This window comes from Heterocephalus glaber, unplaced genomic scaffold, assembly GCF_053883595.1.
Source record: "Heterocephalus glaber isolate CG9 unplaced genomic scaffold, H.glaber_assembly_v1.0 deba00001547, whole genome shotgun sequence".
Classification (NCBI taxonomy): domain Eukaryota; kingdom Metazoa; phylum Chordata; class Mammalia; order Rodentia; family Bathyergidae; genus Heterocephalus; species Heterocephalus glaber.
The window spans coordinates 14,160,565-14,232,653 of NW_028258340.1; positions in this window are offsets into that span (position 1 = coordinate 14,160,565).

Here is a 72,089-nt window from a genome sequence, read left to right on the forward strand (position 1 = left end):
AACTACTGTTTCATGATTATACATTTGTATGCTTTAAAGGCAAAGTGTGGAACATTTAATGAGCACTTATTATATGGCAGAGATAGATACAAAGAATTTATCCATGTAGAATTGATACTTAATAAGAACTTAGATGATATGTGCATTTGATATTATAAATGTATATACAATTTCTATAAAATATGTATAAATCACAAACAAATATATTACTTTATATTCATGACAACTGGCCCTTAGTCTCCATTTTGCAGACAACCAAACTGAAGATCAAAGAAGCTAAGGAACTTTTGAGAAGTGCCTGACTCTTCAGGGTCAGGGCTGGAGATAAAATGCAGAACTCCCTGACTTCCAAGGCCTTTCCAATTTACTGGGCTGTATCGAAAGCTTAAAGTTTAAAATAAATAGAAATTTAATCTTGCAAAGATGCAAAATAGAGAGAAACAAATGACACTGAATTTGTAGCTGCTTATAATGGTAAATTTAATTTTCCAGTGAATTCTGAGTTTGTGGACTCTAGATTATCATTTTTTAAGCAAAACCTTTTAGATTTACTTAGGAAGTAGCCACCCAGTTAAAATGCCCTGGACAATATCTGGTCTTTTTCATCATAATATCTCTCTCATAAGTTCAAAGCCAAAAGGCAGAACTAGCATTGCTCAGAAGTCATGTGCATTGAACATTAATTAAAGACATGTATATATTGAACACTTATAGGATCTGTCATAATACCAAATAGTCCACACAATATAATAGCATTAATTTGTATTCCACCTAATATATCATTTAACTAGATCAACTTCATTAAAAAAACAAGAGATATCAATTTTTATTTTTGTCTGTGCTGTTCAGTGGACACCAGCTGAATGAATGAAATTGAAGTAAGGGGAAGGTAATTGCCCACTAGTTTCTCTACAGGCACATAATGACAGGATTTATGGGGCTCTACGCACTACATAGGAGAAAGAACCATTTTATTTTTTCAGATTATTTGGAAAATTGAGTTCCAATTGTTGTCACATGGAAGACAATTTAACTACTATTGGGACATTTATGATATCCAGAAGCTTGACTGACTGCATACAGTTCAGAATATACAAATTCTTTTAAAGTCTGAAAAGTAATACAAATTATTTAAAAAGACCAACCAGGCCTCCCAGCAACCAGCTTAGCATGGACCCCCTCCCCCACATCTGGCCTCCTGGTTGTGCCAGTACCTGGTTCCACACTACTGAGGTACAGGGGGTCATAAAGGCAATTGTCCTGAGCTCCAGAAGACAGAGCAGAAGTGAACAAAGGAAAGAGGGCCTCTCTCAGGCTCCTTGATGAAAATTGAAGCCCACTGGAAAAGTGAAGAGAATCTCTGCAATAAAGGCACACCAGAGCACCATAGTTGGTAAACTGGAGGGATCATCACCTCCCATCAGAACCTGGACTATCTTCAGTGGACAGGTAGCTGGAACCTACAGTAGAATCTTGCAGAGTTCAACCCTGAAGGAGGACAGGGAGCTCAACTTGGGCCTTGCAGCCAGAAATCTGCCTGAATCTCACGGGTCTGCTACTGGCTTGCTGAGACTCATTGACTTATATCTGCACACGGCTGCCCACGTTGTCTGTTATGAAAGCAGAGACATACCCTGAAGGAGGCCCTTCATGTTTAATTTTTATTTGTTATTTTCAAAATTATTTTTTCACTCTTATTTTTAATTTTTGTTTTTTTCTACTCTTTTCAAATTTTTCTTTTTTCTACTTTTTATTTGTTTTTCTCTTTTCTTTCTCTCTCACTGTCTCAGTCTCTTATTCTATCACTGTCCCACACTGTTCTTCATCTCCCTTTTTGTTCCTGTTCTGGCCCTAATTCAGATTTCTTCCTTTTTCTTTTCTTCTCTTTTTCCTTCTCTAGATTGTCATTAGTCTTAAAAGAAAGTAAATAGTTTCTAGCCTCCCTATTGCTGTTAGGTTGCTCTGTTCTTGGATTTGTTCTTTCATTCTGTCTTTTCCTCTTGTCTTTAACAGATTCTTAGAGTTTGTGTGATCTTCCTGTGTCCTCTGGTCTCACTGCTAACTTTTCCCTATCCTTCTACTTATCTATCCCTCCTTCTCCAACTCCTTCTAAGTTCCCATCAGCGAAGGGTAATGTTGCTATATTGAAGAGTTTATTCACTATAAACATATGTTGGGCTGGTCCTTGATTTTGATTTAATTCACACAGTTAAAGGTGATTAATAGCTACCACAATTGTCATTTTCTAAGCTGTGCTTGATGCTACTGCATTGCTGATTGTATCACTTGGGCTAAGGTGTGATTGATCTAATCAGCTGTCTTTACTGGTATAATGAAAATGAGATAGCCTCAGAGTCATTAGAGACTCAAAACTTCAAGACCATCTATATCTGGAAGACACCTCAGAGAAGCAATCATTCCATAAGGGCTCTAAATACAAGCAACAAAGATACTTACAATAAGCAATATTGAAGTATCAACCCAGGAATTAAACCAAGAAAAGTACCAAAAACAAAAATGAGAAGACACTCAAGCAAGGCACAAACCCAGACTTTCACCCCACCAAAGGCAAATTCTGGGGGAAACGAGGTGGAAAGGACTGATAGTCAACCACCTGGACACCCTAAACTGATAGCACAGGAAGTAACAAAACATAGGAATGAGGCTGTAGAAAAATTCAAAACAGAAATAATTTCCCAGATAACTACAGAGATAGTGATCAGAATGAAATACATGATTAGAGACTCTAGAACAGAAACAAATAAAAAAATAAATGAGCTCAGGACTGTGATGGAAACCATGAATGCCCAACATAGGAAAGAAATGGAATCCATGAAACAGATACAAACAGATATCCAGGAGATTAAAAACTCTATCAAAAGTATATGAAACAGACTGAGCTAATCTGAAGACAGAATATCAGATACAGAAGACAGGATGGCAGTCAGTGTGACCAAGAAAAGAGAAATCTCTTAATAAAGTAAGGGACCATGAGAAATCAATCCAACAGCTCCTAGATGATGCAAACAAGAATAATATAAGTCTGAAAGGAGTCCATGAAAAAGCAGGAGAAAGTACAAATGACATAAAAAAAACTGTTCACAGAATTAATGACAGAGAACATCCCAAGCAGAGCAAAACAATTTGACATACACATAAGTGAGGCATACAGGACTCCAACAAGCCATGATTAAAAAAAAAAAACAAAACAAAAAACTACACCTAGACACATAATAATCAAGATCCCAGAAACTCAACAGAAGAACAAAATACTACAAGCAGTTAGAGAAAAGAAACAAACCAAATGCAAAGGAAATCCCATCAGAATAACAGGAGACATTTCAACACAAACCCTCAAGTCAAGGAGAGCCTGGAGTGAGGTACTTCAAGCCCTAAAAGAAAACAATTTCCAACCTAGGCTGATGTATCCTGCAAAACTATTCAAAATTGATGGAGAAATAAGATACTTCCATGACAAAGAACAGCTGAGAAACATCATGAATACCAAACAAGGACTCCAAACAATTCTAAACAATATCCTAGAAAAACATAACAAAGGTCACAACTCCATGAGCTCCAAAAGAGCAAATTCATCAGGAAAAGCAAGAAATTAAAAGGAGATGGAAAAAATTAAAAAGAACCAAGAACAGGAAAATAACATGACAATGATAAATCAATACATATCAGTTATAATCGTCAATGTTAACAGCCTCAATTCACCAATCAAAAGAAATAGAATGGCAGAATGGATTAAGAAGCAAAATCCAACATTATGCTCTATACAAGGAACATACCTAGTTCAAAAAGAAACTCATAGGCTGAAAGTAAAAGGATGGGAAACAGTTCTCCATGTGACAGGAACCCAGAAAAAAGCAGAGGTAGCTATCTTATATGCAGACAAAGTAAATTTCAAACAAAAAATAACTAAGAGAGACAAAGAAGGACACTACACCCTTGTAAAGGGAACAATCCAAGAGGAAGAGATGACAATCATAAATATATATGTACCAAATACTAATGCCCCAACTATACAAGACAAATATTAGGGGACATGAAAAACAAAATAAGCACTAATACTATTGTAGTGGAGAACCTCAATACCCCACTGTCACAAATAGATTATCTAGACAAACATCAACAACAAAATACTAGAAATGAACCAGGCTTTTAAACAAATGGCCTTAATAGATGTCTACAGAGTGTTGCACCACACAAAATCAGAATATACATTCTTTTCAGCTACACACATGTCATTCTCCAAAATAGACCACATTCTAGGTCATGGAACATGTTTAAGAAAGTAAAAAGGGATCCTAGGCTCCTAGGGCAGTCAAGCTCACCCGGTCCCAGCAACCGGAAAGAAGCTCCCCGCCTCCTTCCCAGGCTCCTAGGGCAGTGAAGCTCAGATGGTCCCAGCACCCGGAAGGAAGCTCTCTGCCTCCATCCCAGGCTCCTAGGGCAGAGAAGCTGAGACTGTCCCAGTACCCAGAAGGAAGCTCCCCCACTGCCATCCCAAGCTCCTAGGGCAGAGAAGGTGAGCCGCCTGGGTGCCAGAAGCAACCCCCCACCCCCGGTGAAAATGAGAAGACACATAAACAAGCCTCAAAAACAGACTGCTGGATCTCCTACAGCAACCCCAAAGGGAAACGAGATGGAACACTCTGATACTCAAACACCTGGGCTCTCTGAACTGGCAACAAAAGAGGATCTGGGAAAAATGAAATCAGAAATAATTACTCAGATAACAGCAAAGATTTTGCTCATGGTGCAAGACATGATTAATAAATCTAGAGAGGACACAGATAAGAAAAACAGAGGATCTGAGGAATATGATGGAATCCCAACATAGGAAACAAATGGAATCCATAAAACATATTTCCAAGAGATTAAAAACTCCATCGAAACTCTGCACAGCAGAATGAACCAATGTGAGGATACAATTTCACATATAGAAGATAAGATTGCAATTAGTGAGGAGGAAAAGAAAAATTGCTTTAAAATTGTAAGGAAACATAAGAAATCAATCCAGCAGCTGCTAGAAGATGCAAAGAAGAATAACATAAGACTGATTGGAGTCAATGAAGAAAGAGGAGAGAGTGCAGATGACATAAAAAAAACTCTTCACAGAAGTGATGGCAGAAAACTTCCCAAGGAGGGGAAAAGAACTTGACATACAGATAAGTGAGGCATATGGGACTCCAGCTAGCCTTAATAAAAAAAAATCTACACATAGGCATATAATAGTTAGGATTCCAGAAATCCAACAGAAGAATAAAATTCTACAAGCAGTGAGAGAAAAGAAACAAATCACATACAAAGGAAAGCCCATCACAATCACAGCAGACTTCTCAATGCAAACCCTCAAGGCAAGAAGAGCTTGGAGTGATGTATTTCAAGCCCTAAAGGAAAACAGCCTCCAACCCAGATTGATGTACCCTGCAAAACTATCTTTCAAAATGGATGGAGAAATAAGATACTTTCATGACAAAGAGCACCTCAGGAACTTCATGAATACCAAACCGGCACTCCAACAAATTTTAGACAATACCCTAGGAAAAGATAATGAAGATCAAAACCCCAGGAAACCCAGCAGAATGAATCCACTGGGCATGACAAATTAAATGCCAAGGGGGAGAATCCAACAAAAAGAAAAAGTCATGGCAAAAGGTGAAGTCACAATGAAAAAGGTGAAGTCACAACAGATCCAGCCGAAATCCAGGGAATTATCAATACCTACTTGGAGAACTTGTACTCTAATAAAATGGAAAACATGGAAGAAATGGACAGATTTCTAGATACATATGAATTACCAATGTTGAACAAAGAAGATATGAAAATCCTAAACACCTCAATTACAATCAGTGACATTGAAAACGTAATTAAACATTTACCCACAAAGAAAAGCCCAGGTCCTGAAGGCTTCACAGCTGAATTTTACAAGACATTTAGAGAAGAACTATTGCCACTACTCTTTAAACTTTTCAATGAAATTGAAAGTGAAGCAATACTTCTAAATTCATTCCTTGAAGCAAGTATTACATTGATTATAAAATAAGGGAAAGACCCAACCCAAAAAGAGAACTACAGGCCAATCTCACTAATGAACATAGATGCAAAAATCCTCAATAAGATACTGGCAAACAGAATACAGAGGGTCATCAAGAAGATCATAAATCCTGTCCAAGTTGGATTTATCCCAGGGATGCAAGGATGGTTCAACATATGTAAATCAATAAATGTAATACCCTATATTAACAGAGTCAAGGACATAAAGCATATGATCATCTCAATAGAGGCAGAAAAAGCATTCAACAACATTCAACACCTATTCATGGTAAAAACCCTATAGAAAATTGGAATAGAAGGTCTTTATCTCAACCTGATAAAGGCTATCTATGAAAAATCAACAGTCAACATCATACTAAATGGTCAAAACCTGAAAACCTTCATGCTAAAATCAAGAACAAGACAAGGATGTCCACTATCACCACTCTAGTTCAATAGAGTTTTAGAAACACTAGCCACAGCAATTAGACAAGAGAAAGAAATAAAAGGAATAAAGATAGGAAAGGAAAAAGTTAAACTGTCATTTGCTGATGATATGATGCTCTACATAGGAGATCCTAAAAACTCCACCAAAAGACTTCTAGACTTAATTGACAGATACAGTAGAGTAGCTGGATACAAGGTCAACACTCAAAAATCAATAGCCTCGTTATACACAAATAACAGACTCACTGAAAGAGAAATTAGGGAAACAATCCCTTTCACAATAGCACCCAAAAAAATGAAATATCTAGGAATCAATCTAACAAGGGAAGCAAAAGACCTCTACAGTGAGACCTACAGCACTCTGAAAAAAGAGATGGAAGTGGATATAAGAAAATAGAGAAACATCCCCCGTTCCTGGGTAGGAAGAACCAATATAGTGAAAATGGCCATACTTCCAAAACTGCTACACAGATTTAATGCAATCCCAATTGAAATCCCAACAGCATATTTTACAGTACTGGAGAAAATAATCCAAAAGCTCATCTGGAACCAGAAGAGACCTAGAATAGCAAAAGCAATTCTAGGCAACAGGATCATGGCAGGGGATATCACAATTCCCAACTTGAAACTGTACTACAAATCCACTGTGATAAAAACAGCATGGTACTGGCAAAGAAACAGACCCAAGGATCAGTGGAATAGAGTAGAAGATGCAGAAACAACTCCAGACATACTCAGCTACCTCATCTTTGTCAAAGGAGCCAATCATCCTCAGTGGAGGAAAGATAGCCTCTTTAATAAATGGTGTTGGAAAAACTGGATTGCAACTTGCCAAAGTTTAAAACTAAACCCCTACCTTTCACCATGCACTAAACTAAAATCCAAGTGTATTGAAGACCTAAATATTAAAACAGAAACACTAAACTTGCTGGAAGATAAGTTATGTAGAACTCTTGAAGACATTGGCATAGGAAATGAAAATCCTCAATACCATGGGAACTAGCACAAAGAATCAACAACTGGTATCTCATCTTATTAAAAATCGTCTGCACTGCAAGAGAAACCACCAACACAGCTAAGAGACAACCTACAATGTGGGAAAAAATATTTACCAGCTGTTCTTCAGACAATGGTCTACTATCTAGAATATATATAGAAATAAAAGTCAGACCCCCCAAAATATAAAGACCCAGTCCAAAAATGGGCATCTTGAATGAACAGACATTTCTCAGGCAAAGAACTAAAAGCAGCAAATAGACATATGAAAAAATGTTCAACATCACTGATCATTTGAGAGACGAAAATGAAAACAACACTGAGATTCCACCTCAACCCAGAAAGAATGGCTACTATGTTGAAATCAACCGATAACAAAAGCAGGAGGGGTTATGGGGAGAAAGGAACCCTTCTTCATTGTCGGTGGGAGTGCAGACTGGTGCAACCACTGTGGAAATCAATATGGAGATACCTCACAAACTAGGATTTGAAGTCCCATTTGACCCAGCTATTCCTCTACTGGGTATCTTCCCAAAAGAATTAAAAGAATCATACCACAGTGATATATGCACACCCATGTTCATAGTGGCACAGTTTGTAATAGCTAAAACTTGGAAACAGCCCAGTTTCCCATCAACTGGAGACTGGATAAAGAAGATGTGGGTTTTTTTTTATAAAATTGTGTGCTAACTCAGTCATAAAGAATAAGAAACTGGAGACATTTGTAGCTAAGTGGATGCACATTGGAGCTATACTCTTAAGTGAAATAAATAGGACACAGATGTGTAAATACTGAATAGTTTCTCTGGTGTGAAAAACTAAAAGTGTAAATAAGAATCAAAATGCATAATTGATATTGTGAAATAGGAAGAAAATGTCTAAAGGAGTAGCGGAAGTGGGACGGGTAGGGGAAAGAAAAGGGAGAAGAAAAAATATGAGTAAAGGAAAAACATGGAAACAAAGTCTTTGTAAATAGGGTGGAGGGGGGTGAAGGGAGGGCAGGGGAATGGGGAACAAAATAAGAACCAAGATACACAATGTAAAGTTACAAGATCCCAATGATGAATGTAACTGTATTGTATACCTAAAATGTACCAATAGACTAAATGGAAAATTTTTTTTTTAAAAAATGAGCAACCAGAAATACATGACATTTCGATGGTCTGTGAAAATATTGAAATGCAGTAATGTTTTAGAAGTGAATAATGTCTTTGGAGGTTAAGATTAAAATTCCTGCTTTTTGATTACAGCCAAGTTTTATATATTGTTACATTCTTTATAAGAGATAACATTTTTCTTTTACTGCCCAAATCAATCAATTCAACTCCATTGAAAACTTTTTATTCAGTCACAATATAATTAAATGCTGAAGGCTAGGTGATGAGGACAATGCAAAATATAAATCTAAAAAAGATCCACTTGTCAAAGATTTCACCAGTCTAGGGACACATGACGAATAGTACACACATTTATACATGCACAAAACCCCTTAATTATAAATTAGACTGTCTCTCTCCTCTAATCAGATTCTTCAACTGGCTTTGCATTTCCATCAGAGTAGAATGCCAAGTACTTAGCAGAGCCTATAACTCCCTACCTCATCACCACTCCCACCTCCCACCCCCACATTCTTACCATTAGTTCCTTGATCTTTTCCTCAGTCTACTCCTTCTTCAAAGGATTCTTTGCCATTCTTGGAAAATGCAGGAAAGTTCCAATCGTCATGTTTATTTGAGGGCGAAGAGTTTCAGTGAGGTTTGATATTGCTAAGACAGGAACTAGTACACAAGTTGGAATCAGAGTTGGAAATTAAAACTCAAATATTACCTGTCTTCTTATGTACTTTCCTAATGTTCTTCCAGCCAAATTATAAAGTAAAAGGCTTTTAAATTCTTAATAAAAGAATACCTTGAGATTGTGTCTATTGCTTACTTAGTTTGAGGTACAGAGTTGTTAAAACAAGTGTTAAGAACTTAACTTACCACTGGTAGCTTGCATGTGACCTTGTTACAATTTAAAGCATTTCTAAACTACAAATGGAGTTAGCCACTGTCTTAGCTAACTTATTTGTTTCTATAATTGAATACCACAGACTGAGTACCTTATAAAGATCAAAGGTTCCTTCAGCTCACAGTTCTGAAGGCTGGGAGGTTCAAGATCAGGAAGCTCTATCTGCTGAAGTCCTTCTTGCTTATGGCGACTCTGCAGAGGCTCAAGGATGTGCAGGGCATCACCTGGAAAGACATGGCAAGCTTGTGAACTGGGGTCTCTCTTCCTTTTCTGATATTTGTAGTCACTAATATAATATGGCCTCTTTAATCTCAGTTACTTCTCAAATGCCCCACCTTTAAATACTATCAACTATGACTTTGAGGATTAAGTTTCAGCATGATTTTTCCAGGAGACAAACATTCAGATCATAGGAACTGTTTATACATTGTACATGTCTTTTAATAAATGTCCATGTATGATTTGATATTTTATCCTCTGGTACAAACTCTTCTTATGCACGTTCTTTGGGATATCAGGTAAAAATAAACATTAGGTACTAATGAAATGTCTAGTTTTTATCAAATAATTCTTTCTTGAACTACTTTATTGTGTTTTAATTTTAAATTGACAGATAAAATTATATATGAATCATGAATGACATGTTTTAAAAACATTCTAAAATGGTTAAATCTAAAATTCTAAAATGGTTAAATCAGGTAATGAACATATGTATTACCTCATGTAATTGTCTTTTTGTAGTGAGAACATGTAAAATATATTCTCCTTGAACTTTTCTTATTTCTTTTTCTTTTTCCAAGGAGAAAACCCAGATCCTTGCACATGTTAAGAACCCATTCCCCCACTGATTTACATCCCAGGGCCAAGCATTTTTCAATAATACAAAACATTCTTCTGACCATAATGACAATATCAAAGGTTATACAATTTCTGTTAAATAGGAGGAATACATTCAAGAGATCTATTGTCCAACATGATAATAGCTAGTTAAAGTACACTCTATTATTTAATTATGTCTAAAAATAATACTAGAGTATTGATGAAATCTCTAAGGTTCTTAGCAATAACTATTAAAATTTCTGAAAATTCCATTTCAGGAATTCTCATGCATGGTAGAAGTGCAAAAGAATAGAGCCACTTTGAAAGACAGTTTGGCAATTTCTTATAAAACTAAGCATACTCTTACTGTACGATATAGCAGTCACACTCCTTGATTTATGCAAAGGAGCTGAAAACTTATGTCTAAAAACATGCACATGAATGTTTACAGCAGCTTTATTCATAAATGCCAGAATTTACAGTGACTAAGATGCTCTTCAGTAGGTAAATAGAGAAATAAACTGTGGTACATACAGATAATAAAATATTATTAAGTACTAAAACAAATGAGCTATCTAGTAGTGGAAAAACATGGATGGACCTTAATGCATTTTACTAAGTGAAACAAGTGAATCGGAAAAGGCTTCACACTGCAGAGATCCAACTCTATGATGTTCTGAAAAAGGACAAAACTATGGAGGCAGTGTAATTATCAGTACACATCAGGAGCACAAGCTGCGGACAAAAGTAGCCTCAGACAGCATGATAGCTATGGAATGCTGAAGACACAGTATCTCAAACTGAGTGGCCAGTGCATGTCAGAAATTATTAGTGAAGGAAAGAAGAGGAACAAAGTCTTTCACTTTCTTGACATAAACTGTCAGGTAAAGCGGAATGAGAATATCTTTTTCTGCTGACTCATGGTGTATTTTACTCAAGGTTATAAGTCAAAAAGGTATGGCTGGCTGGATCTACACTTATACTGTCTCAAGTGGTGGTGGAAGATAGTAGTCACAGTTTTTCTAACTGCATGTATTCAAAGAAGTGCAAAATTACGTTAGCTTACCTAGTAGGAACCAGATTCAGAAAGGCCAGTAATATTTTCCAATCACATAGTCTGATACTGCATTAATACTTTACTTTCACATGTAAGGAGAATTGGAAAAATCCATTGTGAAATTAGCCTTTGTTATGGTTTAGATCTGGGGTGTAACCCCAAAGCCTTATGTGTTTGGAGGGTGAGTGGATCATGGGGCGCTATATCTATTAGTCTATTGATCACTGAGGTGTGACCTGGAATGGTATATCTTGCTCTCTGGTTCCTCCCTTCTCTGTCTCCTTCCTGGCTACCCTGATGTGAGCACTTTTTGTCTGTCTGACTGCTCTGCTGTGCTGTTTTTGCTTTGGAGCTAGCCAACCATGGACTATAACCGTGAGCCAAAATAAACCTCTCTTCCTCTAAGTTGTGAGTGTCGGGTATTTAATCCCAGCAATGAGGACAGCCCTCAAAGATGTTTGCAATAGATTGCAAATATAACATGTTTTAGGCTCCAGGGCTCTATGTATCCATTTAAGAAAAATTAAATGACATTTTAAAATATTTGAGAAAACATAAATATTGAGAAAATAGGTGAAAAATACGAGGTAGCCCACCTCGTTTTAAAAGATAACAAGTGCTGGCAAAGTGTGGAGAAAATGGAAACCTTGCATGCTGATGATAAGAATTAAACTGGGCATGGTGGAGCATAACTGTAATCCCAGTACTTGGGAGGCTGAGGCAGGAGGATCATTGCAAGTTTGCGGCCAGCCTAGACTACATAGTGAGTTCAAGACCAGCCTGAACTACAGACCAAGACCCTGTCTCAAATAGCAACAACAAAGAATTTGAATTAGTACAGCCATTAGAGAAAACAGTTCTGCAAAAAATAAACCTAGAATTACCACATGGTCCAATGATCCCATTTGTGGGTATATATCCAAAGGAAATGAAACCCAATATTTAGAAGAGATATTTGCATGCCTATGATGATTATAGAACTATTCACAGTAATTTAGAAATGGAAACAACCTAAGCGCTCATCAGCTCATAAGTGGATAAAGAAAATGTGCTGTATATATGCAATAGAATAGTATTCAGCCATATAAAAGAATAAAATCCTGTAATTTCAGCCAGCATGATTGAATCAGGGACGTCATTAGATTAAGTGAAATAAGCCACACACAGAAAATCAAACAGCACATGATCTCATTCAAATGTGGTATATAAAAATGCTGACCTCATACAAGTTGAGAGTAGAATAGAAATTATTAAAGGTTTCAGACCACAGAGGGGAAGAGGATAGGAAGAAGGTTGATCAGTGGTTTGATCAGTTACATTAAAGCAAGAAGTTTCGGAGCACTCTTGCACAGTGTGATGATTAGAGATAATAATAAAGCACTACGCTTTTCAAAGAGCTAGAAGTAGGAATTTTGAATGATTTAATGCTGAAGAAAAGATAAATGTCTGATGAGATATGTTTAACTTGATTTAAACATTACACAATGTATACATGTATCAAACAGTAGATGATATCGCATTATGTACATCTTTTATGTTTTTGTGTATCAGTTAAAATTTGAAAAAATATTTTAAAGGTATATATTACAGATATTTGAATAATGTCAAAAGTCAGTCTCATCACTGCATATTTTCAGTGGAAAATAAAGTTATTTTCATTAAAATTTTCATTTACAAAAAATAAAACAAAATACATCATAGAAATCATAAAACATTAATCCCATTGAATTATAAAAGCCCACTTTACAGTTTGCTTGAAATTTTTATCATATAAAGTTGGAAAAGTAAGACACATGCAATCAATAAACTAAGTTTCATTTCTAATCTTACTAATCAGAAATAATCTGTTAATTTTTTAATCCATTTCCCTTCACATATTATTTTCTCTGCCTTACATAGTTTCCTCTTTATATAAATGAGCTCCTATTGTGTATGTAAGATTTTTTAACTTGAATATTTTCCATATTATTATATGTTTATTTGGAACATAATATGGGGCCCATATTTACATTTGTATTTGACATGTAACATATTTATTTAATTATACATCAAAATTGTCACATAAGAATCAAATCTTCCCCTAAATGACCACAGGAATAAAAGTGACTATTTTTAATATTTTTCAAACTTGCAGCTGTTTTCATATAGCAGAAAATTTTAGGTTAGGATAAGATAACCAACAACAGTGCTATGAGCCTGTATGTTTTTAAAACCACATTTATTTTCCCTCACATCTTTATGCGGAGGAGAGAGATTGGAATGTAATGATCAGGAAGTGTGCTTTAGAAACAGGTAGAACACGGTTCCATTTCTAGCTTTCCCATTTAGTGTATTACTTCAGGTAAGTTATTAGTATAACTATGTCTTAGTTTTCACATCTGAATATTCTGAGTAATAATAGCACATATATAACATAGAGGAGTTTTGCTGATTAAATGAAATCAGGTTTTATTCAGAACCATCATATTATATAAATTGTGTTGTTTACTAGACTTTGCCAGCTCTTTCCTGAAGAACTCAGGCAAGGTCAATCTGGCTGAGTATGGATCAGTAACAATGTGCTTAAATAACCTTAAGATGGTAATGATTGACTGTAACTTGCTTTGAGAACTACATAAATATTATACTACTTTTTTAAAAAAAATTTTTATTGGTACATTTTAGGTATCCAATATGTTGGATATATTGGGTGCTTGTACCTGTACATGATGTATCTTGGTTCTTATTTTTTTCCCCATTACCTGTGTGCCTTTCACGCCCTCCACCCTTCCCTATTTACATAGATTTCGTTTCCACTTTTTTTTCTTTTCTCATAATTTTTCCTTTCTCTTCTTCCCTTTCCCCTTCCCCTCCCACTTCCTTACACCTTTGGACCTTTTCCTATTTCAAATTATCAATTATTCATTTTAACCATTTTAATCCTTATTTACACTTTCAGTTTCTCACACTAGAGAAACTATTTGGTATTTACACGTGTGTAAAGAATGAGAAATGAGACATTTATAGCTAAATGGATGGATATTATACTACTTTTAAAGACATGTACAGCTACAAAAGACACATAAGTGGCTTCAACGTCAACATTCATTTTCCACTCTGTGCATACTTAGTGATAAGCTTTTAGCCACTTGGAAAGAGAGCAGTCTCTTCATTGCTAGTTAGATTTGTCTTTATCTACATCTTGATGACCTTTTCCTGTTTGTTTCTATCCTTTGTTTTCTCCCAAACTGCACTTCATGCACGCACTAGCACTATGCAAATTCAGGTTTGCCTCCTGTGGTCCAGCTAACCAAGGGCAATTTTCAACTGTAACTCTTCGTTTTGATCCCTCTTGAGCCATATTCTAATGTCATTCTCTAGCTTGTAGCAATGTGCAGATTTACATTTTATTTCTCCCTTGGTTAAAAGAAAACTTATAAGTAACTAAAATTTTAGGAATAACTAAAATTAAAGTCACTTTCTAATTGAGATGTGAATCCACTGCATAAACAGCACCAAACTTCCTGTATCCCTACCCTGAACATCCCTTTTAGGCAACAGCAGCACAAGGAATGTTCCCATGGAAACAATCATGCTCAATATTACCTCAAGTGCACTAGTGCTCTGTGCAGCCTCAGAATAAATTTTAGTTGGCTGAGGATAAGCTGCCTTAACTCCCATAAAATTAGAACTCTTTTTAATAAAAAATGTTAATAGTAATAATATCTGCCAGTAATATATTTGCATTTTTCTAACCTATATAGCTATGATTTATACTAAAATGGAAATGGACACACTTTTAGAAAGCTAAATAATTTTCTACTTGCTAATATCCTACTTATTTGATGATTTCCTATTCTTTTAATTCATCTGTTCTTAGAGTATTAAAATATTCCCAGATATTTTAAGAATTTGAGCTTTAAAATTTGTAAAGTGACATGACCTCTTAGTATGTGAAATAATCACATATCCCACTACTTTTGAGAGTAATAGATTCAGTTAATCTTCTTTAATATATGAAAGGCAGGATCTAAAACAGTGATGGCGAACTTTTTAGAGCTTTCAAAGATATAAACAGCCTTTGAGGCACACATGCCATAGGTTGGCCACGACTGATCTAGAACAATGCTGCACAACAGAACTTTCTGCAATTATGAGAATTTCCTGTAAATCTTCTGTCTAATGAGGTAGTGACTACCCATGAATTGTTACTGAGCACCAGAAATGTGCCTGCAGCAATTGAGGAACTGAATGTTTTTTTAATTTACTTTAAATTTAAGTATCCACATGTGCCTGGTTACTTCTATGTTGTATAGCACAGCTTTCAGAACATTTTAAAGAAATGTCTATCACTAAGCACAGTGATTAATATCTTATACCATAACAGTTTCTCCATTTAGAATTCACAAAGTCTTCTTTATTCAGAGTGTACATTCAGTCATTCACTGTGCTTCATTATCTCTTCTCCATCAAAGTTATTTATAAATACCTACATCTTCCCCAGTAGAACTGCTCAAGTTCAGGAACCACAGATTTTGTAATTTTCTATGCCCCACTGACCTTACTAGAGTAGATTGCACCTTGTAAGTACTTAGTGTTTGCAATAAATGATAGCCCTTTCTCATTTCAGCTTTGAAAATTGAATGACATACTCCCTTTACCGCTGCTTAGTATAGTTCAGCCCTTCCAAGGTTTGAATTTTGGTGTCTGTATTGTATTATTAGCCTCCCAGAGAGTACATTTTATTGCTCTGGGAACAATCTAAATCATTATGCTAGAAGAAAAATACCAAAATTTATATCTTTGCTACCATGATATATTTTGAAAGAACTAGGATGGATATTTTTCACAGTGGTGTAGCAAGAAAAGCAACTGGTGGAAAACAAGAGATGCCTATTACCATGGAATTGAAAAATTAGTTCTTTAAATGCATTCTTCCTTTACCTCTGTCTCAAGGCATTTTTTTTCATTGATCATTTGTCACAAACCAAACATTACACTAGCAGGAGGACCAAAGGAATTAGAATTGACCAAGGAATTAGAATGGAAAAATCATAACATTCAAAAAAGGAAAGAAACAAGAGACTAAATCTGTTAATTACTTATTTTCACTATGATAAATTGTAAGTAATTTCACTGTACATACCTATTTAGAAAAATCATATTTAGAACAATGGTAAATTACTCTGAATTATTGATTGTTCCACATGTTTTGTTATCAATTGAGGGAAATAGAAATTTGTGTGTAAAACAAAAGTTTCAGATACTCCTAAACAGGCTAAAAATGATACTAAGTAATCGCTGAGGTAACTATTTTATAAAACATCAGTTTTACATGGAATTACATTTAGACAAGAAGAAAAAAACTCCAACTATTAAAAAAACATATATCATGTTTGGCTGATTACACTATATGTTTGAACTTGATGTACCTTTATCCTTATATATAGAATCTAATGTGCTTATGTGAGAATAAAAGCTTTCTATAGCCTCAAAATCAGAGCACCGCTAATAAACTTAAATGTTATTTCAAAAATATTTTATCATATTCTACCTCTGTATTCTGTTTATTAAATCACAGTTTGTGTGTCCATGTTTGTCACAATACTCTTGGTTTACGGTAGGAAAGAACTTGTGCTATAGATTTACTATAAGATCAAATTAGGTGTCAAAATTGTACACCCTAACATTAAACTAAAAAACTAAGGGCCTACGATTTGCATTTGTCATGTCTTCCATCATATGTGATTGTGAGGTAAAGGAGATTTGGTTAGTGGATGAATAAATCCTTTTACCTAAACTCCTCTGACTATATAAAAGCACACTAGTTTTAAATCAGAATGAAGAATATCAGAGGCCTGTTCCCCTGAAGGAATGAAGTTCCATATCAGTTTACTATATCCAAAATTTGATTTGACACTCTGTATCCTTGAACTTGAATAAAATGGCTAGTGATTTGCAACCAGCCATAAAATCTAGGTCTACCCTTGGCTATTCTAAGATGGAACAAATGGGTTGCTAGGAAAAAATTATGGGCTACTCTATTCCTGACATCTCTATATCTCAAAGGCAAGCATGTCTGTGGTGTTTTAAAGCCATGTAATTAATATTTTCTATGTTATATAACAATATTAAAATTAGACTTAATATTTTTCAAAGGCATAAATCCTTATTCTAAAATAACTACGTGTAAATTATGTTGTGAAGAAAAATGAACTGTTGAAATGCTGAACTTTGCTTTTCAATTTCTTTTATTTATTGGTACATATTTATAGTACATAATGATTACATTCATTGTGAGGAATTGGCACAGGTAAATGACATTTTTAGTTCTTTTTTATAACCTTCCTCCCCCCTCACTGTATCTCATGGATGGATATATTTATATATATATAATATTTATATTTATATTTGTAGTACATGATGATCACATTTCCTCATAGCAACTTGGTGGATATATACAACACTTTACAATCCCTGCTTTTATCTCATTTCCCTGTCTTCCCTCACCCTCCTTTCATCTCTCAGTTCCCTTTCCATATGCCAAAGATCTATCTCAATATTTCATATTTTCCATCTTTTATTTTGCACTTTATATTATTTTGGGTTTCTCATATAAGAGAAACTATGCAATATTTAAGATTGTATGTCCGATTCATTTCACTTAACACTATGTTTTTAAGGTGCACCTATTTTCCTACAAATTATACAAGTTTATCCTTCTTTATGGAATAGTAATCCATTGTGTATAAATACCATATTTCCTTTATACATTCATCTGTTGATGGCTGTATAAGCTGCTTTCAAGATTTAGCTATTAAGAGTTGTGCTGTTATAAACATGAGTATGTATTTATCACTGTAATATCATGTCTTTAACTCTTTTAGGAAGATACCTAGAAGGGTGATAGCTGAGTTGAAGGGAATTTCTAGCTTTAGTTTTTTAAGGAGTCTCCATATTGATTTCCACAGTAGTTATACCAATTTACATACACTCTCACCAACAATGGAGAAGTTTGTTTTTTCCCCATAGCCTCTCTGCCATTTGTTATTATTTGATTTCTTGAAGATAGCCATTCTTTCTGAAGTAAGACAGAATCTTAGTGTTGTTTTAATTTGCATTTCTCAAATGCCCAGCGATGTTGAACATTTTTTCATAAATTTATTGTCCATTTGTATGTCTTCATCTGAGAAGTGTCTATTCTTCATATGCCCATTTTTGATTGGATCTTTTATCTTGGGAGGTCTGAGAGATAGCTGGCAAATTTTTTTGCCATTCTGTAGGTTTTATTTTCACTCTGTTGATTATTTCTATTACTGTGCAGAAGCTTTTTAATCTGATACGATCCCATTTGCTGATGTGCGGTACTATTTCCTGTGCAACTGGGGTTCTGTTGAAAAAGTTCTTGCCTATGCCTAAGTCCTCAAGAGTTTTACCTTTTTTTCTTCTGGCAGATTAATTATTTCTGTTTTTATGTTTACATTTTTTTATCCATTTTGATTTTAGTTTAGTGCATGGTGAGAGACAGGGGTCTAGGTTCAGTCTTTGGCCTATGGAAAGCCAGTTTCCCCACTACAATTGTTAGAGTTTATCTTTCCTCCAGTGAAAATATTTGGCTCCTTTGTCAAAGATAAGGTAACTGAGTGAGCCTGGAGTTGTTTCTGCATCCTCTATTCTGTTCCATTCATCTGCAAGTCCGTTTTATTGCTAATACCATGCTGTGTTAGACAAATAACTCTTTAATACTTGAAAAGTTTACTTGTATTTGGATATTTATTTAATGTATGCCAATGTTGGATATTGGCCTCGGTATGGATAAAAATATAACTCAAGTCTTTCCATGGTACATTAAGAAGTGTTGTACTTTTCTAACAGAAACTACCAGGCAATCAAGAAACATACTTACCCATCCCTAACACCACATACTGACTTTTCATATCTCACATCTTACATTCATATTTAGTCCAGCATTGTGTTTAGAGTAATTTGGAACAACCGAGCAAGCGGGGAAAGTATGTGGGCTTTAAAAAATACTATGAATAAAAACAACAAAGTTTAATTTAAAATGATTTCTATTTATGACAATTCAGTATGCTAAGATATTTAGAGAGTGTGGAGAAAATATTTCAGCCTTATCATGTTAAAGTTTACAGTAAACAATGTGAAAGTGGGTAGTTTTGCTTTTCTGTTTTGAATACTGATCAGGTTCTTATAGAGTCAGCATCAGGTTCACATAGAGTTAGCATTTACATATTGAAATGTCAACATCATTTAGTAGGAATGTAATAGAGGATGATCAGTACCACTTTATGGCTCGAGCAAACCATTTCACTGTTAAAGGTCAGATTCAATTAAGTAAACTTCTTAGAAGATATTTTCAGCTCTGTTTAGAAATAGATAACTGCAGGATCATTGATTGTTCTTTTTCCTCCTTTACATTTGGTTACCATTCAAATTTCATATATATTGTACAAAAGAAATTCTAAACTGGAAATATAAGAAAAAGTGAACTCTTCTAATAGGATAACATTGTATGAGATGAAATGCATTGAGTAGATTAACAATGTACTTTTTGGCATTTATATACTTTATTACAATAATGTTTGAATGATGATTGCATTGGAACTTTTTATAAAAAATGACATTCACATTAATATCAAATGAATGTATTGTGATTGGTATAAATACTATTCCTTTCAGAAGGCTCAACTACTCAATTTAGTAGTATGTTTAATGCTGAACTACAGTGGAATTCTCATGAGATTAATTGTGATAGCCATAAGATATCAAATATATTAATATTGATCAGTGTCTTGACATCAGGTAAGAAGTTACAATTTTTACGATTAAATGTCAAAAAGTAACAAGAATGTAATATCTTTCAAATTATTACAAACTCATGACAGTATCAATAAACATGATAAATCAACATTTCATACAGTTTAATAATCCAAATCATATTTACTTTTATAACAATGATGATGATGTTGATAATGATAATAATAATGATAATGAAGTAGAATTTACATACACTGATCGGCTACTGTGTGCCAGGAACTTTTCTAAACTCTAAAAACTTTGTGTAAGTCAACTCATTTAGGAGAAATAATTATAAAACCCTTTATACAATTCATATACAGCTAAGAATAGTATGATCCAGGTGTGGTGGTGCAGGCCTGCAATCCAAGAACTGGGGAGGCTGAGACAGGAGGATTGCCATGAGTTGGAGGCCAGCCAAGGCTACATAGTGAGTTCAAGGCCACTCTGAACTACATAGCAAGACCCTGTCTCAAAACAACAACAACAATAACAACAAAAAAGAATACTATGGTGATGCTTTTTTGAAATAAATGAAGATATTTAATTACTTTTGAGCAAATATTTCAGTTATACTTCAAATTGAAAACTCATTGGTATCACATTGATATAACTGTTATATATATAATATATATATGTATTCATCCTATTTAGAAAATGTGTTTTCAAGAAATACTCAGAATATTTTATTTTTTGTATAGACAAAGTAAAATCATCTTCATAAACAGTGTGACCTTTTATCATATACCCTCATAAATTGAAATATAACTAGATCTATATAACATTGTGAAGTAGGTCAGGAGGAAAGACCATCACACAACGTTGATCATAAGCATCTCACCCATGTTAGCCAACACCACTCCCACATCACTCAGCACCTAATCTCAGGAGATGACTTTACTTCATCCTTTATTTATATTTTAACTCTCTAATATATGCTTTGTCACCTCTAATCTCCCCTTCTCCCTCTTGGGTCAGAAAATGATATGTCTGTTTCTTTTAAGGACTAATACAGTCTTCTTGTATTCTGTTGTGCAAGGCTGTACTTTATGACTAACCTCAAACTCCATCCTTTGTTTTTCAATTTCTTCCTCTAAAACATCTTTTACTTGGTTTGGAGGTATGAGTCGGTTTTTTGTCACCTTAAACATTTTTTTCTCAAACATGCCACCTCATAATGACACTATCCTACTATATTCTCCTAAATTCTATTAAGTTGTCAACACAGATAACCACAACCATGTTTTTGGTAATCTTAAACTCTCCCTCTCTCTCTTCCTCCCCCTCAAACTCTGCAGTACTTAAACTGATTATTAACTTCCCTTTTTTCTAACTCATTATTCCCTTGGCTTTCATGATGTTGAAGTTTATGGACATTTCGTCCTATTTCTCTAAACATTCCCTGATTTCCTCACATTTTTATTTCTCCTACCACCTTTTAAAGCAACATTGCTAAAAATTTTACAATATGCTCTTATTTCTTATCTCACAATTTCCTAGTTAATAATCATATCTATTCTTACATTTATGGCCCTTTAAGGCAAATTTTCAAACCCTGGATGATAGCTGATTACTGTGTCAAGTTCCATGTCCTCATGTGCAATTTACTCTTTGGCATCTCTGCATTAATGATTTTTGAACACATTAAGGCTAACATCTTCCAAAATAAAGGGTTATTTTTCCAGCCTTTAAATATACCAATTAATAATAAGTAATATCAAAACAGCAGTGGCTCACTGTTTTCTTTATGTTTGCTAATGTTATTAACTTTCTTTAATTATCTAGGCCTAATTTTGAATATCATATTTGATGCTTCCCACACCCTTGGCAACTTCCATTCAATAATAAAATCATTTGATTTTTAGCATCAATTCAGTTAAACAAACAGCCATCTAAAAATTCTTCAATGGCTTCCCCTTTCCTAAAATCTCAATGTGTCACCTAGGACTTTCCACATCCTAATTTGTACTTCCCTTTCTATGCCCATCCCTTGCCACTCCACTCCAAGTACCCTTCAGTCAAATATTAACCTCTCAAACTAGCTACTTAGGGTATTTTTTCATACTGTGCCCTTGGCTTGAAATCTCTCTCTTCAGTCATACATTCATTCATCAATTCATTGTTTCAGTATGCATTTACCAAATATCTACCTACTAAATTAAGATACTGATCAAGATGCTAGAGGTCTGACAGTGAACAAAACTATATCTATATTATAATGCACTCTAGACTCAATCTAGCGACAAGACACAAATTAAGTAAGTGACCATATAATAAAATGTCAGATACGAAAAATAAAACAAGTTGAATGAGATTACCCCCGAAAATTTAGCACTCAGAGAATTTTCCTTGAGGGAAGCAACATTTGAAAAGTACTCTGAATAATATGGAAGATTTAACCACATTATACTGAGATCAAAGTAACAGCAAGCAAAAATCCCCTTGACATGAGAATGGATGCGGTATGTAAGGAGTGATAAGAAGGCCAGTGTGGTTGATGAACCATGAAGAAGGAATTTCAAGAAAGTTGAAAAACTATGTCAGAATAACAAGAGGTCAGTCTCCCAAGGACTCAAGCTATAGTAAAATATGGACTTTATTCTGTGTAATAAATACCATTTGAAAGATTGAAAGCAGTTGAATGAATGGTTTTATTACTTTCAGGAGGATCTTCCTGAAGCTGTATAAAGGCTGCGAGGATGGCAAAAACAGTAAACACAGAAGATGAGTTAGTCTACAGGAGCAGTCTAGGTAATGAATGAAGGTGGCCTTGGCTGGGAAAACTGGAAAAGACATGGTAAGAAATGAGAAAATGAAAGATTAACTTAGAAGGTAGTGGCAAAAAGATGGGCTGATTGATTGGATTTCAGAAATGAGAGAGTGAGAGGAATCCAGGATGACTCCTAGATTGAGGCTAAGCAACGGAGTGACTTATAGTATGTGTCATCTTCTAACATTAAAAACCAAACTGGAAAAGGAGAGGGCCTGGAAACAAAATGCTAATTTGGGATATGCTAAGAGAAGTAGGCATTAAAGAGTGGAAAGAGTGTTATGGTCTGAGTGTCACCCAAGGTCTCATGAGTTAAAGTTAGTCCTCAGTGTATCGATGCTAAGAGGCTGTGGAACATTTGAGAGGTGAAGCATAACACAACATTATTAGGTCATTGGAATACTGTCCTTGGGAAGTGATTAATATGGTTTTTGTAGAAATTCAGTTAATACTCAAGAGATTGAGTTGTTATAAAAAAGGAAGACTGGCCCCTCCAATCTCTCTCTCTCTCTCTCTCTTCTTCCCCCACCCCCTCTTTCTTCTCTCTTTCTATCTCTCTCATACATGCTTGCACTCCCACTGTGACAACATGACCATGATATGATGTAGATAAGGGGGGCCTCATCAAAGGGTGAATTGATGGACTTGTCCAATTTTGTATTTTCACTCTCCCATCCCCCAAAAGCGTGAGCTAAATTATAAACCCCATTTCTTTATAAAATAACCAACTTTGTATACTCTTATAGCAATAGAAAACAGCCTGATAGTGACAACAAAGTAGAAATGCTTAGTAATCCTTTAGTTCTGAGTCTGGAGTTTAAAGGACAACTCAAGGTTGGAGATGTCCATTGCAGTCATCAATTTTTTTGTGATATTGGGATCATGGAACTGGATTGAGGTCATCTCAATCTGTGACTCTCACCCATGACATACATTAATTCACTAGGTGAGTTTTAAAATTAAATATGACATCCTCCCATCCCCTAACCAATTGAATCCAAATCCCAGCATGAGAACTAGAGTACTGAGAAATTTTTAAATCTCCTTAAGTCATATTAATGTTCAACCAAATTTATGAACCACTGACCAGCTTTAATGGATAGAGGTCTGAGTACTCAGTTCTGGGGCATGCCAACATGTAAGACCACAAAGGCAAACTGGAAACAAGTATTCACCAAGGCATAGGGAAAATAGTCTACTGTGATGACCAATAAGCCAAGAAAATAAAGTTTTTCAAGGAGGGTAAATCAACTTTATCAAATGGGATTGAAAGTTCCATCAAGGAATGAATTGAGAGTAGAACACTAGATTTGAAGACATGAAAGCAGTTATGACAAGTAGGTTTACATGATAGATAGGTTCCAAAGATAGGCTCCAAAAATCCAAAGATAGGTTCTATCAAACAATAGAAAATAATATTTTGCCATATGTATCTGTCAGTGATTTACCTATTTTCAAGGCCTAGTTAAAATAGTGACCAGCCTCCTACAGCCTCAACTGCTAGAAAAAAAATTCTACTGTACAATTTCCACTTGCCCTTATCTCTGAGATACCAGCTTGAACTTCTACTCTAGTTATTTATGCATATCTTGAGTCTTTCTGCAGAAAGATCACATTTAATCTTTCTGTGCCCAACAGTGGAAAAGTAATAGGTTCCCAGTAATTGTTCGCTCAAAATTTTGGAAAGCAAAAACTTGAAATATGCTGAAAAAACAATGAATGCTACTGACACAGTAAATCAGCAGGGTTCTAATGTCACATATCAAAAAAGGAAGGTGTTGAAATTCACTTGGCTAATTCAAGTAAATGTGAAGTATTAGGAGAGAAACAATCAAATAGCTGCAAAAAGTTTCCTTAATTATCTCTAATGCAATTGTCATCAGTAAGCACTATGAGGCACGAAATGGCAGTTGTGTGACAGGCCACTGACTCATGCATAGATGACAATAAACCACACCTCTTCCTCTTACATAGCAACCAGGCCTCTCTTGAACCACCAGTTCTGCCTACAACAAGGTAATCTCCTAGAAAATGAGGAAGGTGTATTTTAAAAACTGCAGGCTCATAATTTTTGTTTGTTTGGTATATGTCTTAATATTTTGGACTTTGACCCCATAGAAAATTTTTATAAGATATTCCTAAGTTAGTTAATGAAAAACAGCAACATAGAGGACACAGATATGTTTACAGATAAACACACAGCCAGGGAAGCATGGTGGATATCAGCTTTTGCAGTGTCTTTCAGTGTCTCACATGTGCTCTCAGCAGTTACATAATCTTCTCTTTTGGTTGTCTTTGATCTTGATCTGTATCCATTAATTTCATCTAATAACAATTTTCAGCTTAAACTCTTTATAAATTAAATGTATCCCTATATATATATGTATATATATATATATATATGTGTGTATATATATATATATAAAGTAAATGGCATATTTATTTTTAAATGTTCATGAGGTTGCTTCTCATGAATCCTTGAGGCACTAAACTCCCCACTGACCTATGATTGCCTTAGTGGTCATCTTTGAACTTGCTGCCTTCAAATTAACAGTTTTTCCCCAAGTTGATAAACCTCCAATGCATGTAGCAAAAATGATTCCTTCCATCTATTTTCTGTCAGCATAATGAGTTACATAACAATTGAGCAATAAAAAGCAGTTTTTGTGTTCATTTTATTCGGTTTGTTGTTGAACATCCAGCAAAGGTAGTAACTGCTAATTAAAACCATATATTAAACTGAGCTTTCTTTATCTGAAAGAGGTAAGTATAAAGGTCAGGCCTGAGTATCCTTTATCTGCACTAGTTGGGACCAGAAATGCTTCAGATACTGAAGTTTTCAGATTTTGGAATATTTGCATAGACTTTATGGTTTGAGTAGCTTTAATAAGAAAATCTGAAATTCAAATGCTTCAAAATCTAAAATACCAATGCTCATATCATTTTGAATATTGGAATATATCAAATTTCAGATTTTTTACTCCAAGGTTTCTCACCCTATACTTGTTTCAATCTGTTTATTTGGGAGAGTATGTTGAATTCATTTAATGATTAAAGATTATAATTCTGGAATCTGAATCATAAATTTGTTATTGGTATTTCACAGAATCCCAGATAAAACTAGTTATTGGACAAAACAACATTTACTGTAGCTAGTGAGGAATAAAGTGAAAATTGTTACTAAGTAGGAATAATTTTCAGCACTTAGATATATCTCTATTGTAAAAGAGCGCTATTCCTGACAATATAAAATACCCTAAAAGCAAATATAGATGTTACTTATAAGCTCTATTTTCTAGAAAACCTTAATATGAAAAATAAATCTGAAGCTGCTGTGAGAAACTACAGTATAAATCACTGTCTCATAAAGATTTTAAAGTTTCTTCTGTTTTAATCAACTTTAAATCTCATTTTTCCATAATAATGAAGAAACACTAGTATATATGGGAAAGCACTTTTTATTTGTCCATTCTCAAAATCAATAAGGAATTCCTCTGATGCAATTTTGAAAGGTAGAATTTATACACTAACTTCTTGAACCTTTCCAGTGACATAAAGTTCATTACTTTGTTAGACAGTCTGATAAATTGTTAAAGCATTCAATCACAAATATCAAAAATATGAGCTTAAATTACACTTAAGGAAGTGTTTTTCTAGAATCCAACACAGATATCATTGGCCTTCATCCTTTGGTATGCTCCTCACAGAAATGAAAAGTTCTTAAATTCATTGCTGTCAACGAAGTACAGGAATGTGGTCTTTAAACACTAGGATTAAGAAGTTCCCCAAACTGCTTCTTGGTTCTTCCTGAGTTTAGTGAGCATTTATACACACCTTATTAGTTTCTCCTTCTAATTCACTATCATACAAGGACATCTCTTTACCATACATACAGACAAACACATATGCATAGAAGTGTGTGTGTGTGCATGTGTATATATATATACATATACATATATATATATGTATATATATATGCATGTATTGGTCTATTTCATAAGAATATGTAATATTTGGGAAGCCTTTGATTTTACTTCGGGAAAAAGAAACTCAATATTATATTCATATATGCAGCTTAAAATTGTTCCAGGGTTTTTAAAAAATTAACCAAGTATTTTCCAAAGGTCTTTTAAAAGTCATTGTTAAATGTTCTAGACTCAAAATAGTAAAATAATACATTTTTAAGTGGAACCTAAAGCATATGGAAGAATCAGATGTTTTAATTTCTGACTATAACAAATTAAACATCAGTGTTAAAAAACAAATTAACCCAGTACATAGTATTTTCAAAATATAAAAGCTGTCTTGAGGGTTTATGCATAGACAAGCACAAACTTGCAAACAGTCTCACATTTTACTTCACATTAGTAGGATAGTTTGAGGGCAGTAACTATATATTCTTTAACTTTATATGCATAGTTTTCAGCCCAATATCTTCCAGCTTGATATTCAATGTCCTTATCCCCTTGGATATTGCATACATGAATGAATGAAGTTCCCAAGAGATTGGCTTTTTAAGTTCTTCATTATGGTGCTACAGATTCTTGCATAGCTCCTTCTCCCCCTCTTCCCTTTTCTGACTTAAGAGGAGGGACTTATGTCTTTAATCTCCCACAATCAATAACAAGGTCATTGTTTCTTTGCAAGTATATAGAGGACAAGCTTTATGAAAGGTTGTATTTCCATTGTTTTGGGACCTTAATGATTTCCATAAATCTCAGTAAAAAATCCATAGGCAAATCAGACATTGATCATTTCCTGTGTCACCCTATCGTCTACCATTGTGATAGTCAGTTTTGATTCACTATAACAAATGCTTGAGACAATGAACTTATAAAAAGAAATGGTTTAATTTAGCTCACATTTTAGAGGTTTCACTCCATGCTCAGTTGGCCCGGTTGGTTTTTGGCCTGTGATCAGGGCACAGAGCATGTGGTAGAGCAAAATCACTCACTTTCTGGATAAGAAGTGACAAATAGGAAAAGGAAAGAGTCAGGGACCCAGCCACCTCCCAGTAGGTCCCACCTCCTAAAGGCTTTACCGCCATGGACTGAGAACCAAGCCTTTAACAAATGGGCCTTCAAGGAGCATTCCAGATCCAAACTACAGCAGTAACATAGCTATAGATACTTACTGTGGGATTCACCACATATTTAGTGAGCTTAAATCTTTACTAGACTTAGGTAAACAAAGCTAAACAATTCAAATCATGTTCTTCATAAGGAAAGAGTTCTAAGATATTGGGAAAGAATGCAACTGATGTTCCCTGAAATTTTCACTCTAGGGTAAAAAAAAAATCAAAGAATATAATTTCCATTTCTTACATCACGGTTCTACTTTACTTGGACCAAGCTCATAATGAATTCAGAGTACAGTACTGTGGGACTTTTCTCTTTGGTGATCCAAGCATTGCTTCTTTATAGAAGATGGTGGCAGATGGGTTATGGCGTTACACATTGCCATACATTTTGTGTGTTGTATTCTGAAAGTCATCACTCCAACTCATCAAATTCTGTGTGGGAGTGTACTCATAAAAAGATGAGCTAAATTTCTAACAGATCTCAGTTACCACATTCCCTTAGAGCTCTCTATTTTCACCCCCATGTTACTCCCAATGATGGCTAATGACTGCCTGGTCTATATCCTGAGTCAGAGAAAATACCTTTGTTTTCTTTCCTATTAAACACTGATCATTTCTTATTCTTGCAACTTCTAAAATTATATTTTTATCTCCCCTTATACAAAAGACATTAGCTGAATTCTATGTTTATATCTGTTATCTTTTTAGTCCTCTAAAGTGTGTTTGAGAAAGTTTCTTAGGACAAATGTCCTTGGGAAAAAAGAGACGTGTCAGTCATTTAGAAGGCACCCCCCCCCAAAAAAAAATAAAAACAGTTCCTTAAGCTCTATCCAAGAGAAAACATATGTGGAAAACTTACTAATTATGCACAGTTGTAAATTACATTAATATCTTATTGACAGAAAAAGCAATAAGCCACCTCAAAATTACACACCTTAGCTGTATTAACTATTAATCTGATAGTCCCAAAATGATGTCTATAAACTTTTCAGAGTCTTTGATGTTATTTATAACAAGTTACTAAAAATATTAGTAGAAGAATATTAGTTTCCTAGCTAGTTTTCATACTTTTTGCCAGAAAACAGAATGGTGTTTGCCCTAGCACCCTCCAAAGAATATCAGAAGTAGCTATTATGTGATTTAATCATCCAATAAAATAGCTTGAATAAATTATTTGGATAATAATATTTTTGAATCTTTATGTAATTGTACTCCATACCAACTATGAGACTCATTTCCTTGCAAAGTCAATTAAATGTTCAATTAAAAGTTACTCCCTCAGGTCTTCCTCCCTAGCTGTCAGTGAAAATTTTCCGGGGTCATCAGTTCTCCACAGATATGTACGTAGTACAGGATCATTCATGCAAACTGTATTCCAAATGACTTTAAAATATTAAAAGTTCCATTTTGCAATTTCTTCTGCTCAATGATCAGAGTAGTGAATCTCCATCTTGATAAAGGTCGTAAGGCTTTTTATTCTTTGAATGGGTTGTAGCAGAGGAAGGAATGAAAAGGAGAGAAGGTCATCTCAAAAATAACATATCTTTATTTACACTTTCAGTTTCTTACACTAGAGGGGGATTAAAATGATTAAAATGAATAATTGATAATTTGAAATAGGAAGAAAAGATCCAAAGGGGTAAGGGAAGTGGGAGGGGAGGGGGAAAGGAAAGAAGGGAATGGAAAAATTATGAGAAAAGGAAAAAAAATGGAAACAAAGTCTATGTAAATAGGGAAGGACGGAGGGGGTGAAGAGAGCAAAGGGAATGGGGAAAAAATAAGAACCAAGACACATCATGTACAGGTGCAAGCACCCAAAAAATGTAAACGTATTTTATACCTAAAATGTACCAATAAAAGAATTTAAGCAAAAAAAAACATATCTTATTTTTTTGTCATTTCTTTTTTATGACTTGTTCTCCCTTTCATTCCTTCCTTTTGCCACAACCCACTTCAAAGAATAAAAGAGTTTTTAAAAATAATAATAACCAAAACAGAATGCATTCAGCACCAGAAATGTGACAGGAAGATATTTAGGAAGAATTAAATAAGTTTCCACCCCATTCTGAGTTTTTCTTTATATCCTTTGATTCTTGCTTATTGAGTCAGAGAGTCATTATGTGTGACTCAGCAGAAATGGAGAAGGGGTGACACAAAATCATCAAGCTTTGGTTTTTCAATTCAAAACATTTAGGTTCAGAGAATAGGGAAATTTGATATTCAGAGTCAAACTTAGAAGTTATGATGATTATAAAAATGTTAATGCTTTCTTTCCTCTCCTTCCTCCCAAAGTATAAAAAGATTCCCTGGTTTGGGGAAATGGAAGAGTAGAGACAGTATGAGAGAGTGAGAAAAATTTGTGATGAATTAAATTATAAGAAATTATAGGATGATAGGATCTGGAATGAACAAAATAGAACAGATAGGAACAGAAAGTACTTAGTAAAAAACATTAAACGAAAAAGAAGAAATTTAGTTTTCTTTCTGCTGATAAATGCTGAGAATTTTTTTTAAGAACCCACAAACAAAAACAAAATTCTTCCTTTAATACTGACAATTTATTTCCTATTCATTGTTTAGCAAGTGTGATGTCAGTCAGGCCAACTCTGAATTTGCTCAGTGTGCATTCAACATAACCTGTCAAGACAGGCCTCTTTACTCATCTACAGATACTTATAATCCTTGAGATATAAGGTATGACCTCAGTCACATTAAGAAGTAAGAACAGAAGGAAAAGCTTCTTCCCTTGAACTTGGACTGAAGAAAATAAACTGAATTCCTTTTGCTGGACAGGAGAGACAGATCCTCCTGAGACTGAAAGGTTCCCTGAGGCACTCTCACCCGCTGAACTTGAGTTTACACTGAAGAACATTCCTACGCAAAGCTCAAGCATGTCTCTTGCACTCATTTAGCACAATTCAAGATGTAAATAAATTGTAAGAGGAGCAATGCAAGATCAACACAATCTTATTATCCAGACTGTCCTTGTGGACGTGCAGTTCAGCAAGATATTAGCACATACAACAATTTTGTATAAAATATGCCATCCCCCAGAAAAGTCCAAATATGAAAATAGAGCTCTCCAATGCAATGTGCTCCTCTCTTAGTGTTGCTTCTCCAGAAAACTACAGATGTCGCACCAATTTAGATGGTACTACTTCATTACAAAGAGAAATCCTAGAAAACAGAAGTGACAGCGGAAGTATAATGAGGAGAGAAAGTCACCCTACCACTGTATCTCTAAATGGTCAAATGCTTGGTATCAGGCACTTTTGATTGAGCCAGCTCCTAGAACCACGTCCAATATCCCATGTTAACAGCTGTATCTCAGCACAGTCCATCAGGGGAAAAACTGGGAGACTTACCTTTGGCTGTAAATTTCCAATGTCCATTGTGCTCACTGCACCAAGGCTTGCTTCTCTGCTCTTCTGGATCTAATTTGTACCAGAACAAAGCTGGTCTTATAGCAACCACATCTTAACATCAGCAAGGGATGTCCTAGTGAGTGTGAGATGAATGAAGTTGCTATTGGGTTACGCCTATGTAAAGTTAATCAGACTCTTTATAGAAATGGTTATCACAACAGCAACTAGGTCAGGACAAGCACACAAAAGCTTGACACACATAAAACAAGAAAAGTTGGGGTAGAATGTGAGATATATGTGATGTAATCTCTTTCGTGCCCAACTTCAGCCAAAGTGTAACCCTGCTTGAAGTTGGAAACCTGCTGAATCATCTAGAAATTAGATATACATACAAAACCATAGAGAAAATATAGGCATCCTTATTGTTTTACATCTAACAGTAATTGAAAATGAGTCACTTTTCAAGGAAGAGGATAGAAATGTCAATAGGTGATCAGGTTGGAGTTTGAAAAATGCCTTGCTTTGAAAAAATCTCTGAGAGGCTAAGCAGTTGAGATTTTTGATGATCCCAGGGAAAAAACAACCATTGATAGAATTGGTAGAATTTCTAAGATGAGTCAGGGAGAGATAGAGAGAGTAATAACTTCTTTAATATTCATTAGGAGGCTGGACAAAATAGTGACTTCATGTGTACAAAAGTTGTACAGAATTGGTTCAGAAAGCTCTTTCCAGAGTATTGTTAGGCTCAGGAACATAAACGGGACATGCCTGCACTACTTGCTAGATGAGTCAGTCAGATCTAGGTAAAACTTTCTCTCTCTCTCTCTCTCAAGTATTGGGGATTGGACCTAGGTCCTTCACCCTGAGCTACATCCCCAGCTCTTTTTAATCTTTTTTGTGTTGACCTGGCTGGGCTCAAATTTGCAATCTTCCTGCCTCTACCTTTCAGAGTGCAGAGATTGCAGGCATGTGTCCCCATGCACAGTCTCAGTAAAGTTAATCAAGAAAAGTTTGGCAGATTCTATAAAGAATCACTGAAAGTGGAAAAAGCTAACACATATCCAGCAGTTCAAAGAATGGGTAAAGGATGTAAATAATCCAGTACTAGCTTTAAACTGCATACTGAACAAAAGAAATTTATGTTCAAGTACTTGTATAAATTTACATAAACACAAATAAAAGCACATTTAAAGCTTTCAATTTTCCCCACAGGTATGTATATATACATATATATATATGTAATAAAATAATATATAGTAAAATAATATTAGAAAAATAATCAATGACAAAAAGGTAATGCATACAATACATGAACTCAAATGTCTCCCAAAATAAATGCACGGTTTTGAATAATTTGTAGGTAAAAATGGAACTCCTAAAGCCAATTTAAATTTTTTTTTAAAATAACATACCATACTACATTTCAAATCTGAAGATTTCAGCTAAGAAAATAACAAAACGAAGCTAGAATACATAGGTCTGACAATAAATGAATTAAGAATTGAATACAAGGTGGCAGAAAAAGAACAAGATAATATAAGAAAACACTCTAAGAAAATAATAATTATTAAAATAGAACAAAAAACAAGAATCTATAGATTTGATCAGTAGATACATAAACTGTTAAACAAGAATAATAAAACTCATAAAACTTTCCTGAGTGATTTTAATTTTAGAGAAAAAAAGTGTGAATAAATAACATCCACTCTGAAAAATGGGCAAATAATTGTTTAGCAATTTATTACTTACAAGTAAGTAAAGGTAAAAATAACATGATACAATGAATATCATTCTAGAAATTAATATTAAAACCTGGGTAGCATGAAAAAAATAGGGAAATGAACTAGCAAGGTGGCTTATCATGAAAAAAATTATAAAATAAAGTTCAGTTAAGTGTTTTCAACCACAGAGATCTGACCTTTAAGATCAGATCTAAACTTTTATAAAAGCTAATTTCACTTGTACAAAAACTTTTCTAATAAACAGAAAGACAGATAATCCTTAGTTATTTCATGAGTTTGATAATGGCTATGTCCCCCAATATAGAAAAGCACAAAAAAGTAAAAATGTCTATTAGTTACAATTATAAACATGGAAGCAAAATTATAAGTAGACTATTAGAATATAATAATGAACACTTCATTATGACAATAATATTGTGACAGAGTGTTTTATTTCAAGATTGCAAGGAAAGTATAATGTAAGAAAATTCACCAACAAAGTTAGTTCACTAAAATAATATATCTCAAATGAGAAAAATATAATCAACTAAATGAATAGATGTGTATCATTGAATAGTGTCATGTAACCATTCATGATAAAAAAATTCTCATCCAGCTTAACTTTTATAAATATACACACCCAATAATGCAACAAATATATTATAAGACACATAGTTTTAGTATAATTTATATTGTAATCAGTAGTTTTGAAATATATACCCATGCACAAATGGAAATATCACACTAAATCACATTAATATGTACAATTAATATGTGTTAAAAATAAGTAAGTATTTAAAGTCATCTCTTATCACCAGTACTAACTGACATTGTTCCAAAGGTTCTGGCCACTGCAGTAAAAATAATAATTAATAATAATAATAATAAGTGGATGTAAATGTTTGAAAGTATGAAATAAAACAGTATTTGTAGAGGTTATGATCACTCATTTAAACACTTTAAGATAATGAACCAACGACTGGAACTAAAGAGAGAACTTCAAAAGTGCTTAAATAAAACAATAACAAAGAAAAACTCACTACCCTATACAATAAGGAGACTTTCTTCCAAGTTGTTCACGATATCAACACTTACTGAGACAGGGCATGGCTTAGACTGGCTGGGAAGGGAGGAATAATGAAATCCCAGAATCTACACAGAACTGCCTCTCCAATCCCCATAAGTGGAGTTCTTGCACGTAACAACAATGTGTGGAAGGAGTAAAAGGAGACAACGCCAATGAAAGCACGTTACCATGCCTCATAACAGTAGCCTGTCCTCCTGCTGTAGGGCATATTTTTATTTTATTTTGGTTTTTCTTTTTTCCCCTTTTACTTGGCCCAAGTTGCTCTGCAGAGACAGTTTCTCCCTTACCCTTTACTTTTAATTTTTCCTGCCTCAAATAAATGTAAAAATTTGTTACTGATTTTGCTTGTTTTGTTCAACTCTTTGTTCCAGAGGGAATAAACCTGAAAACCACCTAGAAGCCAGGACACCAAAACCCAGTAATATTTATTTGTCTTAGCCATACCAGAGACCCAGGCAAGGGGTTCAGGGCACATTTTTTCTCTCTCTCTCTCTAAAATGCCCCAACCATATTTTGCTGGGGTTTTTTTCTCTCTCTCCTTCTTTCCCTCTTTCTTTCCCCTAAACTAGGAATCTGGAGGGATTTTTCTGGTGGTGCCAGGAAAAGCTTCCTGGTCCCACCATGTGGTTGGGGGAAGGGAATATATGGTCTTTGTTTTTCTTCCAGTTGCGAAAGACTTTCTTTTCTCACTTACACTCACCTTCCATGGGTACAGATTAAGCAGCCAGAGAGCTTCCTATTGAATCTTTGGGTGCCATGTTCACAACTTAAGAGTTTGAGAGTCCTTGTTGTCTATGAGTTTGTTTGCCACATTTTGCTGCCCTTTTTTAGAAATTAGCCTGGTCTCCACTTAGCCATTTGTAAATGGCTTTTTCTTTTGGTTTGCTGTTTTGGTCCAGAGCTCCATCTTGTCTTGCCCTGTGGCTGAGTGCCATGTTGCCTTGTCACATGGCTAGATGCCATCTTGCTTCGTCAGCTGCCATTTTTTTTTCCTTTCTCTCTTTTTACCAACTGACCTTTTTACTAGCTAAGGCTTTGATTTTGGAAAACATGTGGGCTTCCTTCCTCAGTTCTTTTGAATTATTTTAACTGGCACAATGTCTTCCCAAACAGAAAGAGAAAATTTGTCTGTTTTTAAATTCCTGTGGCTTTTGCCCCTTGTGGCCAGCCAGTGGCAAGCAGAGCCCAGCTGGCTCTGACAGACTCAATTCTTTCTGGATCCTAGAGCCTGTTTGGAGCTATCACTTCCTGGCCAAATCCCTTCTTTATTTTTTTAACAAAATGTAGGTAATTTAGAAACATGCATGATGACCTGAGCAGAACAAATGAACAGCATTTAAAATCTAACTAAATTGACTATAAGTATACAAAAGCAGACCCATACCTATTCTTAGGAAAAAAGGGGTTTCTATCTCTATTGTCTTAAACAAAGTACCAGTTTTTTTAAACTATCAGAATAAATGCAAGAGATATTTCTCCCAAATAACCTCACTCTGCTTAAGCAAAGAACCATCAAGTGGATCAATTGGTAGCTAAGGGAACTCCATGGGGAGGGGTGGGATTTCACCCTAATTTCAAAGGAATCAAACGACTAGGTAGAGCTATTAAATGGCTCAACTGCCTCTCCCTAAGAAGTTGGTGGGCCCCAATATGTAGACAAAAAGCCCTCAGTGGGGCTTTCTTCTATGCTTCTATGAAGATGCCAGCATCATCTCAGTTTCAGTCAGAGACATTTGTGTAGTCACTGGTTGAGTCTCACAAGGGACGCTTTGTGAGGCTTTGTGAGACTTTGGCATCTCCTCCTTCTGCATGGGATCCCATCTTAAGGAGGCAAGACCTAGTTGTCTCTTTCTCTATCTGCCCCAGGATGAAGCAAGGGAAAACTCCTGGACTTCGCCATGTGGATTCCAACTTCACTATGCTATATCCTTGAAGAATGGGAAAGGTTTGTTAGTGATAATTTGAAACAGGAATAGCTTATCTACTATTGCAGTATGGTTTGGGTTCAGTATGAACTGGGAAATGGTGAAAGATGGGTATGGGGTGGCACTTTAAAGTATGAGACTATTCTTCAATTACAGCTTTTCTGCTTAAAACATTAAGAAGTGGAGCGAAATCCCCTATGTTCTGGCTTTTGTCACTCTTTATCATAGGAAATGCTCAGGAACTATGGTGTTTACAGTGGCTGCTGATGAGGGGAATATCTTAGATGACACTGTCCTGAGACTCTCATCTATCTCTCAGGGGAATGTAGGTCTCTCTGATCTGTTTGATGATCCTAGGAGGTCCCTTTGACCTTGTCCTTATAATCCCCAGGCCAATAAATCAGGTCTCTTTTCAGTAGCAGATATCCAGCAGTCCAAGGAATGACTAGGCCAACTGTCATAAGACCCTAGTGAGTCTCCAGATGGATTTCAAAATTTGAACCTTGCTTTTGACTTATCAGGGCAAGATTTCCAATTCATCTTGGCCACTTGCTGTACCCAAGATGAAAGACAAAGAATTCTACAAGAAGCTAGGAACTATGCACATGAGTCATATGCTTTAAAAAGTGAAGGAAACCACCCTGGAGAGGCTATTCTTTCTACAATAGAACCAAACTGGGACTATAATACTAGTCCTGGACTAAAAATGATGTCTGATATGCTGGCTGCTCTTACTATGTGGATAAATGTCAAAAACTATTCTATACAATTTTGGGGAAAAACATTTCATAATTAGATAATCATGATTAGGATTGTCTGAGGACTAATGTCTCCTTGCCTGTGGGCCTGCTATGGTATCTGGAAACATAACTCCATATACCACTGAGGTTTCAATGGTCCCATGATACTGTGATGCTCAAGGGCAAGATTATATGACCTGAAGACATCCTGTTCCTTTGAGAACCAAGTGGCAATAAAAATATAGAAAGGTTTCTCCTGGGGGAAGGACAAATTCCTTATTAGCCTGCTATCTCGTCCCACCTCTAGTGTAAGAATGCTTTGCCCATCTCACCATCCTCATCAACATAAGACCCTCATCAACATACGATCCTCATTAACATAGGATTACCACCACCCTCTGAGTTGCTTGATACTACCTCAATTATTGTGTGCACCAAATAAATAGTGGCTAGCTCAGAGTTTCTTTGTCTTTGCCCACTCTGGCATTAACCTCCCAGCCCCCTTCCCCTTGTACTTTGAAATTATGTCCATGTTGTCTTTCTTTAGCTCTCAACTTCCACCTCACTAGGCAGGTTGGAAGATTAATAGGCCACAGATAGATAAAGAGGATTGAGTCTTTTGTAAATATACTATTCTAGAGAATACAGGATAGTTCAAGACATCTGCTTCATTAACAAGGTTATCATTCCAGTCCATTCTCTAGTGGCAAATACAATTCTCTCCCAAATTCCAAGGGACAGTAATTGGTTCTCAGTTTTAGATTTAAAAGACACATTTTTTCACGCCCCTACATCCAGACTCCCACTTTCTATTTGTCTTTGAATGGGGAAATTCTATTACAAAAGAAAAGTAAGGGTTTAGAGATAGAAAACCATCATACAATATGTAGTTTGCAACCCAACTTGGGAGTTATCTAACTATAACAATGTACACAAATAATATCTATCTAGGGAATAAATCCAGGCTATATGTGATTGGGCCTCCTGCCACCAAACGACAACTTTGTTCCTTGCTGGGAATGTCTGGCTTTTGTAGGATCTGGCTGCCTAATTTTAGACTAAGAGCAAAGCCTTTATATGAGGCTCTCAAAGATCCTGAATCTATGCCCCTGCAATGGACAAAAGTGACTGACATTGCTTTTAGGGAAATACAGCATGCCCTTATTCAGGCTCCAGCACTGGGAATACCTGCCTCTACGTATAAGGAGAGGAATTGGTTTGGGGATCTTGATCCAAAGGCCAGTAAAAGAACCCCACCCAGTGGCATTCTTTTCAAAAAAGTTAGATGGAGTGGCTGCTGGATGGCCACCCTGTCTGAGAGCAGTAGCAACTACAGCTGTGCTAACAGAGGAAGCTTCAAAGTTAACTTTATGTCAAATGCTAAAAGTCCTTACTCCCTATCAGGTCAGAGCTATTCTGAGACAAAAGGTTACTTGTGTTTAATAGAGGAATGGCTTACTAAATATCAAGCCATGTCCATAGATGTCCCTGAGGTTACTATAAAAACTTGCACTACTCTTAATCTTGCTTCTTTGATGCCTACAGGCAAAGAAGTTAGCCACTCCTGTGAACAAGGAATCTTCCAGACCTATGCAACTAGATAGGACATCAGTAACCTATCCCTCCAAGACCCTGAGGAGGTGCTGTACACTGATGCAAGTAGCTTTGTCCAAAAAGGACATCAAAAAGCAGGTTCTATAGTCACCAGTTCACAGCAGGTCACTGAAGCTAAACCTCTCTACCATAAACCTCTGCTCAAAAGGCAGAGCTAATAGCTCTTACTCAGGCATTGATAATAGGAAAAGGCAAAAATATGCCTTTCCAAATATGCCTTCCTGGTGCTACATGCCCATTCACCACTTCTGGAAATAAAAAGGCTTACTGACCAATAAGCAATCATCTATAAAGCCCAAGCAAGAAATTCTACAACTCCTAGAGACAGTCCATCTTCCCAAGCAGGTGATAGTCATGCACTGTAAAGGGTGCCAAAGACTTGTCTGGAATCTCCTTGGGAAATCAAAAGGCTGAAAGGGAAGCAAAAAGGGCAGCTTTACAGCCCCTTAAGACTCTAGTCTTATTCCCAATTTCTGAGGATTCGTTAAAACCAGCCTATACTCCCCAGGAAGATAAATGGACCTTAGAACAAGAGGGAATTATAAAGGGACTCTAGTGGTATTTAAAAACAAACTGGTCCTTCCTCAGGGGACACAGTGAATAGCTATAAAAACATTTCATAATTCCTTTCATATGGGAAGAGGTGATACACTGGAAATGGTCACTCAAGCTTTCACAGAACTAGAACTAGTGGCAACAACCCAACAGGTTCGCAAAGCTTACCCACTCTGTGCCTACAATAATCTGGGCAAGCTCATCCCACCTACTTTTTTAGAGCCTGTACAGAGGAGAGGAACATACCCTGGGGAAGACTGGCAATTAGACTTTACCCACATGCCAACATGTGGAAGATTTAAACAGATATTGGTCCTAATTGACAACTTTATAGGCTGGATTGGGGCCTTTCCTACCCATTCAGAAAAGACTATAGTGGTAGTGGAACTAATAAGTAGGATATATAAAGAACTCAAAGAATCAGACCCCCAAATTTAAAGACCCAGTCCAAAAATGGGTATCTGAAATGAAAAAAGTCCTGCCAGTTTCTGGCCCAGGGGACCACCTACTGTCCACCCTTGAGACCAAGTGCTCATAAAAACTTGGAGAGAGGGGATTCTCACAGAGCAATTAAAGCCAAAATGAAAGTGCTCCCTTTCAGTGATCCTTACTTCATCCACTGCAGTAAAGGTGGCAGAGAAATAATTGGATTCATTTTCTAGAATAAAGCCAGCTCCACCTGTTGGAACAACCTATCTGAACTGTCTGAAGAACCAGATTACCCAGAATGGAAAAGCTACTCCTTTGAGCCTCTGAAAGACTTCAGATTTCTATTCAAAAAGAAAGATTCCAGTGCTCCCACAGATAAGTAAACAGGATCTTGTGAAGGCCATGGTTCTCTTGGTAATTTATCTGACATACCTCTCTAATGTACATTCTCTTCTACAGGAAGTGTGAAAATCTGACATGTTCCTCATATCTGGACTAACAGTAAAGTTTTTTTCTCCCACAAACAGCCAGCACAATGGTCACTAACTTTTTTCTCATTGTCTTCTGACAGGTTTTTCTTTCTTCAACCCAGCCAATGAGCCACAGCACTCCAAGGTAGTTGGAGAGTACATAACCACAAGTAAGTAGGGTCTACTGTTGCTTCCAGCCAATAGAAGACAGAGGCCTCTATTCCCTCAGCAACCCATAAGGAATCATGGGAATTTGTTGTGGGGATAGGGTGTGGCTTAGATTGGTTGAGAAGGAAAGCATGGCAGGATCCCAGAATCTACAGAGAACTGCCTCTTCAAGCTCCATATGAGGAGTTCTTGCAGGTTCTTATGATGTGTGCAAGGACTAAAAGGAGATAAGCCTCTTTATTGTACCCCATCCACAAACTATAGATATACTTTTATTTTATTTTGGTTTTTATTTTTTCCTCTTTTACTTGGTCCAAGCTCACTCTGCAGAGTCAGTTTCTCCCTTACCCTTCACTTTTTATTTTTCCTACCTCAAATAAATGTGAAACTTTGTCACTGTTTTTGTTTGTTTCATTCAATTCTTTGTTCAAAATGAAAAGAACCTGGGAACCACCTAGACTACAGGACCCCAAAACTTGGTAACATTATCAAGTGCAGGTGAGATTTAAAACAAAGCTAGCCAATTTATTATGGGAACATTTTAATGGACTTGAATGAATTTTAGAGCTCAACTCTAATATTACCCCAAGGAAGCCAGCCATTCCTGGGTTGAAATTTTTGAAGACAGTAAATGAGCAACATTTTTAGTGGGATCTCATTAGAATATCCTTTACTGGGTGGTGTTCCCCTAGGTACCAGAAGTGTTGGCACTTGAGGTATGGGCCAGAGTGCCTGGCCATCTGATACTCACGCATCTCTTTATCCCTACTCTCACGTTACTGTGTTTCTTCCTCATAGATCTCGGGATAGCTTTGAAGGGAGTCCTAACTTTTTACTTTTTAAGAACTGTATCATTATGGCTCTGAATCAGACTCTTTGAGATTAAGTGTCCACATCTGTGGTGCCAGAGACCTTGACTTTCCACAAACATGCTGCCTTGAGACTATCCAGGCCTTTGTCCCTGTCATCCATGGGTATAGCCCTAAGTGTTTGGGCCTTAGACCCATGGTAGACACACACATGGCCCAGCCCTAGAACTGTGTGACCTTCGAGGATGTGTTTATGTTGTTCACCCATGAGGAGTAGCAGATAATTGATGGGCATCTGAAATTCTATTTTGAATTGATGCTGGAAAACTTTGTACTTGTATTTTCACTGTGGCTTGCTGTTTCCTGATCCTTATTAGTTATCTAGTCATACCTAGAGAGAGAGCTGTTGTGGGCTTTCTGGTTAGACATAGCTCTAGACAAGATGAAGACTATAGGGATTAAGCCTGGCCTTGGTGGTTGGCATGGAAAGGAGGATGAAGGTGCACTTTCTGGGTATTTCTGTAAGAGTGGCACAAGTTAGAACTCTCAAATCCTTACCCCAAGAGGCCTATCCCAGTGATATGTGTGACTCAATTATGAAAGACATTTTGCACAGGGCTAAGCGTCTGGGAACACCCACTGGGCAGCAGATATATTCATGTAACTCATGTTAGAGAGAAATTTGGTTTGGTGTGCAGAAAAATGGTGAGAAATTCTTTAGAAGAAAAAAGGGACAGCCCTCATTTGTGAAAACCTGCACACTGCAGTAATCAGAGAAGGCATTCACTGGCAGAGGGGATAGGTCTTCATGGCTAGTTCCATGCTTGTCCCACACCAACCCACATATAATGAGAAGTTATATGGGAGCACTGTATGTGGAGAAGACTTTCACACTAAAGAAAAGTACACATGCAGTAAATGCGGGAAATTTTTCACCCAGAAAAATAAATTTGTTCAGCACCAGAGTCCACACTGGAGAAAAGCATGATATGTGTGAAGAGTGTGGGAATTGTTTGGCTACTGCTACAACCTCATTGTCCATCAGAGAACTCACACAAGATTAAGGCTTTATAAATGATGTGAATGTGAGATATGTTTTATCCAACAGTCCTACCTTGTTAAGTGCAAGATAATTTACCTGAAGGAAGAATTTATGAGTGTGATGACTATGGAAAAAGGTTCCATCACAGAGATACACTTGTTCAGCACAAGAAACTTCACAGTTGGAGAAAGGTTTTATGTGTGCAGCATTTGTGGGAAAGGCTTCATAAGTAACACTATAGTTGAGCATGAGAAAAGGCACAGTGCAGAAAATTATGAATGTGCTGATTGTATGAGAGTGTCAACCGTGTCATTCTAGCTTTTAGTATGCAAGACAGTTCACAGTGGAGAAAGGCTTTATATGTGCAATGAATATGGGAAATCCTAGGTCCAACAGTCCCACCTTACTCAACAGAAGAAAGCTCATATCCCTGCAAGCCAGTGGATGAACTGAATGTGGAAAATTCTTTGGTGGCAACTTCAGTACCCAAAGGCTTCACAATGGAGTAAGACCTTATGTGTTTACCAAATGTGGGAAAGCCTACAGCAGATTCTCCCACTTTACTTGGCACAACAAGGTGCACACTGGATAAAGACCTTGTGAGTATACAAGTTTTGTGTCCCTTAAATTGACCTTTTAAGCTCATTTAGCAACAAAAAAGAGCTTAAGACCCCAGGCAATTCACTATATCTTTTTCAAACATAGTAGCATGACTCACAAAAGTGAAAATTCCGAGAGTCCTTTCTGAGGAAACCAAAAATCAGAATTTAACTTTGTACATCTGGGCACCTGCACTGGGGAGATTCTCTAAAGAGCCAGGTATGCAGGATGTTTTCAGGAACTTTCTAATACCCACAGGATTCTTATTTCAGGTTATTGAGTTTCTACTGCAGTGGCCATTCTAGCTTTGCAAGAAATCAAGGTCCCACAGAATGTGTCCAGTCACCTCAGTAATCAAAGACAGACTTTTACTCTCTCTTCTATTCCCTGGTAAGTATGAGTGACATAATCCCACTGTGGATTCCACATTCGTTTCCCCTCTAATGTTCTTTTATTGTGGAAAAGACCCAGATCTTGCTAAAAATATCTGATCTGGAATCTACTCCATTTTTCCAATGATGTCTCTTGTTCATGCACTGTCCTCTGTATGTGTGATAGCTGAGATGGATTTCGCTAGCCTGCAAATCAGTGTTTGAACTTACTGCCCTGCACTGATATAGTTAATGTGTTACTTGTATAGTTATTTATGTCTCATTTCTTCAATTTTTACTCTGTTCTGTTCACTATAAGAGATTGATTTGGTGAAGAATTGGGCTTTGCCAACATGAAGGAAACACCTTTTGTGAGGACCTCAAAATTTATATCGTAGAACAGTAGGATGGCAGAGAACAATTTAGTCTAATTTTGCCTAACTGGCAATGCTGCCTAAGCCTCTTTAGGAAAAATTGTAGGGCTTCATCGTACTAATCTTGTGACCTACATTTTAGACTCTCCTATGAGCTCATCATTCACCCTAATGAAGGGTTAGTTGTTATAACAACCTGTAGTGCTTCTGAAGATAGCATGAATTTAGTTCCTTTTTCCAATGGGACATTAAACATTCCTCAACACTGTTTATTGAAATGTGACTATCTCTTAACTCCACCTAAAAGTCATGATCTCTGAGGTTCAAAGTCTTGTAAGCAAATCAGACCTCTAGGGTCTAAGTGGGAACCATAATTGATACATTTCTTCCTTTAATATATAGAACGTTGTCATCTTTTCTGATGTTCAAATCTTTTAAAGTTAAATATTTAACACATGTTTTTCCACCTCATAAAACTGTTAAGCCTTAATATTCAGTATGACTAACTCTGGTAAATATTATTTTACTTAGAAATGCTAAAATAACTTTTAACTATATTTTATTTATTTTTTAGAGAGCACTTCTTTCAAAATTAAAATGAAGAATATTATTCAGATAAAAACTAAAAGTTCTGTGGTGGATAGCTTGCCTAGGTTTAGCCTGAGTAGGTTTGATCCTCAGGACTGCAAAAAGTACAAAACACGGTACAGCAATACTATGTACAATATGGAGTGGCAGAGACTGTTCAAAGCAGATGTGTGTCTAAAGGTCATGAAAATTTCATTTGACTATAGCTCTGTAGTGTGAGGACGTACAGAAGTTCTCAGGACTTAACAGGCCTCTTTATCTCCTGCAGCTGAGTTCAGATTCAGAGCAATTATTATTAGCATTTTCTGAATTTCTGTGTCTCCCTAGGCTGTTGACCCTACATCCATTACTGTGCAGGCTGAAACTCCAAGACAGAGAAAAGAGCTTTTGCAGCCCAAGGATGAATGGTTTTGTTACTCAGCCAGTGCTTATGTACACATGGCCTGCATTGTTGCCCTGCTTTTACTGCCATGGAGAGAGAATGGACCTCCATGAGTCAGAAGAAAGAAATGGTTCAGTCAGTATAGGGTTGATTTCTGAAGAAAAATGAAAGTTAGCATTTTAATGTGAAACCATTTTATCACTTAACATTTTTATTTGTGCATAATTAGAATACAATGAACCATATATTTGAATTTTACATTTGAAAAGTTTGACATATGTACACACATATGATACCATTACCACAAACAAGAATAAGTATATCATCATGCTCAAAAGTTTCTTCATGCACTTTTATAATCTCTTCCTCTTCTTCTTTTATGATCCTTTATTTACATGTAAACACTGCTTTATTTTATGTCACTGAACATTAATTTGCATTTTCTAGAAACTTATGTAAATGTAGTCATATGTTACGTGTTTACTTTCTGTCTTCCTTCTTTTAGTAAGCATAAATGTTTTGAGGTTAGTCAAGTTACTGAGAATAGCACTAAGTCATTCCTTTTCTTTTGGATTTCTTATCAGTACCTATTTGCCATGCATAATAGACCTGAGAGTCTTTTTTTTTTTTTTTTTTTTGTTACCAGGGATCGAACTCAGGTCCTTGCGCTTGCGTAGCAGGAAGCGAAACCACTGAGCTAAATCCCGGGCCCTGCCATGCATAATGATCATATTCATCATAGGGAATATGTACCTGTACATAGTATGTCTTCATTCTTCTTTTTTACCCAATTTCCTCACCTTCCTTCAACTCTTCTTCCCCTCCCCATTTGCCAAATCTTTGTTTCCATTTTCCCCCTTCCATCCTCTTTTTTAAAAATCTATTTTTCCTTCCTTTCCTTCCCTTTCCCTCCATCTTGTACCCCTTCCATTTTGAACATGTTCTTCCCACTTCTCAGTATCTGTCCTCCATTTTGCTCCTTATTCACTCTTTGATTTTCTTACACAAGAGAAACAATGAGACATTTAAACTTGTGTGTCTGATTTGTTTCACTTAACATTATGATCTCAAGGTGCATCCATTTACCTAAAACTGATCCAAGTTTATCTTTCTTAATGGCAGAATAGAACTCCATTGTATTTAAATACCATATTTTCTTTATCCATTCATCTGTTGATAGGCATATGGGCTGTTTCCAAGATGTAGCTATTATAAATTGTGCTGCTATAAACATGGGTGTGGATAGTTATTCCTTTTAAGTACTAAGTAATATCTCACTGCTTGGATATACTAAAAATGTTTATCTGTCATTTGTTGATGGATATGGATTGTTTTCAGGTTTTCTGCTATTAAACTTAAAATTGCTTTGAGAAAAAAAAATAAAAGATTCTGCATTTGACCTCACATCAGTCATTGTCTTGAAAAGAAAGTCAGCTCATGAATGAATAACAAACCTCACCACTCAGATTACCTTATGTTGTTCTAGAATAACCTTGGGCATAATTTCACAATCTGGAAAGAAAACAGCACATATCCAATGTAATTTCAAGTTCTTGCTAATTTGTATATTGCAGGAATGCTTTTGAAGTTTGCTGGGTCAAGGAGGTTAGAACTGTTAGCGATTATATTTAGATGTCTCCCCCAAAGTCTCATGCGCTCATAGGTGGGGCTTTTGGAAGAGGGATTTGTCCTTGTTGATACTATGGCTAAATGTATGCTAAAAGATGGGGTCTGGTCCGAAGAGGCAGGACAGTAGGGTTATGACCTGGTAGGGTGTTTCTCCAGGTATATCTGGTATTTTTATCTATATCTCATATTTCCCTCCCAGCTCTTTTTTCTCTCTGCTTCCTGGCTGTTATAACAAGAGTAACTTTCCTCCTCCACTCAGGCCTTTCCACTATGCTGCCAACCACGCAAGGACCGTGAGCCAAAATAAACATCTCCTCCTTAAGTTGCTGGTTTGGAGTATTTTGATCCAGTGAGGAGAAAGTGACTAAGACAAGAACATAAGATTAAATCAAGGAAAATGTATCAACATGAGCATGCTAGCCTACTTTGCAAACCTATAACATAACACCTGAAATATTTAACTTATAAACATAAAAGGCTTATTTTTGGCTCAGGTGTTTGGAGGTTCTGGTCTTGATCAAGTGGTCCAATTAGTTTGGACCTCTTATTGAGACAGCATATCATGGCGGAAGCACTTGACAAGGCAAACTGCTCACCTCATCAGCAAAGAAGGAAAAATGAAGAGAAAAACACCGCGGTCATACAATGTGTTTTGAGGGCACATTGTCAATGATCTGAAAAGGTCCCATCTCTTTTGTTTATTTCTTCATTGTTCGTTTGTTTATGGCACCATCTCATTATGTTGCCCAGGATGGCCTCAAACTTGTGTGCTCAAGCAGTCCTCCTGCCTCAGCCTCTTGAGTAGCTGGGACAACAGGTACACTCTACTGAAAAGACTAGGCCCCACCTCTTAAAGGCCCACAGCACCTCCAAACAGCACCACCCTGGGAACAAGCCTTTAACACATGAACCTTTGAGGGACATTCAACATCCAAACTGTAACATTCACCCAGATCAGGCATTGAATGGGCCAAGTGAAACAGCTCAAAGTGGATTTAGCAAGTCCTAAAGCCTGGATTTAGTGGTTACCTACATAAAAGAATTCAAGTGCCTCAATTCAAATGCCAAGATTTCCCTGGGATAATTTTTCAGTACTTCACAAGGATGACTCCTGCAAATTGCATTTCTAAATTTTCTTTTCCTCTGCTTTCCTGTATATTCAGCCAGAGGAAGGCTAAGCGAGACTAAGGGAGGACAAGGAAAATCCAAGTTTCTTCTCTCTTTGTCCATCAGCTGGCTTCTCTGGGGATGTCTACATCTCTTTTGCTCCAGTAGTACATTCAAACAATATGCTACAGTTCTGACATTTATCAAGTGATATTGATTCCTGGGGACCTATGAAACCACCTAGATTTGCTCCTCTAGCCTAGGGGTGTTAACTGCTTTCTGCTGATATTAGCCTCTGTGTTGATCAACCTGTTCCATCAAATGAGTAGCCAGTCCTCAGAATTAAATCCCTCCTGTTTAAATACTTTTAAAAGTATTTTTCTGAATAGTAGGAAAAAATAAATGGCAATACAACTATCTAGAGATTAAAATAGTTTTTTTCAGAAGTCTTTTTTTTTATTTATGTCAAAATAGACCCATACAGTCTTATTTTTTTCAGTGGATTACAATTCACTGCAGTCAGGTTTGTGGGTGTAGCTCAGTGATAGAGCACTTGGGAATATCCAAGGCTCTAAGTTCAGTCCTCAGCACTGCAAAAACAACCGAACAAACTTTTCCACAAAAATTAAAATAAAAACAACAAAAAATTCAAAACAGCCCATGTTTATCTTTAGAGGAATGGGCTAGGGACCATATATAGTACCCAAGGCAGGGCATCCCTGACCCACCCAAACACACACTAGGAAAGAGCTTTGATAATTTACTGGGTGTTTCTTACTCTAATGAAGCTAACAAATCAAGATTAAAGATCAGAGCTGGAATGAGGAGGGTGTGAGCAAACAATGAGGGCTAAATATTTCTTAATCATGATCTCTGCAGAAAACAAGATATTCAGAGTAGTTGAAAAGAATTTAGAGAAGGGACTATTTATAGAGTTGAGGGCACAATGAAGGAACCCATGAGAAATGGTAATGCACCCAGGGTTAACAGTATTAGAAAACTATTACCATGCCTACAAAAGAAGGTAAGGGAGAGAGCAGGGTCCCTGGCACCAACAAATCCTCTAGCTGTGGGAAAGGGCAAACCTAACAAGATGTGTGGCCATAAGTGGGGAGCACAACCACCATTAAACTGAAGTCTAGTGGGAAAGCATCATCCCGGAAAAGCATGGTAGCTGCCCTCTGTCTGCTTCTGCACTTTGATTTCTTGTCAACACCCATCATCAGCCAAATGTAATCATAAGCCAAAGCTAAAGAGGTTGCTAGTAATCCAGTCCACAGAAGGTGTCCACCCTGGGCATCAAACACAGCAGAAAGAGACAGAAGCTGGACCTAGAGAGGCAAATAAACATTAACCAGCATACCTAACTTCTGAATTAAAAGTCCAGAGTACTTGTTTAAACTGATGAATCAAGAAATAGTTACAAGAAAAGAGAAATAGTTAGAAAAGTATGTTTTTTAAATAAGGAGAATAATGCTAAAAGGATTGTCAAAGGAAAAAAAGGAAGCCCCAGTTTAAATATATTTCAAGGATAACTGTCCACACCCAAGTAACCAAAACTTCAGTTATCCTGATTTCCCAGAAATGCTATTTCAAACCATAAAGGAAATACAAAAAGTAAACTTTATAGTCATGTCAGCATAATTCAGTGAGAAGCCAATCACCTATACAGAAGTCAGTTTAAGCAGCTGTTTGCTCTAAAAAGATTAATGTAAAACAGCCAATCTCAAAAGAGTCACAAAATAGTGCTTCTTCCTTTATACTTTATTAACAGTGCTATAGCTGCTGTGAGGTAGGCTTACCACTCTTAGTTTGAGACCTCTCAGTTTGCAAACTATCCTTTTATGTGCACAATCTAATTTTTACAATTTTTGCTTCATTTAATTTGATTTTTTACTGAGTTGAAAATGGTAACTTCTGGGGAGTGAAACCCAGAAGTAGGAGAGGAGTGATTTTGATTAACTATAAAAAGGATGGATAGATAGATATAGATAAATAATGTAATATAAACTTTTAAAAGTTCTGAGGACCAAGAACAGTGAAAAAACTTTAGTGTCAGGATATAGGAAGAATTTGATTTGAGGGTCAAGCTTATTTGAGTATATTTCTGTACATATTTGGATGTGTTTATAGATTCAACAAAGGAAGAAAAAGCTGGAGAAATGGGGAAACATTTTGCAACATGTAAAGTAATCAAAATTCAAGGAAGATATAGGAGGAAAATACATCAAGAAGATAAGAATAGAGCTAACGCTTCCTCCAAGAGTATTAAAAAGAAGTTAAGGATTAATATTCATTCAAATTCTGTCATTGGTGGCCTAACATTGAGAAGTTTCTTATCTTAGCACGTCCACTTATTGGTAAAACAGATGTTACATTAATTACCTCAGTGATAAGGACAATAAAGAAAGTGTACTTTAGCTGAGATCAATAAGAAATAATGTAAGCCAAAAATAAAAGTATTCCAAGTGCTATTCCTGCATTAGTGAATATGAATTTCTCGTATCCATAGCATTAAACTCTTGTTCTTAAAACGGTTTAGTAGACTCAATATAGGAGTGATAATAGACAAATATTAAATTGCTTAGAATTATGATTTTTTATCAATTACTGTGGTAAAAAGAAATAAGAGGTTACAGTTGAGAAAACTTATTTTAATATAGTATGGCTAATGAACAGAAGATAAGAGAGGAGAGAAAGGAGATGAAAAGATTATTAACAGGAGACAAAGCAGAGAGATCAATGTTGAGGGTTTCTATGAGGTCAAAAATAATGTAATAGTATAAGTATGTAAGCAGTAGAACTTTGCATTGAAATGATGGAGAATTTGAGTTTAAGAAACAAAGTAATCATGGGCATTGACAAACCTTGGAAGAGATATAAATTTGAATAGACAAAAAGTAAGGATATGAAAAAGATGGGAAAGTGTGAAAGCAGTGTACCTGATATATCAGCCAATGGTGTACTGAACCCTATGTTTAGGTGGCCAGAAATATCAAAAAAATGTGCTAGGACATCTCTAAGATTGGCCAGTTACGGTGGGAGATTGAGAGTCAGTCCATGATCCTCAAAGGCAGTTTTTATAGCTTGAGAATGGGAGTTACGTCACGGTTTGCAGGTAGAACGAACATATTTGTCTTCCAAAATGGAATACGTTTCACAATTACATCTGTGTGGCAGCTGTAACAAAGTACCACAAGTTTGGTTTCCTTTGGAAAACAGAAATTAGACGTGGTGGGACACTGTAGGCCTGCCTTTGCAGCTAGAGAGTTCTTCCTCCCATACCTCAGTTCCTCGGCTGACCAGTAGGGTCACAGTTTGGTATAAACTATGTGATCTCTTCCTGGTAAAAAACACTGAGGTCTGACTTATTTCTTATATTGTCTATTTAAATTTAAATCCACTAGACAATTTCAACTACTTTTTTTAACCACAGAAAATACAAGTGAAGCTTAAATGTGAGTTTCATCAATGGGAAAAATGTAATTCAAATAAGAAAGTATAAGCCAGACATTCTATTTTTTAACTAGAAATTTTTTATGCACTATAAGGTTCAGCTGAAAATATCTAAGCAAAAGCAGAAATTATTTTCTTTAATGAAACAGAATATCCTGCCTGAGCAAAACAATTTCTACAGTTATTCTATTCAGAAAAGCATGTATTTAATTTGAAAATGATGGGGAGTGATGACATGATTCTGGATGAAAAACAAGCCTAGCCCTTCTAAAGATTATTACTTCAGTAATAATATATATAATCTTATTCTTCTCGTTCCATAGATATGACAACATATAAGCATTTTTAAATTAATAAGGGCATTGTAACAATTGCAGAATGTATAAATTTATTATGTAGTTTTTAAATTTAATGTACATATACATAAATGAAAATAGATAAAACTTAACCTCATTTTATATGGAAATGAAAATGAAATGAATGAAGCAATATAAGTAACTAAGCATGCTTGGGTTAATTCTGCAGAAAATTCTTTCACTACAATGAAAAGATTTTGATTAAATGTTACACTCATTGATTGGCAGGCTATTTTTAATATTGTTTCCCTCAGAGATTCACCATGTAGGCACACACAAAATCCAATTCATTTCTCTTTTGAAAATACACTTAAAATTGAGTAAAAACAGTCTTCTAATCTCATGACATTTGAAAAACAGCATGAAGAAAAAAAATTACAGTATAGATTTGACAGAAAAATAATTTGACAAAAGAAGGCTCTTTCATCTGTTCTCCTTTAGCTTGAGGGAGATCTAAATTAAGAAGGTGGTAAAGGAGATAAAATGAGTCAAACATAAACATAACTATTTCGAAAGCATTTAATTTTACAATATGTCAGTAATTTATTTAGCTCTTCTTCCCACATGTTTACATAATTATAAATTTTGGGAGTTCACCTTTGTAAGAAGTTATTGACAATAAGTTCCATCTCTTTCAATTACCATATCTACTCAAAGGGAACTATACTTATAATTTTGCATTTTGAAAGGTACCAAGCTATTATAAGAAATGAAATCCTACTTCTATGGTAATGGAGTTAGAGGCCTTCCATGAAACAGTTCTAATAATAAGATTTTGAAAGCATTTTAACCCACAAAGTCAAGCAATGACCTGTAGGATTGGTTTTACTTCACCAAGGGTGTATTAATACATCATTTCTTTGGGTTTTAGAAATAACAGATCTATTTCAATATAAAAATAAAACAGTAAATCAATTATAGTTTTAAATTACTAAATTACTTTGTGCCTATTTTATGAAATATTATCTCTTAGAGATTACTGCAATATGTCAGGTTAATCTTATGTTGTTCCAAATAGTATAGCATCTATTGACCAAATATATTTTTTGTTTTGTTAATCATACATGATTTTTTTCTAGTAATAGAGCTTGTATACAAAGTCTAGTTTCTAAACTGATATTAAAGCATTATTTAGCTTTTATATAATAAAACAAAAATTAATCAGATTTCCTGCTACTGAGATAAAATAAGAAGTGCTTTCTATATTCATGAATACTAAGTGAAAAAAAAAAGGAACAAGAGTCATGGTGGGCTCATTTACTTCTTATAGAGTAGCTATAATTCTAAAGGAAACACTGCTTTCTCATTATTTGAATGAGGGAGTTGGCTATGTTCAAAACTGAATAATTTTAATAAGAAAATAAAGATATCTAGGTTTATGGCCTGCCTGAAGTTACAGCTTTGAGAAAAGCTACTCTCATCTGCATTTTTCCTTTTTCCATCATCCACTGAATCCTACTCAAACACTCCGTGCCCCCCCCCCAAATTTCTGTAAGTTGGGGCTTAACTTTCTTCTTTTATGGCTTTATACATTTTTAAATTTTATAAAGTAAGTTTGTTTCTACATTTTCCATGGTGCTGCCATGTAGCATGAGGTATTCTGATATGAGACGAATAGGCATTATATATTAAATAAGACATTAATACCATACATTTTTATAAAATTAATTATTACTTATACCAAATAAGTTTTATAAATTTGAAATTCTGAGCTACTAAATAACAATTTCTGGCTTGTACTCTTAAAATGATGGAGAGAACATTAAGAATGAAGTTTTAACTTTTCTTCATCTGGTAAAATACAGGCCTGGGATCTTAAAACTCTAAATGGAAGAGTGGTAATAAACTACACAACAATAATGTCCTCAAGATGATTTTGCATCTAAATTTTTATTCAATATAATTAATTCATCCAATTAACTCATTATATGCTGGTGTTCTTCCCTGTTAACCATCAGGAAATAAAATTCCAATTGAATTAGGTTGAAAAAAATCAGCTTCCGTTACTATTTGAACAGGAATGGTGAGAGTGAATGTCAGTGTCTCCTTCCTGATCTTAGAAACTTTGGGATTTTTCCATTCAGTATGATATTGGCTGTGGGTAAGTCATCTATCACTTTTATCAGTTTGACACAGGTGCTTCTTATCTATTTTTATCAGGGATTTTATCAGAAAAGGGTGTGGATTTTGTCAAAGGCATTTTCTTTGTCTGTGATCATTATCTTTTATTCTATTCATGTAGTGTAGTACATTTATTGATTTATATATGTTGAACCATCATTGTATCCCTGGGATGAAGCCAAATTGGTCATGATGTATGGTCTTTTTAATGATTGATTGTATTCTGTCTGTAAGTACCTTATTGAAGATTTTTGCATCTGTGTTCATCAAGGATATTGACCTATAGTTTTCTTTCTTTCTTCTTTCTCTCTTTCTTTCTTTCTTTCTCTCTTTCTTTCTTTCTTTCTTCCTTCCTTCCTCCCTTCCTTTCTTCTTTTTTTGTTGATGTTTCTTTTTGGTTTTGGTTTCAGAGTAGTGCTGGCTTCTTGGAAAGGACTTGTAAATATTCCTTGCCATTGAATTTCATAAAATGTTTGAGAAGTATTAGTATTAGTTCTCTAAAGTTCTGGTAAAATTTAGCAATAAATCCATTGGGTCGTGGGCTTTTCATAGTTGGTAGAGTTTGTATTATTTCATCAATTTCATTGGTATGTTCAGAAATTTTTTTTTTTTTTTTTTTTTTTTGGTACCAGGGATTGAACCTGGGTCCTTGTGCTTGCACAGCAGGCGGCAGAACCACTGAGCTAAATCCCTGGCCCATGTTCAGAAATTTTATATCTTCTTAGTTCAATGTTGGTAAGTCATTTGTGACTAGAATTTATGTTTCTTCCAGATTCTCTCATTTACTAGAATATAACTTTTCAGAATATTTTCTTATATTCTTCTTTATATTAGTAGTGTCTGTTGTAATTTCACCTTTTTATTTCTTATCATATTAATGTGACTCTTCTCTCTCTTTTGCTAAGTTTGGCTAAGGGTTTATCAATCTTATTTATCCTTGCAAAGAGCCAATTCTTTGTATCTATAAGTCTGAATTTCATTGATTTCTGCTCTGATCTTTATAATTTCTTTCCTTGTACAAGTTTCGGGTTTTGTTTCCTCTTGTATTTTTCAACTCTTGCAATGTACCGTTAAGTGTTTTTATTTGGGACTACTTTATGTCTCTTATGTAAGTCTTCATGGGTATAAACTACTCTTTTAGAAATGCTTTCATTGTGTCCCATTGATTCTGATATGTTGTATTTTCATTGCTGTTTGATGCTAGGAATTTTAAAATTTCTTCCCTGATTTTTTAATATTCCATTGATCACTCAATAATGTATTTTTCAATCTTTATGTGTTCATGTAGTTTCAGTGGTTCATTTTGCTGTGGTTTTTGAGTTTTACTCTATTGTGATCTGATCAGATGCAAGAATTGTTTTAATTCTTTTGAAGATTCGATATATACTTGATGGCCTAAAATTTGCTATAGTGATACATGTGTACCCATGTTTATAGCAGCACAATTCACAAACTCTAGAAACATTCTAGATGTACTTGAACAAATGAAATGTAGTATATATAAATAACGGAATATTTTACAATGAAAAATGAAATAGTGTCATTTGCAGAAAAATGGGTTAATTTTGAGACCATGTTATATGAAATAAGTCAGAGACAAAAAGTTAACTATTACATGGTTTCTTATATATGAAAAGCACAAAATATAAATTAATTAGAGATTAAAATAAATCAGAGATTGTAGGAAACAGGAAGACAGACCTTATGGAGAAGGGAAATGTGATCAGGGTAAAGGGGAGGATAGAGAAGGGTATAAAGGGATAAAAAATGATTTAAAAAATGGTACATATTGTGCCAATTCCCCAAGATGAATGTAACTTATGTATAACAAACATGTGCTCATAAAAAATCATTCTCTGTATTCTATACAGTAGAGTCAGCTTTTCTTTAACCAAGCACATAGGATAATTGATATTCTAAAGAAGAAGTATATCTAAGACAATGTTTTTCAATAAGGATATTAATGTACTAACCACTGGACAGAAGATACTTCTAAAACGTACATATCCACTTTATTGTATTGTAGAATAAAAAGAGAGGACCTGTGTTCTCCATTTGATATAAATTCTTCTTCTCTAAGCCATTGAAGTGTAATAGAATAGCTATTGTTGGACTATTATCTGCCTGTAATAGAAATTCTCATTTATAAAGATGCTGAATTGTGCATTAACTTTATTGCTCAATACATGCCTATGAGTTATTTCAAGCAGAACTGTAGGGCTACAGTCATAATAGAACCCAGAATCTTTCTAACATCACACAATAAAACCATATATAAGAAAGAGATGTAAGGATTTTACTTTATTGATTTAACTTCAAAACATTTTCATGTTATTATTTAGTATGTGCACATTTTCATTTGACTGGGCACCACTGATCTAAGTTCAACGAGATTCTATCCTTAGTGAAATTTAAGCATCATACAATTTTAGAGTTAGAAAATTCTTCTCCTTAATCTTTTTATTAAGAAACCAAGGATGAAAGAAATCAAATAATTTGACTGAGGTTGCAAGGCTAGTAAATAGCATACCCTGATTAAAGGCTAATTCTCAGCCCATTGATCTATTTATATTGCACAATTATTGAAGAGAAAATTATGCAATTCAGTTCTGCTAGGTTCCACAGAAGAACTGATGTTTAAATAAATGTCAAGAACCAGTTATTCTTAGCAATTATATGACTTTAAGTAAAATGAATGAAAATCGATTGTATTTGTTACACTGAAAAAGTCCTACATATTTTAGAGTAAAGAGTAAAAGTAGATTCAGGGGCAAAAGGAATATTTTATCTGAGTGGGGATTTTCTAAGTAATTTTTTCAGTATTCTGGACTCTAATCATTTTTAATATTTTAATTTCCTACTGTTACATTTAGGCTCATCAAGACCCTAAAATTGAATGGAAAATTAGAAAAACATGTTTAAGAAGGTAAAAAGTAGACAAGAAAAATTTTAGCAGAATAAAACGCTTAGCTAAGAATTCATATTTTTCAAAGGATTTTATAATGAGTGCCATCACTGGTCTGCAGTGAAGTGAAAAGACATTTTATTTTAATAAATTACTTGTTTCAGTTAAAAGCAAGCCACACTCAGTTTTAACATTAATGTTAAAGCTATTATGCACATAACATTTTTTTCACTGTGGATGAAACTGGAATACTGGTTGCCTGGACCCCCCACCTGATGATATTATTTGCACCTAGCAAGTCAACATATCTCTAAACATAGAGGAAAAATTGACTGAAGATACTTAGCAACAATAACTTGTAAAAAACTCTTACTCAGATATTCAAGGCTTGCTGTGATTGGTAGTTGTGTGAGCAAAAGAATTGTAAAATCTTCCCAGAAGTCATTTAAAAATGAAGCTTGCAAAAAGTGAAAAGTCAGAAAAAGAAAAGTTAAATCAGGCAAAGTGGGATATGTATGTCCCTGTCCCAACAATTTAATGGCATTTTAAATATAAAAAGTACTGTTACTCAAACGTACCCATACAAACTCTAAATGTTCATTATTAAAGCACGATGTAGAATAAATTGAAAACAACATGAATATGTATCAAGGGATAAAGGGCTACAATAATAATCATTGATTTCATTACTCTGAAATGCCACACATATGTTGAAGGTGGTAGATCCAGGTGCATTGAGTTGAAGGGATGTTCTTAACAAGGAATCAACTTTTTTAAAAAGCACTAATATGTATTTTGTCATTCTAATTTTTAATCTTATTTTAAGTTTTATTTTTAGGTTATGAATTGATAAATTATATTTTTATACATTTATGATGTACAAAGTGTTACCACAAGTGCAATAAAATCAAGCTAATTAACATAACTTTATTAGTCCATTTACCATTACTTTAATAAAATACCAGAGGCTGGATTCTTTACAAGAAATTTATTTAGCTCACACTTCTGGAGGTGCAGGGGCAGGTGTTGCTATCCAATAAGGTCCTGGGAAGGCTTCCTTGGTTAGATGACATCATGGCAGATGACATCACGGTGGGGGCATGTGTATAATTGAATGTTCAGGTGGTGAGACAAGATATCAGAGACCAGGGAGGGTCAAGGTTTACTCTTACAGTCCTTTCATACAAACTAACCAGGATCCCAGGAGTGCTTCATGTGTTTCCTTCTAAGATATCTTCAATCACTTCACTACTTCTTCTGACCATTAATTATCATATGTCAAGTTGATTGAAATAAGAAGTGCCTAGCACATTAGTAAAGCACAGTTCTGATTGTGTCTACAGATAGTCAATATGCAGGCCAGCAATCTAAGAGGGGAATACGCACCCTGGCTGGGGGTGGCACCGATAAATAGGCTTGTAACCTGGATAGAATATAAGAGGGAAGGAAGAAGAAAGTGATTTCCTTTTAAAGAGCTCTAGTTTTTTGCCATCACCTTTGGACATTGGTCTCTGGTTTCTGAAATCTTCCAATGCAAACTCAAATGGGAAATTCTACAGTAGTTTCAGTGCCTTTAGTCCTGGACTGGTGCTTGGTTTTTGAACCTTATTGTTCTGCAGCTTCCATCTTCTTGGGCTGAGCAGCAGCTACTGAATCCTCCAGGTCTTCAGCATGCAGAAGGCACTGTAGACTCTTTCACCTCTGATCCTGCAGACAGCCATTGTAAATTCTCCCACCTCTGAATACAGGAAACTTTTCAAATTCTACATGAAAATCGTAACAGTTCACAAAAGGCACCTTTTCTTAAAAGTTCCTTACCACCTTTACTTTATTAGAAAAAAATTGAAAAGTACGTTACTATTTACTATACTATTCATTATGCTGTACGATTTATCCCAAAGTAAAACAAAACTTATTTCTCTGATGTAGTACCCTCGTACCCTTTGATCATCATCTGCTGAGCCTTCCACTAACTGTCTCAGTAAGCTTCTGCTGGCAGCATAGAGGATGAAAAACATTACTCGGCAATGAGACTTAGTTCAGTCACCCACTGAGGCCCAGAGAGGTTATTCTAAATCAAGAGCACCCAGCCATTAGGGAGATTCTCTGGGGAAGAAAGAGACACCAAGTGGAGAACTGTCTGGCTTTTATTTAGAGTATCAGTGTAAAAGAAAAAAAAGTGGGAGAAAACCAATTTGGGCCAAGAATTGTCTCAAGGAGGGCCAAGGGATGTAGCTCAGTGACGCCAAGCCTTCCTGACAAGTGCAGTGTCCTGAGTTCGATTCCTCATACCAAAAAGAAAGAAAGAAAAAGAATTGTCTCAAGGCTAGGCAGTTTTTCTTGGAGAAAGAGGAAGGACAATGGCTAGATACAGTATGCTTCACTAATCTAAAATTCTTTTTGTTTAACAATTTGATTCTTACGAAGCCTGTGTGTTTTTGCCCGGTAGTTTAACACTTCACTCTTCGTAGAGCCTGTGTGCATTTTGCCCACAGTTTAATTATTTGTGTGCTTTTGCCCCACAGTTTAACCATTCATTCCTCATCAAGCCTATGCACTTTTGTCCTGCAGTTTAATCATTCATTCCTGGCCGAGTCCCCTACAACTTATCCACCCCATCATGTGATAACTATTATTCTATTCTCTGCTTCTTTGAGTTTGACTGTTTTGGAGTCCATATATAAACAAGAACTTATAGTACTTGTCTTCCTGTGCCTGTTTGGCTTATTTCACTTAGAATAATGTTCTTCAATTCTTCTTGTTGCATATGACAAAATTGCTTCCTTTATAAGGGCTGAATATTATGGCTTAGATATAAAATATTCCTCAAAAGTCTCCTGTTTACAGGTAGGGCTTTTGAAAAGTGATTGGGTCATGAAGCACTATATACATCAGGGGATTAGTTCATTGATGAGTTCATAACTTAATGTGCTGTTAGGAGATGGGACCTGGTTGGAGGAGCGGTCACTAGGGGTATCACCTCCCTTTGCTCTCTGCTTCCTGTTTGTCATAGGTTGACCACTTTTCCTCTTCCATACCCCCCCACTGTGCCATTTCTGCCTTAGAGCCAATCAACTGTGGACTGAACCCACTGGAAAGTATGAACCAAGAAAACCTCTCCTTCAAGCTGTGGGTGGGGAGAATTTTGTCCCAGTGATGGGAAACTGATTGATGCATGGAATAACATTCCATTATGTATAGATACCAATTTTCTGTATTCATTGACCTACTGATAGACACTTAGATTGATTCTGTAATTTGGCTTTTGAGAATACTGCTGGAATGAACATGGAAGCAAAGAATTCTCTTTGACATGCTTATTTCAAATCTTCTGGTTAAATTAGAATTGCTAGATCATGTGGTAACTGCAGTCTTTTTTTTTTTAGTGATCTCCATATACTTTTACACCATGGTTTTACTAGTTTACAAGTATATATATCAGAGTTTATATAGTATACAAAGTTCCCTTTCCTTTATGCATCATTCTAATATAATGTAATCTGTTTTTAAAGTCCCAATATATATATTTACATGTGTATTTATATATATGTAAATGTAAGGGTACATTTGGTTTTTACACTTGTGAATAATAAAGGAAAAAGGATGAAAGTAAACACATTCAATGCCAAACTACAGTTATATTTCAGGGGTGGAGTAAGAAAATGGGAAAAGGGAAGTCACTGATTTCATTTTATGTCCTCTTGTAGCATCAATATACATAACACATGATTTATTCAACTAAGTCACTAGACAAGTATTTTAAAATAATAAATTTCTGGAAACACATATTATTTCTTTCTTTCTTTTTTTTTTTTTTTTTTTTTAAACCGGGTATTGAACTCAGGAGCTTGCGCTTGTGAAGCAGGCAGCGGCACCACTGAGCTAAATCCCCGGCCCCACATATTATTTCTTTATAAAGGCTAAAATAAAACATTTGGTACTCTAATGTGGACTATTAGGAAGCTAAAATATAAATAAAAAGTAACATAAAGTAAAGGGGGTAGGAAACAAAAAACCCAGATATTTTGGAGATGGGGAGAGGAATCACGGGTTGGGGGAAGGGGTTGTAAAAGGATAAAAAATTTTCAAGATATGTTATACACATATACCAAATGTTAGTCAGCTTTCTGGTCCCTGAGTTTAAAGGAGTATAAGTTTACTTTGGCTCGCTTTTCAAGAGATGCAGTCTATGGTAGGCTGGCTCAAAGACAGAAACATCACGGGAAGAGTGGCAGAAACAATACGCTTAGTTCATGACAGCCTAGAAACAGACTAGGGGAACAACGTTAGAGAGGAGGGGGCCAGTGACCATATATAGTACCTGAAGTCACACTTCCTTGACCTGCTCAGACACATCTACACATATGCTTTACTAATCCCATAGGCTGCTGCCAAGCCTATCAAATTGACACAATTAAGCTTAACCACCACATACCAATTCCCTGAAAATTAACTTAACTATTTCATATTGCAAACATCCACTAGTAAAAATTGTGATATATCTAAAACTTAATTTAAAAATAAAATGTAAGTAGTTTAACAAAATATGCTTGTGAACATATGGCTAACAATATTGAATTAGAAATCAGTGGTATTTTTAGAAATCAGCAGTCGTAGCCTTTCCTTCTCTCTGTGCCCTTTACATGTGGAATCTTAAACAAGCTTTAAATAAAATCTTGTGACATCTCTGTAAAATGTTAAACAATGTTGTTAAAATGGTTAAACAAGGAGAGTTTTACATCTCTTTTGAAATCTCTTCCAACCTAAAGCAATCTACTTGATAAAACAATAGACAAACGTGTGTAACATTATTGCATGGCAAATATTATGGTTTGATTGGGTACCCAAAGTTCATGTATTGGAAACTTAATATTTAAATTCATGTTGATGAGATTTGGAGATAAACTGTTTGAATGGTAATTAGGGTTAGGTGAGTCCATCAGGCCAGGGTCCCCACAATGAGATAGTGAGTTTTAAGAGGAAGGAGAGAGAATTGAGTGTGCAAGCTTGCTCTTGCCATGTGACACCTTCCATTCTATTATGACAAAATAATAGGGCCCGTACCAGATGCTGGCACCTTTATATTGGATTTCCCAATATCAAGAGCTAAGAAATAAATTTCTTAAACTTTCTAATATCTTCAATTTTATGATACTTTCTTGTTTTCTCCTGTTTATCATACTAGGAACATACTTGTTACTTTTTGACGTTTTTCAGTTAATAATTACATCATTTATAAAGCTAGCCTAACCAGTTCCTCCATACCTTCACAAATATTCAAAATACATCTTTAGTTTATTTGATTTTCTCTTTTTTCCTGAAAACATTTTAAGGACCTTTGTAACAGTTACTTACTGTGGTTCAATTGTTGCAAGACTGCCTCAGTTACTATTACAAAATTAAAGACAAGAATTATTCATGGCAGTGGTTCTTCTCAAGTGGCTCTTTAAAACCCTGTCAAGGGGATATATAGCAATATGCAGGCACATTTTTGTTTGTCACAACTTGAGGAAGGGCTACTATAAGAGTATAGTAGATAGACCAAGAATACCGCAAAACATCCTATAATCCATAGGACAGCCCCTATAACAAAAAACTATCCAGCCAAAATATCAATGGTACTCAGCTTGAGAAATCCTCTCCTATAGTTTTACATTGTTATTGGAAGGTTTTTAAGAATTGCTTATGTATTTGGATTGCAGAAGCATTTTATAATCATTCTCTAAGAATATAGTACATTATTATTCTTATATGACCAATGTTTGACTCACAGAGATAATTTTTTCTGTATTATTATTATTAATAATGTTGTAATAGACACAGGCTAAGGTGAATCACAATTAGTCTTGTTTTTAAATAATTCCCTCTCCTTGAAGTCACCAGGAGCCTGTGTCATGTTTCTAGCAAAGTTAGTCTGATAGTCTCTGCCTTGATCATGTTAAACCACATAAGAGTCTCTCTTAGATAACTGAATCAAGAGTCTCCTGATGGCCTAAAGAAGTAAGCTGATATGTTGTGACTGAGCCCATGGCAGGATCACTTGGCAAAGATTTGTGGGACCCCTAGGAGCTGAGAGTGATCCCCCCACAACCAACAGCCTGCAAAATAGTAGAAGTCTCAGACCTATAGTCACAAGGAGCCAGCAAGGAAGGAATCTTGGCAACAAGTACATGAATTTGGAAGATGATAAATTTGAAGAAGTAGGTGAGAATACTTTCATTACAGCTTTAGAAGACCCTGAATGGAGAATATAGCTAAGCTGTGCCTGCACTCCTGATCTGCAAATACTCTCCGATAAGAAATCTAAGATTGTTTTAAGCCATCAATTTTCTAATTATTTACTATGAAGCAAAAAATATCTAATACAAGTTACATGGGAGAAATAACAAAGAAAGAAATCTGGAAAGAGTAAATACTTTAATAAGCGCTGTATAAAGGGGCTGGGGATTTAGCTCAGTGGTTCCGCTGCCTGCCTCACAAAGTTCAGAGTTCGATCCCCAGTACCAAACAAGAAAAAAGAAAAAAGCACTCTATGAAACTTTAGAAGTTTGCATTGCATCGTTTTCTTTTCCAGAGGTTGATTTATTTCAAATTTTTTTCTTCCTTGTATTTGGGAGGCTAGATTAATGTAACATGTCTCTATCAATCATATGTGTGTATTTAATCATATATGTGCATATATATATATATATATATGATATATAGCTTAATATACTCCCAGTATTTGTTTTGACACTAAAACCTTAGCTCTGAGATAATTACAATGAAGAAAATTATGTTGAAGATATTTTTGGTGGAAGTTCTATAATTAAATAGAGTTCTTCAGATAATGGAAAGTCAGGTGTGATCATATGCATATGGTAAAGAAATTATATTAATTTCTTCATTTTCAATTTTATTTAGTAATTTAGATTTTAAAGCCACTAAAAGCAGTTTTATTATGTATTATTAAATCTCAAATGGAGGTTATGGCTCTCTGTTGAAGATTAAGTTGAAAGAAAGCATGGTCAAAATTGCTGATAACTTCAGAGAATGGGAAATACACTGTGTAACAAATACAGAAGAAAGGCAAAGTACAGAGAAAACTTATGATTTGCTTTAATACTTTAAAATAGCCATATCCATTGAGGTGAATGAATTGTGTTAAGTATTCAGAGAATTCTTCTAAACTAAAATACTTTCAAATTTTAGATGTCATAAAATTTTATTTTATCATATAGGTATTGACCCTGTGAGACAGGAGTCACCAAACTGTGACCCATGGATCAAATCCAACTCACCTCTTGTTGCACAGCCCTTGAGCTGAGAATGGCTTTTACATTTTTAAATTATTAAACAAAAGGAAAAAAATAATACTCAAATGTCAGTGCTGATAAATAAAGCAATAGTTGAACACAGCCACATATATCTATTGGCATTGTTTATAGTTATTTTTGTGCTACAGTAATAGAGATGAATATTAGAAATAGAAACGATGTAGCCTGAAAACCTGAAAATGAATGATGCTTGCCCTTTTCTAAAGAAAAAGTTTGTACCACTTTCTTTGAAGTATGTTGTGTTTGAAAACCACCATTAGAAAAGAATGCTTGCATGTTTTCCATTAGTACGCTATGTGTCTAGTTCTGGTTTTTTTTAACATATTGATATGTCATATCATTTACTCTATTTCAATAAAACATCATGTTTCATAAATACAAGATATGATTCTTTGTATAACTTCACCCTGAAGGATTCAAGTTTAGGCTCCATTTCTGTTCTTTATCCTGTTTTTCATTAACAGCTTATGCCTGCTCATTAGTGCATAAAGCTTCCAGGATATTCCTGGGATCCTTAGCCCAGCATTGCTCATTCCAAAAGGGTTTCACACCATCTGGCAAATTTCTTTACAAAAGCACTGCAGGGGCCAGGAGTTGTAAATCATTGCTTGGCATTTCAAAGGGTTAACAAAAGGGATGGAGGATCTATTAGCATTGCATGAGGAGTAGAGGCCAGTACCCATTTTCCCTGTCTGGAGATTTTGATGGCACGATGTCTCTATAAAACAGAAGCAAGCCCAAAAGGAAGATAAAGATACAAATGATAAAGTTAGAAAATTTCAGTAAAATTACTCCAAGAAACATGCAGGCAATGTGGCACTCTACATATGAAAAGGGAAGGATGGAAAATTATGGGAGATTAATTAATGTGTTTTTTACTACTGTGAACATTAGACTGCTATGATTCTGACAAAATGATTCTGAAACTTCCAGAGATTTATCTGATATTTTTCTTTTCAGATTTCTCTGGCATGTGGAATTATTTTGTAATTTTATTTGTAAAAGACTGAAATACAAAATGCATTTTAAGATGCAATGATTCTGCAGATAATTTACATTTTTATCCCCTCCTCCACTTACAACTTTAACTTGGCTAATATCTATGCTACATGAAGAAAATACAAAGAAGAATTTCTTTTTTAATTTCAATAAATTTTATTGTATAGACTAAATGTATACAATATGATGCTATGGAATACATATAGAATGAAGTTTTTCTTACATAAATGGAATATTTTGTAGAATCTTCAAAAGTGTCTTTGACTCTAACTTCTCTTGCCCAGTAGAGGATATTCCTCATTAGTATTTCTGACACTGTCTGTTGGAAAAGAGAAATGACTGAGGCTGTTTTAGAGAATGGTGTCACAGTGGTGCTGAGCCAAGGATCCAGAATTACCTTTTTCCTCAACCTGCAAGGTCTTCCTTCCCAAGGAAGGCACATCCAAAGTCTTTTCTTTTTCAGTGGGATTTAGTCCTAAACCTCTAATAGAGCATTACAACTTTAGCTAAACTATCTGGCAGGTTCCATAATTTCTTTCCATAATTTCTTGATTCAGAGGAGTGAAAACTTAGAGCCCTAAATCAAATGCATTGAGTGCAATTCTGAATTTTATAGTTCTACAACCAAAAGACTTTGTTTAGTACTTCAATTAGACAAAAGGTTGCACTCAATTTTGAAATTAAATCCTGACCATTAGACTTTGTTTTGTAAGAAAAAAATGAATGAATGGGAAAAAAATGTAGAACTGCCCAGATTATGCTAACTAATATGGTTGGGGAGGAAGACAGCATAGGAAAGGGAAAGGTACAGTTCATTTTGAGGTAAGGTAGAAGAAATAAAAGGTAGAAATGAGACATGGAAATCATAACTAAAATATCTAATTTTCAGAAACTATATAATATGCCATAATACCTATATTCCAAGACTTATTAAAAATTGTATACCATTTCCCTATTCATTAACTTTTAGATTTTTCTCAATGTCCTACTGTTACAAAAAAAGCTGGAAAAACAGATTTTGTCACAAATCTTTTGGACATATATCTGAGTTTTTCTGTAGAAAAACAAATTAAAATGGAATTGATTGATCAAAATATATGTGTTAAAATTTGAGAGATCTGTACACACTTCCTGCGGCAATTTATATTCTCCAAGAGTATATGAGAGATTGTGAATCCTTTTTTCCTTCATCTGATAAAACATTTATATGCTCCTTATCAGAAGACATTATTTAAAATTAATATTGGATATTACTTTGAGTTTTAATGTAATTTTATACTCTCTACCACATGTATCTCTACACAAACTTTGGAAGGTGGTTGCTATTCCAATTTTAGAGTAGACATAGAAAAGAGGGATATCATAATGTCCAGTGCTAATTTCTTCCGTTTTATGCCTAGTGTTTCTGGCTTCCTCTGAAACAAATAAGGCATGTGTAATCCATGAGGCTACACATAAAAAAAGTAAGATCTTTCTATTGAGGCATTTCTAGAATGCATTTCATTCCCTAAAGGCAGCTTTGGTATACAGCTTCATCACATTTTCTAAAATTGGGTTTCATGGCAGTGGACTTGAAACTACAGATTCATATAGAGTTTAAGAACGAAACTTCAGGTTTGTTTTGTGTGGCTATTATTGTTATTTTAAGGTTATCTATCACTTATCTACATTTCTCTAATGTGTTTATATATACAATTGATTATTTTTCTCTTAAGTGAATGTCTTAGTCAGTTGAGACTGCTATAAAAAAATTACCACAGACTAGGAGGCTTAAGCAACAGAAATTTATTTCTCACAGTTCTGGAGACTGGAAGTCTGAGATCAGGGTGCCAATATAGTTGGATTCTGAAGAGAGTTCTCTTCTGGGATGTAGACTCCCATCTTTTTGCATATTCACCTGGAGAAAAGAATTTTGTATGTTTCCTTTTGTAAGCACACTAATCCTATGCATGGAGGGGGTGTACCTTCATAATATAATTATCTTCCAAAGGTCTCACTTTCTAATAGCATTTCATTTGGGGTTAGGGTTTCAACATATTAATTGGGGGTGGGGATAAACATTCAATCCACTGCATTCCAAACGTGGCTACCCAAAATTCATATCCTTTTCACATGCAAAATACATTCATTCCATCCCAACAGCCTCAAAAGTCTCAATCCAGCATCAACTCTGAATTACAATCTTATTTAAGTATTTAAATCAGGTGTGGGTAAAACAAGATACATATTAAATACATCACCTTCCTAATATTCAACTTGTTAAGATCTTTTTGACACTTGATTCTGTCATTTATCATGTCCTTCTGTTTTTGTATCATGCATGCATTTAACAAACATACATTTCCATGAATTCTTTCAACGCATTTATTAAAACATCAAACAAAGGAGCTGGGGATTTAGCTCAGTGGTTCCGCCACCTGCTTCTTGAGCACAAGGTCCTGAGTTTGATCCCCTGTACCAAAAAAAAAAAGCATCAAACAGAATATATCCAAACACAAGCACATGCCTGTGCCACCAGGATCTTGTCTAAAAGTAGAAGTCGTCCTGGTTATAAACCTGTCTTACTTTTCATTAATAGAACTATGGTCCTGAATTCAAATGAGTCAGATGTCGCTAAGCCAAGCATGGGATACATAAAATGATTGTGGCAGGAAAAATAGTAATGGAGGGGAGACAGCTGTTATTTTTCACATGGATCTCTAGTTAAGCCTCACGGAAAAGGTAGTAGATAAAGACAGTATATAAATTGAATTAAATTCTCATAAAGTAAGATACCTATAATTTATTTTTCCTGAGTATTAGTATAATGAGTAATTAAAAATGCCCATTCTCTTTTTAGATTTGCAGAAACCAGTGAATTTTCATTACTACTTGGCAGCTTTATTAACTACAATTGTTTCTTTCTTTCAAAGAGGTCATCCTGCAGCTGAATTTTTTTTTAATCATTCTGGTAATTATGCTTTTCACAGTTATATTTGAATGATTATGTTCAAAGTTCGCATGTTTAATAAATGCATTGAATGCAGAAAAAAGACAAAATGATAATATTGGATATGATCAAAATGAGTACTTTAAATGCCCATATGTAATTGTGGCCTTCATTAAAGATTAGTCCATAAAGAAATCTTTAGATACAAATCCATTTTCTTTCATTTTTACTTAGATATTTTCTATATGCAAGATGAAGAAAGGACTTATTTTTTCCTCAATTATCCCATCAACTAGGGAAATATTTGGTCCTTAACTTTGCTCTAGTGACAGCACATGGACTCAAGTTATGTTCTCAAGGATGATAATTAGGCTAAATCCGTGTCAGTCATAACAAAGCAGTGAGCAAATCTGAAACACACATTCTTTTATTTATTTATTTATTTATTTATTTTTTGAAACACACATTCTTAAGGGAGCAAATCCATTACAACTATATTCCCAGTCACTGTGCAATATCATGCCAGGCAGGATCAGGAAGACAAGACAATCTCAAAACTTTCAATGAAGGAGGAGAGAGCACAGCTACAAGAGAGGTCTGTGAAGCCCACAGATGTCACTTCCATGCTCTATCTTCAAATCAGGACCCGCTCAATACCACAGCACCTTTTGCTAGTTGTTGGTCTCTAAGGACGTTCCTGAATGTTTCTATTATACATCTAAAATCCTGTTCAAAACATACATTAAAAAACCCAAGCCATTCTTACTCTGCCAAATTCACTGACATTTCAAGATGTAAAATAAATATGAGCAGTATTTTAGTCCATCATGATCATGTTTAGTATTTATATCCTCATGGGGTATACCATTGCCATTTATGGAGAGAGAGAGAGAGGGAGAGGGAGAGGGAAAGAGAGGGAGAGAGAGAGAGAAAGAGAGAGAGAGAGAACATTTTTATTTCACTCTCTTTTTTTTTTTTTTTTGGTACTGGGGATCGAACTCGGGTCTTTGAGCTTATTTCACTTTCTTCTTTGATTCAATTTTATTTTTCCCTCTCTTTCCAGTTTAAAATAACTGATTTTATGCCCTAACAACCTAGTTTATGACTCTGCAATGACTCTGAAAACTTTTTGTAACAGTAGGAAGAAGATTACTGTGCACTAAAGGTCATTTTATGTGTATAATGAATGGAACAAATAATATTATGTGCATAATAATTCTTCACTTATGGACTGATAAAACATCTATCACAAAATTACCAGTACTAAAAGGCTGTATTTTTCTCCTCTTCTATGGTATTAGTTCAGATTTTTCTTACCTATATGTGGCATTAATTATTTAAAAAAAGGTCTGCTTTCTTTTTTGGATATTAATTCTTTGAAGTCAGACTGCGGTTTAATTGTTCATTCCCTAACAGCTTTGACAATGCCTGGCAAATAATTAGATAGTAAGTAAATGTTTCCTGATCAAATCCTTGTCTTTTAACATGGAGAAACTAAGGCCTTGAAAAAATGATGGGACTCACAGTGGCTTACAAAGCTACTCATTAGGGAAACCTAGCAAAGGCTTGGTGGCTTCTAGTAAAAATCTTGTGTATTTACTCATAGCTATGGGTTTGAATCTTGTCTTGCCCTTTAGGACACAGAACGGGTATTAAAATCCTAGAACACTGTCTTAATTCCTCCATATAATCAACAGCAATTGTTACCACATGACAATATATGTCATCCTGAGAAGGCAAAAACACAAACACAACCCACATAAGCCACAGGGTGAACTACACAGATCTTCTCAACTGGATTTAATAAAGAGAAAAATCATCTTTCTCCCTTTATTATGCATAATAACTTCAAGAATAGTATTATTCTAAAATGCTAATTGTTACTCGATGGCCTCAGGCCTTGCTGTAATCCTCTTCAGAACCAATCTGACAATGATCAGAAGTAATCAAGAGCATAAAACTGATAGACATTAAATTTCATTGCCACTAGTCAGGAAAACAATAAATAGTTTCAAAGCATATGTGATTAACAAGGTGTTCAACACATGCATGTAGCTCCCCAAGTAGGGATTCAAGTCCAAATATGCCCCAGCATATTTCCAGCTCAGGAACAGCACTGATGGAAGAGAGAACCAAGATAAAGCCATTCTAGGATCCCAAATTCAGCAAAGGGGTCAGCACACTGTAGTCTTATCAGACAGTCCGGGTCAAACACTAGTACTTCCCTTGGAAGTCTGCTTAGGTCCAGCCAACAACTTTATACATTGTGTAAAAAAGAAAGTGTTAATGCAAGGGGCAGGGATACATTATAGAAAGGAAACACACACATACTATGGCTACCATTTCATGTTTTGTTTTATAAGATATTGGGTGTAAAATGTTTTTCTTGTTTCTGAGAATTGTTCTGCAGCCATAAAGCTTTCAAATGTCTCATGTACCTAATTCAAAGCCTTTAATATTTATGTCAAAAATTTATTGCACTGACCTAATAAATCAGCACTTGGTAGTAACAAATTATCAGAATGTGCCATATATTAAAACAATAAACAAGAATTTAATCGTAAAGAGAGAAGGTGTTTTCAAGTCAGACAGGTAAAACACTAACTAATGGGAACATTTGTAAACTCAACAGTGATTTACAGTGGGGCTTTTCGTGAGGGTGTGTAAATCCAGCAAAAGATTTTACATCTATCAACTGGGACTTTTGGTTCACTGTTTATAAATCAAGATGTTAAGGAAAAAAGTCAGGGGTCTGTAAATCCAAACAGTAAATTAGAAATTTTAGTACTTAATTTATAATTGTGTACCATTAAAAATTATATATATATATATATATATCTAACCAAGAAAGAAATTATTTAAAACTAGACAAGTACCATTAAAAAATCTCAATCATAAATAAAAGATTTTATTTTATATTACCAACCAATACTAAGTTAGCAAATTCTTAAACTGTACATTTCGTAAGACCGTAAGGATTTCTGTTCCAAGTAGAATGCCAACACTGAACAACTTCAGTGAAACAATTAGCTTATTTTTACCCTGTGAATTTTAATATGGAATAATTTATTTTACATACAGTATTTACTTTGCAATATTTTGTACTTTACCATAACAGGATCCAAAAAGTGAGTATATGCAAATCTTAACCTGAAATGATCCGATCTGATTGTAAACATGAAATTGGAGTTCTCTGAAGTTGGCCAATAGGCACTAGTTAATAAGTTAAGAAAATGTTTGCCTTTGGAACAGGAATGATCAAGTGAATTTGACAGGCTGTTAAAGGAAGCTTATCGGAGACCATTTGGCCATTTGCCTGGTGACCATATGGTAACCTTCTGTCCTTTTTAGAAGAGTGAGTTCAGGAACTGGAGCAACCCACCACTCTGGCTATTCCCAGGAGGTTGACACCATGAAAATGTGTATGACCTCAGGGACCTGATTTGAAACTGCCAGATTTCAAGGTGGACTTTCTAAAGAGCTTGTCCTGCTGGCTTTCAAGTAAGGAAGCCTCTGCATGTATCCTGTGTATGCCACATCACTTTTTAATTGGCAATGAAACTGTGAAAGGCTATTTGAACTCTGGCCTCAACTCTCTTCAGTCTGCCTTGTAGATGACTGACTACCTTTTTACACCCATACGAGTTTGTGTCCTTAGTTGTGCTGTTGTGGCAGCCTTGATGTCCTGAATAGCTTCAAAGTATTTAAATTTCATGATCATTTTGACTTGGAGGAAGAACCAGAAGTCACATGGTGCCTGATCTGGTGGATCAGGTGGATGAGGACACATCTTAACATTTTGCACTGGATGTCACCCAGCAGGAGAAACCATCATGTTTTTTATCACACCTTATTAAAACATTCACGAAAAAAGACTTCCAAAACTGCTTCAGAAAAAGGGAAGAAGGATCAAGATGCAATATGTAAACGTACCAATTATCCACAATGAATGTATTTATTAGGTATCACATACATATACATAAAAATTAGAAAATGCCAAGAATGATGAGATAAGTATATTTGAAGTAAGGGGAAGGTTGTTGGAGGGTGGTTAATGAAACATTTTTTTACTGTAATAATTTTAAAATTTTAAACTGTCATTGTGTTTTTCATCACTCCTTGTATTTGTTATTCCTCTGTTTATGGGTCTGTCTTCCCAATGAGAATTCCAGTGCATCAGGGGAATCTATCTCCAACCTTCATCAAATGAAACATTCTAAGCACAAGATTTGACACACAGAATATAAAATATTTGAGGAAGAAAAGAAGAAAAAGAGAGAGGGAAGGACAAAGGGAATAAACTCTTGTAGACTTATATGTAACAGCAAGAAACACCATTTATCAGTTCTATACCATAAAATGGAAACTGTTCTAATTATTTAATACCTATTTTCTAATGAAATTGTTAGAGGAATTCTAAGGCATCATAATCTCTCTTTTACAGTGAAAAAATATATCTCACTGGAAGTAAACAATTTCCCTAACTTACATAAATGAAAAACAGTAGAATCTACATCTGAAGTCAGTTTTGATTAATTAAAAATCCTGTTTTTATCCACCACAACCAGGAAGAAAACCAGAATCCCCCAAATTTGAGCATCTAACCCCGCAAGTAATACAAACTTAGTTGAAGATTTTGGCTCTAGCAGTTAGAAAGTCTTTAATGACAAGTAAGAGAAATCGCATTAAGCTCAGTTAAGCCCATATTTCGTTCATTGTTTCACAAGTCACAAGAAGACAGTGCCCTGGCCTCAGAAATCAGCAGAAACTACAGGCAGGAACCAGGACTGAGAAAGTCATTAGTAGCATTCATCTCACTTCTCACTTACTCTGCCCATCATTTCATCTTGCAGATGAGCAGTTTCTGTTTCTTGTTTTAAAGGAGAAAAAAATAGCTGTCTCACAGTCCCGGAACATATCTGACTCAAATACAACCACACAAATAGCCTTAGCTTAGTCCCAATCCAGATTTCTGTAGAGAACATTTTACTGGCTTAAATCAGTCCACAAG